Source organism: Osmerus mordax, chromosome 10 (assembly GCF_038355195.1).
Source record: "Osmerus mordax isolate fOsmMor3 chromosome 10, fOsmMor3.pri, whole genome shotgun sequence".
Classification (NCBI taxonomy): Eukaryota; Metazoa; Chordata; class Actinopteri; order Osmeriformes; family Osmeridae; genus Osmerus; species Osmerus mordax.
Window position 1 is genome coordinate 5550487 of NC_090059.1, and position 72089 is coordinate 5622575.

The window sequence follows — 72089 nt, forward strand, 5'->3', positions numbered from 1 at the left end:
CGAGCGCCTGCTCGGTTTCCTGAGCGCCTGCTCGGCTTCCTGAGCGCCTGCTCGGCTTCCTGAGCGCCTGCTCGGCTTGGAGGCCTGCTCAGCTTGAGCGCCTGCTCAGCTTGAGCGCCTTCTCAAGCGCATGCTCGGTTTCCTGAGCGCCTGCTCAGCTTGGAGGCCTGCTCAGCTTGAGCTCCTTCTCGAGCGCCTGCTCAGCTTCCTGAGCGCCTGCTCGGTTTCCCGAGCGCCTGCTCAGCTTCCCGAGCACCTGCTCAGCTTGGAGGCCTGCTCGGCTTCTCCTAGAGCACCTGCTCAGCTGCTCGGCCTAGAGTAGATAGTCGCAGAGCGTTATCCAATGCAAGCCTCTATTGTGTACCGGCTGCAAGCATCGCCCGACACAGTCCTGGTCTCTGTTCTCAAGCGCTCATGAGTTCTGCGCTTCCACGACGTCCAGCGCGGACGTGGACACCAGAAGCAGCCGCCCTGATCCGGAAGGAATATGCCGTATACGGCTCCGGGGACAGGCCATAGCACTCGCACAGAAATTAGTGGAGTTGAGTGAGCCACGATCTGGTCGTGGCCTTGCCGGCTGCGTCACTGGTAAACAGGGGCTCATCAGGTGTCGCCCGGGGCAGTACAGCAGGTACCGGCGCATGAAGGAGAGGGGACAAAAGGTAGTTAGTGTGGAACATCACAGTGGGGGTACCTTTACACCGCAGAACCCGAGAAACACTGTATCGAGCAGGGTGTCGACTTAGCACGAAGCACCCCTGTCTCAGTGGTAGTTTGTGCAGTAAAGGTGGAGTGTTAGGAAGACGTTTGTCTGCTTTCAGCCCGCTGCTTCCGTGCACCGCTCATTACAAGACGGAGAGACGGGTTCCCCAGAAGGCTGCATGATGAAGGATCCGCACACCGAACGTACAACTGGACACCTGCCACCAATGCTTTGATGGACACGGTTGCAGCTTGCGGGACTCGAAATGGTGCACCCTGCAAAGGGCACAGCACAGACATGTTTACAGGCAGAGGGCTCGCAGAGAACGCATCAAGGTAGCCAGAACAACTTGGAGCTCAATGCTCTTAAGACAGTGGAGATGGTTGAGGACTTCAGGAAGAATACAGCCCCACTGTCGTGGAAGTTTTTGAGAGAATCAATCGTTTAAACTGAAGTCGGGTGAAGTACAGAGTTAATGTTTATTTGACGTAGATTTGAACATAACGTTATCAACATATCATCGACACACAAACATAAGACAATAACACAAAGACAATTCTATACAGCTCCATCTAGCATTCTAGAATGGAACCGGGAGAATCCAGCCCACCAGCACTACCCAGCTGATGGCCCTGAACCCCCCAGAACATTCTTCAACAGACCATTTTATAGATACGACAGTTCTAAAAAGTCATTGGTCCATCCTACAGACATGCAGCTATACCAAATCTCTTCTGTCATTGGTTAAATCCTTAGAACGATACAGTTGAATCCACATTGTCTTCAGACCAACTGTCTCATCCCCCCAGGTGACAAGAACTCTCTCAGGTCACCCAGACTTCCCGTCTCTTAGACTTCACGTCTCCTAGTTAGGTGTCATAAAACTGCAAATGGCATCTCTACCAAATGGAGTTGAATCAACATTCATTGTATCAAGCTTCTTAACCAACTGTAAACTTCTCCTAAAACACATTCATTGTACACAGGCCCAAAATTTATTTCACACCCACTCACCCCCATCACCCTGTGCGACTCCCCAGTCAACACTGTGGAGTCCTTCCGCTTCCTGGGCACCATCCTCTCCCAGGACCTCAAGTGGGAACTGAACATTAGCTCCCTCACCAAAAAAGCACAACAGAGGATGTACTTCCTACGGCAGCTGAAGAAATTCAACCTGCCAAATACAATGATGGTGCACTTCTACACAGCCATCATTGAGTCCATCCTCACCTCTTCCATCACCGTCTGGTACGCTGCTGCCACTGCCAAGGACAAGAGCAGACTGCAGCGTATCATCCGCACTGCTGAGAAGGTGATCGGCTGCAATCTGCCTACCCTCGAGGACCTGCACACCTCGAGGACCCTGAGGCGTGCGAGGAAGATTGTGACCGACCCCTCCCACCCTGGTCACTCCCTGTTCCAGCTACTCCCCTCTGGCAGAAGGCTGCGGTCCATCAGGACCAAAACCTCACGCCATAAGAACAGTTTCTTTCCATCTGCTACTGGCCTCTTCAACAAGGCCAAGGACTCCCATTGACATTCATTCACTTATTTAACTATTATAAGTCTATCTAATGGCAATTTCAGTATGCATAAGCCACTTTATCTCAGTATCCGATTGCACTATGTTGAACATTCGCTGCTCATTATTCTTATTTTTATATATATTTTATATTTAAATTGTTGTATTCTTAGATTGTTTAGTTCTTAGAAATATTTAAACTTTTGTACTTTTACTTAATTTAAGATCTGTATATGTTTAGTGTTTTGCACCTCCCTGCCACAGTAAATTCCGTGTTTGTATAACATACATGGCGAATAAACCGAATTCTGATTCTGGTATGTATATGAATATCGAAGCTAGGCAGGGGTTGACGGTATTCACTTGCCCTTTGACGAGGGCACAGATCGGGGAAGCGTCCCTGCAGGCTACCTGCAGCATGCAGATACCTATTGCAATCAGTATAGCTGGCTTCATGCGGACCGTCTCACAAGCTTCTCGGTTCATCATTATCGTTACTCATTTTCTGACACATTGATTACATCAGACACACGTTCAGCATTGTCAGTACACATTGGTATATCTACAGGTGTAACCGGGCCAGGGTATTCTTCTCTGCCTTGAGAAAACGAAGCTCAATGCTCCAATTGAACATGTTCCTCTTATGATGTCGCAAGACAACATGTGTGCAAATGACCGTAGACCAGATAGGATACAATATTAGGGGACCGCTACGGCCTGTATAAAGCATCCAAAACAGCATATCATGGGACCTTATATGCGTCTCTAATAAGTAAGAGACATAACTAGTAGTATATGGAATTGCAGCAGGATTAGCATTGTGTATTCATTCCTTTAGAGGACGCATCCTAGTAAACTATTACTGCTATTAACCGACAACGTTTGCCGTCTCCATTGTTAGGCTACTTAAAATGTCACTAGGACGACGTACTCCATTGCTTCCGCTGTATTCATAATACCGCTGCTCGGAATTGAAAGGACGTCATCAAACGCGAGCGAGTAGATTGGATCTGCTCCACGATTTAACCAATTTAAACGGCGCGAATACAGCAAGCACTTCTGTTCGGCTCGGTCAAGCAGTGACAAACAGGGCAGCTTAGTAACAGTAACCCTACTAATGGCTAGCAGCTACCTAGCAAACTCTGGCTGCTTCTTCGAATGCGGGCTTGTGCAGCAAAGCATTAATGCTCCTATTATTGTAGACTGAGAAGCGTGCACATTGCATTGTCCGTGCACGATTTGTCCAACCCTACACCCCACACTCGATCAGACGCCTATCCAACAGGTCAGTGCACCAAGAAAACCTGGACATGATTCACGATGGTACCTGCAAATGTCGCTCCTCGGATATGTCAGATATGCCGCGAGTGCTCTTCGTCGGCTCCTGAACGCGAGCCCCCTTTTGGACAGCACAAAAGCAGCACGGGAAACGGAGCCACCCTTCGCCGGAGCCTTCCCCGGGCAGCAAGCAGGGGAGTGGATGGAACGGCCTCGCCGCACTCGAGGAACAAACAGCTCCTAGTGGCCGAACCCCATGTTGTACAACGGACAGTCCTTTGTTGGCCGACAAGGCCAAACGGGTACTGCGCCTGACTCGGCGCCCCGAATTCCACCGACCCCATCGGTGCAGGGCTCCTCGGATGGAGAATCATCGGGAAGCAGCTCGAAACCTTCGTTCAGATCCCCAAAACACGCACACGCCGTCCGGGACTGAAGAGACGGACAGGGAAACGCGAACGACAGACAGGCCAACACAACACAGAGAACGGGGAGCGACCAGCAATGGCAGCAGCGCAGAACACAAGGGTAATCGAGGACGCGTGTGCGTGCATGTGTGCGACTTTATAGCGCCGCCTATCAAGCTAAGCCTATGGGCTGAGAACACGGCGATGGGTGATATGGCGTGCGCTGCCCGAGTTCCATGCCTGAACTAGCTCCGCCCATTTGGCGCGCAGATACCCACCCATCCCGGCTCTAGCTTAATTTTAAGATTTGTGTCTCCTTCACATACCCAAAATATATCTCCCAATGGAACTGTTCCTTCTGCATAACTTGGAATGCGATATTGTTCAGCGTTCGTGGACTCTATTTTATAGATTATGTATTCTCCGTCTAATACAAGCTGTTCGCACTTTATTGTAGTCTTGTCTGTTGTTGCGCACCATCGTCCAAAAGCTTCCTCCTTGCAACTCACTAATCCCTTGGAGTCAGTTGAGGCGTAGCGTCTCATCACATCCTCTATTTCCGTTCCCCTTACTATACAAAATGGAAAGATAAGAGTTTGCGGGATTTTGACCATGGGTGGTGCCATATAACCGACTAACATTTGGGTTTAATCTATTTTGTATCATCTATTTTGCACGGGCAGAACGTCTCATCCTTACTCATACTTTGGTATTTACTATTCACCATGTACATGGTACAGTAAGCAAAGCACTCGTCTAGGTCCGTACAGGACCCTAATGTGCTTCCTGGAATGGGCCTGATCTGTGGAAGCCTTTTTGCATTGTAACATACTACACAGGTTTCCTGACTTACTTGCTGAGCTGAGTACTTCAGCCAGTCATAGAACATGTTGGATTTTAGTTGTGCCGTTCTTAACATATAGCCACTATCCCGGCTGCGTTTTACTCGACGGATCACAGAGTATATTTTGAGCAGGCTCATGGCTTTTTGGTTATCCATTACTCGTTTTGCGTTTACATCAATACATTGAGTTTTCAAGCAGTTTACAATTACTCTTGTTGTTCCATTTTTCTTGCACTTTGTATTCTGGGAATAGCTGTAGATTATTTGTTTACCGGGGCCGGAAGTTATTATCACGTTTCGGTTTGGTGGTATGCGTTATGTTAAATTGATGTCTTCTGCTAATGGTATATACCCTAGATTTGCCGCTAGCACCCCTACAGCTAATGCACACTTGGCCATCTGCACATCTTCCTTTGGTGTTTTTGACTCATTGGTGGATAAAACATTTTGTAGGGTTGGGTCATGTTGGGGATATTTGGTGGGTAAGATATGTTGTGGAGTCAGGTTTTCTTGGGGATGTGTGATGGGTGAAACATGTTGTTGAGTTAGATTTTGTTGGGGATATATGGGGGGTGCCAGGTGTCGTATTGTCCACATCACGCTGCCTGTCAACACTATGGCTATCCATATTAGCATTACTCCTAGCCCTGGTCGTATCTTAGTTGCACAATCTGGGGGGTCCCTCTCCTGTCTCGTGGTGGCCCTAACACTTGGTGCTCTCTCAGCTGTCTGCTGTAACTGGCTTTGGTGATTTCTTAATAGCTGGGCAGCTGCTGTTAGTGTTTCGGTTGTTTGCGAGTCTCTGCTGGACCAGTCTGTGAGATCGTCTGGGTCCCTGCGGGGAGGAGTGTCCGTCCCCATCCTGGAGTCCCTGCGGGGCGGTGACACCGGACCCTTCTTTTTCCGGTCGAGCTGCTCCTCTCCCATGTGCCTCATTTTGTTCTGGATCTTCGGCTCTACAGCAGTGATTGAAATGGTACCAAAACTTCTTACCGTCAACTTTTAGGGCTGTTTGAGTTGTTAGACGGACTTTGAAGGGACCTTCCCGTCTGGGCTCGTTCCACTTTCTTTTGAATACCTTTATGTAAACCCAATCTCCAGGCACAACCGTCTGTAGGTTCTCTGGAATCTCTGCTTCCCTCTCCTCCGTGGCACCTTTTACCTGTGAGAACACTGGTGTACTTGTGTTAAGTGTAGTAGTTAGCTTTGCAGCTCCCTTTCCAATTTTTCAAGGGGAGGACCTTCAACGGGTCCTCGTAAATACGGAACTGGAAGTGGCCTTCCAGTTGCCATTTCATGCGGTGTTAGAAATGTTAGTCGGTTAGTAATCGAGCGCATTGCCATTAGTGCCAGCGGTAAAGCCTGTACCCAGTTTAACTTATCATCAGCCATGATTTTTTCTAACTTGGCTTTCAAGATACCGTTGGCTCTCCCGACTGTCCCCTGTGACTGAGGATGATAAACACAGCCAAACCTTTGTCTAATACCTAACATTTTCAATATTAAATATGGCGACCACCACACGCTTTGAAGGCGTCTTACAATCTCCCCCCTGGCGCAATGGTCAGTACCATGCGCATTCCTAATAGCAAAGCGTAACAACGTACTAGGCAAGACGAAATGTCCATGACTACTCCTCCATAGACCTTTGTTGGGTCCATCTTGAGTGTTCTGCATGGCCCCCCGTTTCAACCACATATCTTTTTCCTGAGGACTAACCCGGTCTTGTGCTAACACGAGAGAAGATAAGGTGGTGAGTGGGGCAGGGTCATCAGTCACTTGAAGGGGTCCCATTACTGCCCCTGTGCCCGTTGCTGCTTGCCTGGCTGTCTCATCGGCCATGTTGTTTCCTTTAGCAATGAGAGTGTCAGTGTTTTGGTGGGCCGGGCATTTAATAATGGCCAAGGCTGTTGGAGCATGCATGGCGTCTAACGGTTGTGAAATAGACTGTCCATGGCTGATTGCTGTACCATCAGCTCTGCGGAAGCCTCTCTGCTTCCATATGTTTCCATACACATGACACACGCCGTATGCATATGCAGAGTCAGTATAAACATTAAGACTCTTACCCTTTGCCAACAGGCATGCTGCTGTAAGAGCTTTGATCTCAGCCAGTTGGGCTGAACATGGTTGATCAACCTTCACAGATTGGATGGTTTCAAATGTGGCGTCATCTTTGAGCTGCACTACGCCATAGCCCGCATGGTTGCCCACAGCATCTCTAAAGCAAGATCCATCCACAAACAATGTGAGGTCTGCTGCGATTGGTTCGTTGTGCAGGTCTTGGCGTGCACGCATAAAGACGTCAGTGTCGTGCACACAATCGTGTGGTGTCCCATCTACTGGCAACACCATCTTAGTTGCTGGGTTTACTATGTCACACCTTTGTATGGTGAGTTCAGGGGCAGACAGTATCACCTCGTAGCCAGTTCTCCTGGCCTGTGTCAACACAAATCGTGGGCTTGTAAGTAAGGCATGCAGTTGATGGGACGTGTACAGAGTTATTGGGTGTCCCATTGTCAGTGATGAAGCCTTCTTGAACGCAAAAACAGCGGCTGCCAATCCCTGATAGCAGGGTGGCAGTCCTGCCTCTACATTGTCAAGTTTTGTACTGTAATAGGCCAATGGTTGTTTCCCTATGGGCGTGTCCTGTAACAGTACTGCAGTAGCATATCCAGATCGTTCTGCAACATATAGATGAAATGGTTTGGAGTAATCGGGATTGCCAAGGGCGGGGGCTGATTGCATGTCACTTTTGAGAGCTAAAAAAGCTCCCTCCGCCTCTTCGGTCCACTGCAATGTAGTAGCATTACTAGTCTGCCCTACAGCCCTAATAAGGGCTTGCAAAGGTGCTGATTTGTGGGCATAATCACAAATCCATGGCCTGCTGTATCCCGCCATTCCCAACAAGGTAAGCATTTGCCCTACCGTCTGAGGTTTCGGTGCCTTGACTATGACTTCTATCTGTGACAAGGCTATCTGTCTCTTGTCCCCATTAAGCCTCCTGCCCAGATAATCTACAGTCGTCTGACAAAACTGTAACTTGTCTTTACTGACTTTATGACCTCCCTCTGCCAGCTGTGTTAACACCGTGACAGAGTCTCTCTCGCACTGCTCCTTCGAGCTGCTGCAAATTAAAATGTCATCTGCATACTGTAAAACGGTACTGGCAACATACAAATTTTGCAGGTCCTGGGTCAATACCCGATTAAACACCGCAGGGCTGTCCAGGAATCCCTGGGGTAAACGAGTGTATGTCATTTGCTTACCTTCATAGGTGAAAGCAAACAGATATTGTGAGTCCTGGTGTAAAGGCACTGAGAAAAATGCTGAACAGAGATCTATAACTGTATACCATTTTGTGCCTGGTGGGATATTTGTGAGTAATGTATGTGGATCGGGCACGATCGCCTTTGGAACGTTTACAATGGAGTTAATTGCTCGCAGATCATGTACCAATCGATAATGATTAGAATGTGGCTTCTTTATTGGAAAGATGGGTGTATTGCAGGGGCTTTTAGTTTCTATCAAAACTCCTGCGTTTACTAAACCCGTAATGGTGGGTCTAATCCCGTCTATGGCGTGTTGTCGGAGTGGATATTGTCTCTGGTACTTAATTTGTTGTGTTCTGTTGACCAAGGACCTGGAAAACTCAAATTGATCGTCCGTTTCCCTGATTTTTAAAATCTCTACCAAATAGCTCATTAGTTGTCCCAGTTGGTTTACTGAAGCCAGGCCTGGGGTCTTACACCAGCCTTTCTTGCCTATTATTTATTGAAGGTCTGGTTGTTTCAAGCCCACCTTCCTACCTTCACTTAACCAACTGGGAACAATGGTAATATTCAGCGATGGATGTGTGGCTGGCCTGTCCCGTACTGCTATTTGTCTGGCCTACTGGCACTTTGATTGGATAGTGGCTACTCGCTACTGCAGTCTGCTCCAAAACTCTGGGCCAGACTGTAGAGTCTACCCAATTATATAATGCTTGTTGCCAGGATGCGCCAGGGAAAAACTTGGGGTTGAATTTAGTAATTTTGGTGATCTGCCAAATTTTGAGTTTATCAGCTAAAAAGTCTCAGCTTTTCTGAATATGTGTGTGCATTTATATTAATAAAAATTGAATTAGCAGGGAGTACAGTTTTATCGCTCTTATTTAGTATATCAATTTACTAAATGTCACACAAATCGTTGTCTCTAAACTGGATGTGTCTGGTTTCTGAAATATTCAAGAATAACATTTTGTTTTAGTTTATGAACAATATTTTGCACAAACTATGCCTCTGCTCCAGCTCGTTAACAAATGCCTTTAGTTCTCTTATCTATTGCAGATAGTACATCAAACAGTGAAAGCGACAAGAGGCAAAAGCACAGAGAGAGCGAGAATGTGTGTGTGTGAGTGAGTGGGAGAGAGTGTGTGCTTTGTGTGTGTAGGGGGTGTGTGTAGATGTGTGGTGTGTGGGGGGGGGGGGGGGTGAGAAGGAGGAGTGGGGAGATGGTGTGAATGTGTGTGTATGGAGTAGTGTGTGCGTGTGAGAGAGTGTGTGCGTTGTGTGTAAGTGTGTGTGTAGGGTGTGGGTGTAGATGTGTGGTGTGTGAGTGTGTGTGTGTGGGGGGGGTGTGTGTGAGAAGGAGGAGTGGGGAGATGGTGTGAATGTGTGTGTGTGGAGGAGAGGTAATAGGAAACAGGAGAGAGCGATAGAGAGAGCGTGAGTGGGCAAGAGAAAGAGAGAGGGAGAGGGAGAGAGAGAGAGAGGGAGCGAGCGAGAAAGAGAGAGAGAGAAAGAGAGAGTGAGCGAGAGAGAGAGACTACTCCAGTTTTTGGGACAGAGCTGGGCGTTGTAGTGAGGGTGTGTGTGTGAGTAGGTCTGACATCCTTGGTGAGCGAGAGAGAGTGAGCGAGAGAGAGAGAGAGTGAGCGAGAGAGAGAGAGTGAGCGAGCGAGAGAGACCAAACTTCACAGATACACGAGTAAAGATTTTTGAATTCTATATAGGCTCCACAACTCAGGACACAAGAAATTATGAAACCTTGGTCTTGAGTTTTTCCGTAGGCTCGCACAAAACCGCTCCCCTGTCCTTTATCTATAACTTTATGATTTTCTGTGATTTTTGCTTCTTTCCCTGACAAACCCACTTTATTTCCTGTTTTTTTCAGGTTCTTAGTGGTTCATTTTTCTGTCAAGCCTTACGGACTCACAGAAATCTACAGATTTAGAGGCTTCTCCCACCCCTTTTTTTATCCCCTAGCTGTTGCCCAAACGACAAACCGATTGCGTCCGTTTCTGCCGGTCACGTCTACCACGTTTAGGTGGAGGCGGAAAGTTCCAGGAAAGGTACGCAAATCTGTCTCTCGTCCAGTCCAATCAGGCTATTTTTTAGAGCCTTTTTCCCCCAGCTGCCCAAAACGGAGAGTAAGCGGCGCTCGTCCCTACCGGTCACGTCCACCCCACTTTGGGTAAGCGTGAAGATCCAGGGGAGATACGCCGACCCACCCTCCGATCGGTCCAGCAAATAAATCTCAATCTATTTGTCTTTCCTTACTTTATGGTCTTCTTAACCTCTGTCTACAGCTTATGTAGGCTACATGTGGTGTGTGTAGATCTCCCTTGCACCTGTTGCTCTTTATTTACAGTAACATACAATTTATATATTTATAATATTTGTGTCTAATATCTACTCTTTTTGTTACACAAGCAAATTTACAAGCATTACATTTTGGCCAACGGTGTTATCTATCGCTATTCCAGCGATGCACGTGTTTTTACCTAACAAAGTACTTTCACTCCCTTTTCACCAAGAGAGTCTGCCGGCTCGGTCCGAGAGTTAAACTCACTCTCTAGGCAACGAATGTGCTCCCGCACTGCCCTCAGCTGTCGTCCTTTGATAAACTCTCGTCAGGAGACATATATATATTACATACTATGTTTTCCTTTGATAAACTGTCGTCAGGCAACAAAGTATATTAATACGCTTTTATGTCTTCTTCAGATAAACTCTCGTCAGGAGACCATATATATATATTACATACTATGTTTTCCTTTGATAAACTGTCGTCAGGCAACAAAGTATATTAATACGCTTTTATGTCTTCTTCAGATAAACTCTCGTCAGGAGACAATATATATATATATATATATTACATACTATGTTTTCCTTTGATAAACTGTCGTCAGGAAACAAAGTATATTGAACTACTTTCTACACCCGGCCGACCTGCGGTCTCCGTCTATGCGCCTCGAGAGCGCTCACAAATCACAATATGGGTATTTGACAAGGAGGAGACCAATTATCTGGCCTGGGCGGAATTCACACCCCAGAAACGCACAGAATTAAGCAGATGCTAAAAAGAAAAACTCTGCTTACCTTATAATTTATTATTTTATTTTTAGTGACCACTGCGTTTATTTGAGGTGCTCCTCCCTCCAGGACAGGACCACTGGTTCTCTCCCCCCTGTCCCTTCGTCGCCAATTTGATGAAGAAAATCAAAGTACTAAATCCTTGGGTTAATTTATCTAAGTTTAAAACAGCACAAAAACTTGTGCTGTTTTTTCTTCTTCGGACATACTCTTTTATATCAAAACCTTATCAGTTCTGTAAATTTGCTATTGGTACAATATTGTTTATCACAAATGCATAATTCATTTTACACTCTATTGGTCTCTCTCTCTAAAGGCTTCAGATTACAGGTGCATAGAGAAATCATCTATTTTTTGTAGCCCGCTCTGACCTTTAAGGCCAGACACATCGAGCTCCGGGCAGTGGGTTGTAAAATCGCCTCATTACTGCTGGGTTTTGTAGTTTTTCTATGGTAGAAGCCTGATCACATAACCTTCTCTCACACCCAGCCCCAATCATCCAGATTAACATTTCTGGGCTTAATTGTCCTTCTATATCTTAGGGGAAATACTAAACAGTCAATGGTTTTGCATCAGGCTTTTTCAGTAGTGTAACATATAAAGGTATAAAAGTATAAAAGTGATTAAAAGGCATATAAAAATCGTATAATCCATACTCATTCTTTATCTTGCATAATTACATCAGTGTGATATTATTCCACTTCAGATTCTTGGTGACTGTAGCTCTGAATGAGAAAGCTGTGATGTGTTGCCTTGCACTGCGGTGCTCAGCTGTTAGGTAGTAACGCCTGACCGCTCCAGCTTTCAGGCTAAACCGTGATGTGCCTCCAGGAGTCTGTGTGTCTTTATTCACTGTGACTTCAATAGCCTGGTAAACAGGAATCCTCCCAAATGTGTTGTTATTTGATGGCTGCACTGAGAACTGGCCTGTCTTGAAGGCCTCATACACAGAAGGATACTTCTCTGGGAGGTTGGTCATCTGAGCAAAGTAAGGGGACAGGTATCTGAGAGATGAGAGAGAGATTGATTTGAATATTTTGGCTAGCAATCTTTACAAATTGAATCGATGCAGAATATACAAACATACAGAAATGCATAAGAAATGTACCTGGCATAATTCATATTATCGTAGGCAAAGCACCATGGGATCATGGTTCTTATAGCTTGGAGGTGCAACTCCCAGTCCCCCTCACGAGACGCACGCAGAAGGCCAAGTACTACATCCTCTACCATGTCAATGTATGACATCCAGAATGCAGAGAGCTCTCCATTGTTGTGACGGAGGTGTTCTAGAAAGTCTGTCCACAGGGTTATCGGCTCAGCTGAGAGTGGACTTTGCAGCAGATTGGTCATCTTTTCTTGGTTCAGGTCACTGGTCATGTCTTTCACATCCTCTAAGAATGATTTCATAATCTCACTCCTCTCTGGAGCATTTTTCTCAACCCAGGGTGTGAACTCTTCCCATGAAAGTCTCATCAGTGCTTCTGAGATGTACTTGTGGACCCTGACTGCACGGTTATGGTGTTTACCGTCAAGGACTCCATTGATGGACCCCTCTGCGACAACTCCAGCCTCTATGCATATGTCCTTTAGACCAGCATCTCTAAACCGCTTTCCTATGATGGCTAAGGCATTTCATAAGGTATGGAATGTCCCCATCCTGAGAAGAATGTTGGAGAACCATTCTCTGTGCTTCCAGGTTATCTCAGCGGCTTTTGCATAGAGCGCTTGATCCATGACTACAACTATTGTTTCTAGGTGCAGCTCCTTCCTGATTAGCTCTGATTGTTTCAGGATTTCAAACACTGTGTTTAACTCTGTGGCTGGTGAGTTGATGGTTGGCAGATGATTGAATGAATGCTTCATGTGGAATGTATATTACAATTAAATTGGATACATAGAAAATAGATACATGATTATAGCTTCATGCTAATTTTCAAACCTGCTCACCTGCTACATATACTTCTAGGCCTTGGTCTTCAATGGTGACTGATCTCTGCTTCAGTTTCTCAATGTGTGGAAGATCAGTTCTTGACAGATGTTGTCCATAGACATTGGCCTGTACCACTATGCCATTAACCCTGTGTGATGTACCCTTTCCAGTGAGGGTTTCCTCAAGTCTATCAATATTATCCCATGCAAGATTGGTGAAGACATGAGGCTTGATGGAGGCTGGAAGTACAACTCTTTGGTTAGAGGCTGTTGCTAGTTTTTGGAGACACAGAGCAGTGTTGTTCTCTTCAAGCTGGGATTAAGACACCCCATGCCCCAACTTGTTCAGTGTTTGTATGAGCTCAGTATTACCCGTCAGTGTTTTTACAGCATACGTGAGTAGAATGTGCTTTGGTGTTTTATGTTGACCACCTGTGACAGCGTATATTATGTCCTGACTAAATGATTGAACCAAAGCAGTGATCTTCTGTGTTCGAGTTTTGGTGTCAGGATTTCCAGTGAGCAGTCCAAAGAGAAGCCGTTCTAGTTGATCTGGTAAGGTGATATAGCCACTATCTTTCACATCAGGTGGATGGAATGGCCAGGGGGTCACTGTCATCTCCTGTTTAATGATTGATCTGATATGTGATGATGTCTGATCTATGATCTTGTTGACATTGGTTGACTTGGCCCTCCAAACGTTGAGTTCCCTCAGCAGATTTTGATTTTCCAAGACAACATCCCTTCTAGAAACAGTTTGAGGAACCATCAGCAATTTGGCTTTGTCATCTGGAAATATATCGACAGAATTTCCCAGCTCATAAGCGTCCTTCGAATGTTCTTCTTTGTTGAATCCCGCAGGCTTGTAACTCCACCAGATAGCATCAATGATGTGAGCTTTGTGAACAAAGAAGTGACCTGTACAACTGTTTTGTTGGGTATGATATCAGTTCTGATATACACGAAAAGGTCTTTATAGGCTTCCCTTTCAATCCTTTTATACTCTTCATCACCATCTGTTCCTGCATCGTTATCTTGGTTCTTGGGCTCCTTTTTCTTGATTCTTGAGTATTCCTTATAGCATGAACGATGATAGTGGGCCTCTGCAGCAACTACATCTCTGCTTGTTACTGCTAGAATCTTTTCATCTCTTTTTTGGGTAGCACATTCTCTTAGTGTTTGGTCAGCTTGTGTGAGTTTTTCCCTTGACTTGGAGCCCTTTACAAACTTCTCTTTATTACACAAAATGCAGATTGGATGATATACTCTTGCTCCATCTGAAGATTTCCTACTTGGTCTTTTTGGTAAGCTATTCTCTCCAGCTTCATATGTAATGTTTTCTGTGGCTTTCCTTTTCAGAGTCTCTAATTCTCTTTTCATTGTGAAGAGGCTCCGGCATTTTCTGTGATAGTGGATTCTTGGGACTTCTTCTTCTCCAAGGTCTTTAGCAACATCTGTAATAGGGGCATAGTTTCTCACTTTGGCTGTGTCAAGCAATGTTTTCCAGGATTCATAGTCTTTAAGACCAAAGATTTCATCATCTTCTTTTGATGTTTCATGGGTGTATGATACACACTTCAGATTCTTTGTACTGGCTGTCCATTCTGAATCCAGATCTAAATCTCCTCTACTCAGTTATATTGTGCAGGAGTATCCCACCATCACAGTAACTAAAATGAAAATCACAAGGGTGGTGATGTAAACATTACAGGTTAATGAACAATTGTGTTGAAAAAAATAAATAAAAGGTTTGTTACTTGACATTACTTAAACCCAACCCATCATAACATAAACTTAACTTGATGTCACTTACATCCTCTTGGAAATGTTTGGAAGATGTCCAACTGATGTAGCTAGCTAGCTTGCACTGTAGCAGTTACTGTTACACTGTTTAACCTGCAAGCTACCTAGCCTGCACTGTAGCAGTTACTGTTACACTGTTTAACCCTTGTGTTGTCGTCCCGTCAACCTTTTTTCACAGTATGTTTTTGCTTTTTCCAAAGTTTTAAATTGTTACATTTTTCTTCTACACATTTTCAGCGCTTATTTCGACGTCCCATATTTTCTGATATAAAACTAAAACTAAAAACGGGTCAATTTGACCCGAAGTCAACACAAGGGTTTTAACCTACAAGCTAGATAGCCTAGCTTACATTAGCTACTGTTACAGGTACAGCTGTAGGTATAATCTCCCTCTGTCTATTCCCCATTAATTCACAAGCACAAGAGAAAAAGTATTTTGTACTTACATTTAATACCCCTGGAATTCACTGGTAGTTGATTGAAGATGGCATAGTTGGTAGTGTTGTTATAACCAGTCAACTGAACCAACGATCTTTTCACCAAACTGACAAAACCTTGTTAAACTGTCAAAATCCATCAACATTCCTTGCATGAGCTACTTTCTAACTGAAAGTGGGTGAATATCAAAATACATGATATAATTTGTTTTAACCACTTACAAGTGTTATGTTGACAACACTATTGAAACAATTACTTTTTATTACAACTGTACATGAATAAATAGGCCATTTGGCCCTGGACTAATATAATGGTATTCTACTTGTCCATTATATTGGCTCCATTCTATTTTGAAGACTTGTGCTGGCTGCACAAGTATAATTTAACCCTTTGAGGAGTACGATCACACCTGTGTGATCAGTTCTGGGTGGGCCCTGGAGAGTACGATCACACAGGTGTGATTAGAACGCGTCCTTAGAATGTCCAGTTTGGCTTATTACGTAACAATAAAGCCTTCAGCAGTAGCCTACATGTATATTATAAACATAAGTCTCAATGTACTGTATATTTTGCAAAAGTATACCTTTATTATCCATATGTAAACGTTCAGTGACAGTTCAGTGACAGTGATTCTGCAGCACTGTTCTCCTGATCTGGAATAATTTTGTATTAACTGTAGATCTTTTTACTCGCCACGAGAGTTTGCATCATTCACTCTGGTTGGCGTCTACATGCCTCCGCAGGCTAGCGTCAACGAGGCTCAACGTGTGCTCGCCAGCCAGATACTGAGTGTGGAGAATGAAAATCCGGATTCCTTGGTTATTGTGCTAGGCGACTTTAACAAAGGCAATCTCACTCAAGAACTCCCAAAATATAGACAATTCATCAAATGCCCTACCAGAGAAGGAAACACCTTGGATCACTGCTACTCTACAATCAGCAAAGCATACCATGCGGTCCCCCGAGCAGCACTGGGTCACTCTGACCACGCCATGGTCCACCTGATTCCTGCATACAGGCAGAAGCTAAAGCGCTGTAAGCCTGCTGTGAGGACATCAAAACAGTGGACCAGTGAAGCTATGGAGGATCTGCGGGCGTGCTTGGACTGCATTGACTGGGACATGTTCACGACTGCTAGCAATAGTCTGGATGAGCTCACAGAGGCTGTGACATCATACATCAGCTTCTGTGAGGACTGCTGTATACCAACACGCACCAGGGTGAGCTACAACAACGACAAACCCTGGTTTACAGCTAAACTCAGAAGGTTGAGGTCAGCGAAAGAGGCCGCGTTTAGGAGTGGGGACAAAGACAGTTTCAAGGAGTCGAAGAACAGGTTTAGCAAGGCGGTGAGGGAGGCTAAACGACTGTACTCGGAGAGACTAAAACACCAATTCTCTGCAAACGACTCTGCTTCTGTCTGGAGAGGGCTCAGGCAGATTACCAACTACAAGCCCAGAGCCCCCCACTCCACTAACGACTCCCGCTTGGCCAACGACCTGAATGAGTTCTACTGCAGATTTGAAAGACAATTGGACAGTCCCGAACTACCCCTTCCCACCCAGGAGGCCTCCCACCTCCCCCCCTCTACAGTGACGACTCTCTCCATTAAGGAGGGTGAAGTTAACAGAATTTTCGAGAGGCAGAATCCCCGCAAAGCAGCTGGGCCGGACTCTGTCTCTCCAGCCACCCTCAAGCACTGCGCTGACCAGCTGTCTCCGGTGTTTACCTACATCTTTAACACCTCCCTTGAGACATGCCATGTGCCAGCCTGTCTCAAGTCCTCCACCATCATCCCTGTGCCCAAAAAGCCAAGGCCAACAGGATATAATGACTACAGACCCGTCGCCCTGACCTCTGTGGTAATGAAGTCTTTCGAGCGCCTGGTGCTGGCACACCTTAAATCCATCACAGACCCTCTGCTGGACCCCCTGCAGTTTGCCTACAGAGCCAACAGGTCTGTGGACGATGCAGTTAACATGGCCCTCCACTTCACCCTACAGCACCTGGACTCCCCAGCATCCTATGCCAGGATCCGGTTTGTGGACTTCAGCTCTGCCTTCAATACCATCATCCCCGCCCTGCTTCAGGACAAGCTCTCCCAGCTGAACGTGCCCGACTCCACCTGCAGGTGGATCACAGACTTCCTGCCTGACAGGAAGCAGTGCGTTAAGCTGGGAACACAAGTCTCTGACTCCCGGTCCATCAGCACCGGATCACCTCAGGGCTGCGTCCTTTCTCCTCTGCTCTTCTCCCTGTACACCAACAGCTGTTCCTCCAGTCATCCGTCCGTCAAACTCCTGAAGTTTGCGGACGACACCACCCTTATTGGGCTCATCTCTGGTGGAGACGAGTCTGATTATAGGTGGGAAGCGGCCAACCTGGTGACCTGGTGCAGCCAGAACAACTTAGAGCTCAATGCTCTTAAGACAGTGGAGATGGTTGTGGACTTCAGGAAGAACACAGCCCCACTCACCCCCATCACCCTGTGTGACTCCCCAGTCAACACTGTGGAGTCCTTCCGCTTCCTGGGCACTATCCTCTCCCAGGACCTCAAGTGGGAACTGAACATCAGCTCCCTCATCAAGAAAGCACAACAGAGGATGTACTTCCTTCGGCAGCTGAAGAAGTTAAACCTGCCAAAGACAATGATGGTGCACTTCTACACAGCCATCAGTGAGTCCATCCTCACCTCCTCCATCACCGTCTGGTACGCTGCTGCCACTGCCAAGGAAAAGAGCAGGCTGCAGCGTATCATCCTGTTAAGAAGGTGATTGGCTGGAATATGCCTACCCTCGAGGACCTTGCACACCTCGAGGTCCCTGAGGCGAGTGAGGAAGATTGTGGCCGACTCTTCCCACCCTGGATACTCCCTGTTTCAGTCACTCCCCTCAGAAGGCTGCGGTCCATCAGGACCAATACCTCACGCCACAAAAACAGTTTCTTCCCTTCCGCTGTTGGCCTCTTCAACAAGGCCAAGGGACCACACTGACTCTAATGACTTCCTGCTTAAAACACACTGCTTTTTGCACTGCATTACAAAATTGTATCTTGTACATTTGTATTTTTTGTAATATTTGTATTTTTATATTGTAAATTACGGCAACTTATATTTTATTTTATTGTATATTTTATTTAATTCTAATTCCACTTAGTACTGCTAACTTACGTACCCTTAGTATAGATTGTCCACATATTTACATTTTATGTTTATTGTATGCACCTTCCTGCCAAAGCAAATTCCTTTTTGTGCAAACTTTCATGGCGAATAAATCCCATTCTGATTCTGATTCTGACAATTTTGTTAGCTAATGTTAGCTAACAGCTAACCAAAAATAACTCACGCTTTACTCACGTCACCTAGTAATCCATAATATTATATGTTTTCCTTGACTTGGCTATCACTTTCAACACATTTTAACTATTGTATAACCAACCAGAGATCGAAATAATAGATATACATTCACAAATATGCATCTAAAACATCCGTCAATCGTCTTGTCTTTCGTCTCGTTTACATGCGGCCATCTTGGATTTGTTTGTGTTCCGGCAACAAAGATGAACTTTGATGATGTCCCACTTGACCCCGTACGCCTCAGTATTTTCTCGTGAGAAGAGTAGGTTATCTCGTTGACCCTTTGACACCCACAATGCATTGAGTACTGATCATAACAAAAAAACATGGCAGCCTACATTATCGGTATTAGCCAAGTTATCTTCTCGACAGCTACACTACGATAACATAACATATCCATTCACTGTGGATTCACTTGTGTGAATATTTGAAAATCGGAACAGTAATTACAGTACTAAGTTATTTTAATAAATATTTTAAGTTTAAGTTAAAAAACCCACACCAAGACGTCTCAATTTTTACCACAGTATCCTTTTACTTGTTTCATGTACATGTCCAGGAAAGGGTACAATCTTGTCATTGTCACGTTACATATCAAGGAATATCATTAGCACACAGCTATAAAAAATATCACATCAAAATTATTTAAAACCTTGATGCTGTGTAGGGGTAGGCAAAGCTTCCGTCAACATATCAACAAAAAAGTATAGCTGTTTGAGTTGTGTGATGTACTGGCTATATTTAGGACATGATCCTTTACACAGGATCCACTATGGACATCCAGGATCATGATGGGCTTGGGATTTCTGGGTCTGTTGTCTTGACAAGTCAACTGGCATTTATTGTCATCATATACTTACATTACACAATTAAACAAAACAACATTCTTCCAGGACCTAGACATAACCTAGACAACTACAACATCTAAGTAGAATTAGGTAAATAAAATTGGTCCAACAAGACAAGATGACATTTGTGACAAATGCCCCAAGACACAAAGAGGTGGGGATACTTCAAGTTCAAGTCTTTTATTGTCAGTTGCATAGAACACCACAAGGTCAGACTGGGCACTGAAATTCTTAGGACAAGACAACACAAGGCAACCTGGCATAACATATACTAAGTACACAGAACATAGATTACATCTATGATAAGCTAAAATATAGGGAAATATACAGATAATATACAATATGTGAATGTAAACATAACATACTAATACCATGTGTGGACATCAGTTATTGAGGTAGCAGCCATATGGAAAAATATTGAGTGGAGTCTGATGATGTACAGGTGCGTGTGGGGTGCATTGGTTTGTCCACAATGCGTGTGGCTTTGAGGATGCAGCATTAGGTATGTTTGTCAGGGAGGGAGGAGAGACCCTGACTATCTTCTCGGCTGTCCTCACCATCCTCTGCAGAGTTGCGGTTCGAAGCGGTGCAGTTCCCAAACCAGGCCGTGATGCAGCTCCTCGGGAAGCTGCCTATAGTCCCTCTTTGCAATGTGGTGAAGATGTGGGATGGGAGATGGGCTTTCAGCCACTGCTGGTACACCAAGGAATTAGGTGCTCGACGGTTTAGTTGATGTTCAGCAGGGATGGGTCACTTTGTGCTGACCTTACTTGCTCTGCACACCTGAGAGAAGGCATTTAGTACTATACATGGACAATTTGTACAGCAGTGCAACCCTCTTCAAACATTTTCTGTCTCTTGGAACGGGGCCTGTGCGGGCCAAAATTCACCTGTAAAATTAGATGAAAGGTAGTTAGATGGCTGAGCGGTTAAGGAATCGGGCTATTAATCAGAAGGTTGCCAGTTCGATTCCCGGCTGTGCAAAATGACGTTGTGTCCTTGGGCAAGGCACTTCACCCTACTTTCCTCGGGGGAATGTCCCTGTACTTACTGTAAGTCGCTCTGGATAAGAGCGTCTGCTAAATGACTAAATGTAAATGTCAAAAGCCCTAGCTTTTTTCCTCTGTGTTTCCCTGGCAGTGAGTGTTCACAATGTTGTATTTCACTCCATTCTACACCAAAAACGTCAGGGAGGACTGCTTTTTGTAGATACGAGTCTGCTGAAGATAGCCAGAATCTCGGATTTCTTTAACCAAGCCTGTTTCATTCGTCATTTGCCTGAGAAAGCGACTTCCGTTAGGCAGCTGCATTGAAAACCATTCAAACAGGTTGACAGCAGTGGGTTTTTGGAACTACAGCGAGCTACTTGAACCACGTGATCACGTGTCAGCGAGATCAAAGCGTGTCGCAACTCTCTTTTTCTATGGCTCTGGTCACATCTACCCAATCACCTACTTATTAAAAAAAAAATCTTATGGGCCAATTAGGGTCTTTATTTTGTTTGCGCTGAAGTACATTTAAAATAATAAAAAACAGTACAGCCAATCTGGGGCCCCTGCACACGTGGGGCCCGTAGGCTGCAGTCTACGCAAGCCTGTGCATTAATTCACGCCTGGTTAAGGCTGAAATATGCGACTCCGACTATGCTAATCCGTTTACGGAGGGATAGACTTTGTTTATGGTTCTCTGTAGGCTGTGGGTGCTGAAAACAATTCACCGCCAGAAGAGTAGGTGGCGCTACACTGCGATGCTAGCTAGGTTATTGAAAAGTCGGAGCAAATTGACAAATTAGCCGTTTCATCAATAAAATAAGCACATTTTCAGCAACAACACTGCCCATTTCTCGTCACATTTCAATTCAGATGCTGATTTACATGTACTGTTTAGCTGAAATATGAATTGTAAAAACTTACAGCAATGGCGGTCAAAGGATTCTGTTCGTCTTGTGGATCACGGCAACCCCGCCCTCGCCCCTGACGCAAGCGGTTCTTAATACTGACCAATCACAGCCAAGGGGGTATCCGTAACTATCCAAAATTACGACGGATAGTTAGGAAATTCAGGAGGTGTACGTCGAGCTCTCCGGGGCTCTCCGAGGACAAATAATTGAAATTGTATTTTGTCTTCTTCATTGCCAACAAATAGAAATCCAAGTATTTTTATCGGCTATTGTTCCTACTATTAACATTCACCTGTGACCATGTACCATCCTGTAACTGGTGTTCCAGCAAAATCTTTTTCAAGATTAGCCTTTATTCTTCTACCCTAGGCCTTCACCATCTCTTGGTCAGTTTTTGGCACTTTCTTCATGAGATGCAGTTTGTACAACTTATTTACTTATAACTGGGAATACATGAGATTACATTAAATTCCACAGTTCCACATGCATAATTCACCAGCCATTAAATGAACATCTCACTGTAGCCTATTCAGAATCCATGCTCTGTTCAACAGGATCAGAATGCGCAAATCGTTTTTTTCCTCTTCATTATACTCATAATGACAGTGTAACTGACAATTCCACACAAGCCTGTAAATAACATGGGGAGAACAAAGAACTTCTATACTCTTTGCCTACCAGTAGCTACCATACATGTACCATACATCTGTGCATCCATTTCTGCGGCAGCAAACGTCTCTTCGTCATCTTAATCGTCATCATCATCCTGTGATGAAAAGCATTCAGTTGGGGGTAACTGCTACAATTAGTTGAATAGGCACCAACTGATATTTACTTTGTATCATGTCGAATATGATTAAAAGCAAGGTGAAGTAGAGGCTACAATCACAAGCTTATAGGCCTAAACAAAATATGCCTTACCTGTTCGTGTGCCTTACCTGTGTTTTTATATTTAATATAACATTGAACATGCTATTTTATTAAGTCCACCACTTTTTCACCTGTAATATTAACGGACACTGGGGTTAAATGTTCAATGTATGGACTGGCCACTGCATTCAAATGTATGCATTGACTCGGCAGCAATCACGCCAATTGTCTCTATGCTGCTGTGCTCAGATTGATCATAAACACGTAGGCCTAATAAAAGTTATATCGGAAGTAGGACAACGTTTTTTGTCGCCGGGTGCCATGGTGGATCTTAGTATCGGAGCTCCACTGATGTTGGCTTTTAATAGTTCTCAAGCCCACGCTTAACTCAGAGTGGACGTACTCCAAGTTGACTTAACAAATTCAAATGAGCTTTTCTGGAACCGATTTTAAACTAGATCACCTCAGAGTTCAGGGTTAGGCTCACAGTTTGTTGAACCCGCTACCTGGAATACCCCCCTGGCAACTGCAAGAACAGAGAACAGAGGTTAAATACCGATGACAATAACCCGGGAACACCTGGTGAGGGGTGGAGACAAACCAACAGGTGAAACGAATCAGGGTGTGACATATTTCCCTATTTTCCTACGTTTTATTTAATTGAGAATGCCTTTGTTCATCGCATTAGTTCATTCGCAAAATATAACTTTGCAGAGTACCCGGTTTCTTGAGATATTTGTAGGAAACTCGCTGCAGACCAGAGGACCAATCAGAGTGAAGGGGCAGGGACGAGAAGAGAACATTTGGAATAATTTTGTCATAATTTTTCATTATTTGATGTTGAAATACTTATCCAAACAACGTCAATGGCAGCACTGCATACCATCGGATTATAAAGAGGACACATGCAGAATAAGAACATAGCAGAGTGTCCGGTTCTTGAGCTGATTGTGGGAAACTAAACCCATTCTAATTTGTACACACACACCTTTGTCTATCATTATTAGAGAGATAATAAAAATGCGTTTTATCTGTTCCAGAATCGATTTTCTTAAACCCTGAATTTCAGTTGTATATCACCTGACAATATCAAAGTCCAACTGCATTGACAAATAGATAAGAATTGAAACTGATTGAAAGACAAACAACAGTACCAATGCTAAGTCAACATAACCGATCAATGCATTGACCTCCCTTAACAGCTGTCCGATTACTTAACCAATGTCAATCTTCATCTCCACCAGGTCAAGATCCAAGCCGGCCCCAGGTTTGCCTCCTACTTGACCTTCAGCCCATCGGAGGTCAAGTCTCTGAAAACAGAGTACGGGGACCTGGAGTTCTGCATTTAAGTGGTGGACAGTATGCAGGAGGCTGTAGACTACATCCACTGCTACGGCAGCTCCCACACCGACGTCATTGTGACCGAAAATGGAAGTGACCGACAACATCCACCAGCCCATTCTAACACAGTCCATTCAGATTATCAACAACTTGGATAGCAACGATGTAATGGTTGGTTAACAGCAGGGTTTTGCTTGTCTTGTCTATCTCTGTTTCCTTTCTTCATCTCCTATCCCCTTTTTCTTCATTCTTACGTGCCATTTAACATGAATTATAATATCTTAAAGACATTAAATTTAAGCTTCCTGTGAGACCACTTTAAAGCAACAAGATTTATCCTCACAACTTTATTTATCACACTTACCTTTGTCTTTGACATATCTTTCCTAGTTCCTTGGAACTGTACAATGGATCTAAACAAAAAAAATTAACCATAGTCAAGACATTATGAGGTGTTGCTTGTGATTTCCCAACAGGTTTATTTTTAGATAATCTCTGCCCCCTAGTGGTCATTAGTGGCGTAACAGCTTGAGTGGGTTGATCAAATTTATATTTGATACAATGTGCTGGATTAGAATTGATGATGATTTTTTTTAGAGGACACAGCAGAGCAGTTCTTACAGCAACTTGACAGCGCCTGCGTGGTCTGGAATGCCAGCTCCAGGTTTGCGGATGGCTAGTGCTTTGGACTGGGTGTGTATGCCTCGTCCTTGTCCTACTTCACCCTATCTGTTCCTATGGAATACAACTCTGTGTGTGAAATATAAATCTATCAAGCATTGCACAGTCAGTCGGTGAACAAGTTTAAGAAAGCTTTATTGCTTGCGGCCAGCCCAGAATGAGACAAAAACATCACACGCCATTGTGCTACAAGTTTGTCTGCTAGCATGTTGCGCTAGCTACCTATTTAACCCTTGTGTTATCTTAGGGTCATTCTGACCCATCAGTCATGTGACCCACCGTCGTATTGTGACAAATTTACCGCATACAAAAACAAAGTGAAGCATTTTCTTTTAACCATTGGGCTGTCTCAGCCCCCACATTGCAAAGGTTGAAAGAATTTTGTTTAATTTGTTTTTGTATTGGGTAAAATTGGGTAAACACAACGATGGTTCGTTATGAACCTTTGGGTCATGTGACCCGAAGGCAGCACAAGGGGTTAAGCAACCCCGCTCTTTACAGTCATTGGTTAAGACAAAGGCATGCAAATGTCCCATGGCTCTTCTTCATTGGCTCCTTGCATAGACCTGGCGCGCGTGTGTGCGTGCGTGTTTACGTGTGTGCGTGTTTACGACATCAACCCTGATTGCAACACAACAACAGGATCTCCGGTCCTGGGGTCGTAAAAGCTCCTTCACATATGTGTCGAGCAAATGGTCACCAGACCTTGCGTCTCCACCTATAGTCTTTGTCAAACAGTATCTCCTTAAAACAACCAAAAAACCCCTCTTCTTAGTCCTCAGCCCCAAGATAAGGGTCTTGTATGTTTACCCAGAGTTCAGATTTGGGGTTAGGCCTCTATTTGCACCCAAGGAATACTGAACACAGAATCATTCTTATACAGGATAAATGTGTTACATCTTCAATTTTTCCAACACTCTGCTTGTCTTTTCAACCCTCCCTCTCATTATTCCTCCCTCCATCTCTCTCATTATGTCTTATTTCTATTCCCAACCCCCTCTATAGGTGCTTAAGTGGGCATCAGCACAGCTCGTATCCATGCTAGAGGTCCTGTAGGTTTGGAAGGGCTACTCACCACCAAGTGGGTCCTGAGGGCCGCTGGGCACACAGCAGCAGACTTTTCTGAGCAGGGCACCATGACGTTTCTCCATAAGACCCTCCCAGTTACTCAGCCCCTGGCTGGTCACAGAGAAAGCAATTTACCTGGGAAATAGATAGACACGCACGTCTCTTCTGTCTGGTCCAACCTGCTCTGACTCAGTTACCAAACACATTTTAAAATCCCAAAAGGCCAATTCCCTGGACAATTGCTAAAAATTATGTGCAGATAGGCAGAACTGAGCAGACGCTCCTGTGTATAAGAAGTTCACGATTTATTTGCTTGAATGGTCACTTTGACTTCTGTCAGAGTTTATGAGGCCTCACCTAATTGGTACAGACTGCCCAGTACAGACTGGACAGTGACTACCCACCACCACTTGCTGTACACTATTGCCTAAGCATAAGCAATGACTAAAAGTCAGATGCTCTTAGTTCATACTATTCGTTACTATTTTCAGGTTTTATGAGTATTTTGCGCTTCAGTTGCAACTACAGTACATGTTTTACAGATTAAAGTTAGTTGGATAATTGGACTACTTAATAACAACACAGCCAAGACCTTGATTATAACTTACTGTCTAGAAATCACACACAAGACAACAAATGGGTTGATGAAATACATAGTTGTTGTTGCACATTACTCCTTGTAGTCATCTAATATTATTCATTTTTCCAGAGATCACAACATAATTTTGACCGGTTCTTGAATAGACACAATCAGTTTGACCGCAAAGTGAATGGCTTCCTCTGTGTTGCTTTGTTACTGGTTTACTGTTTAAAAGGGTCAAATACTCACTCAGCTAAACTTCACAATGTTCTATTTTGTAACATAAAAAAAAAGAAAATCCTTTCTGAAAGTGCTAAAATATCAAACCAATTTCATTGTAAACAACATACCAAGAAACACTTGTTCATGTTAAAATGCTTTTCACTTTTTTATTTCCTTTAATCCAAAAGCATTTCATCCTATTTTGCATTTTTATACCTTGTACAAGGTATATACAGTATATACCGTATTTTTCAGAAAATGAACACATTTTCTATAAACCACACCCCACCAGAATGGGAGCTTCCATCCATCCATCCATCCATCCATCATCTTCCGCTTGTCCGGGGGTCGGGTCGCGGGGGCAGCAACCTAAGCAGGGAGGCCCAGACTTTCCTCTCCCCGGCCACTTCCACCAGCTCTTCCTGGGGGACCCCGAGGCGTTCCCAGGCCAGCCGAGAGACATAGTCCCTCCAGCGTGTCCTGGGTCTTCCCCGGGGCCTCTTCCCAGTGGGACGTGCCCAGAACACCTCACCAGGGAGGCGTCCAGGAGGCATCCTTATCAGATGCCCGAGCCACCTCAACTGGCCCCTCTCGACGCGGAGGAGCAGCGGTTCTACTCTGAGCCCCTCCCGGATGACCGAGCTTCTCACCCTATCTCTAAGGGAGAGCCCGGACACCCTGCGGAGAAAACTCATTTTGGCCGCTTGTATTCGCGATCTCTTTCGGTCACTACCCACAGTTCGTGACCATAGGTGAGGGTAGGAACGTAGATCGACTGGTAAATAGAGAGCTTCGCCTTTCGACTCAGCTCCTTCTTCACCACAACGGACCGATGCAGAGCCCGCATCACTGCGGACGCCGCACCGATCCGCCTGTCGATCTCGCGCTCCATCCTTCCCTCACTCGTGAACAAGACCCCGAGATACTTGAACTCCTCCGCTTGGGACAAGATCTCCTCCCCGACCCGGAGATTGCACTCCACCTTTTTCCGGTCGATAACCATGGCCAGATTTGGAGGTGCTGATTCCCATCCCAGCCGCTTCGCATTCGGTTGCAAACCGCTCCAGTGAGAGCTGGAGGTCACGGCCCGATGAAGCCAACAGGACCACATCATCTGCAAAAAGCAGCGACCCGATCCTGAGGTCCCCAAACCGGACCCCCTCAACGCCCTGGCTGCGCCTAGAAATTCTGTCCATATAAGTTATGAACAGAATCGGTGACAAAGGGCAGCCCTGGCGGAGTCCAACCCTCACCGGGAACAAGTTCGACTTACTACCGAATGGGAGCTTTGTGTTTGTAAATCTGAGTATAAACCGCACTGTAATATATGCCGCACTTGATAGGGGAACAATGATACCAAGCAATGCACGAGTATAGGCGATCTTACATCATGCCGTTGTGTAACACACTTCGAAAACAAAAGTAAGTGCGTAATGTATGTTTTCTATTGCCCGGGAATTATCAAATTTTTAATAACTACTGTTGTTTTGTTATAAAAATGTGCTATAAGCCGCATCGTAATATAAGCTTCACCACCACAAGAACATTTTTAAATCGGGGTATAAACCGTGGCTTTATTTCCGCTAAATATGGTAATGCCCTGAGCCTCATAAGAGAATATGAGCAGTAGCTAATTGACAAGATGCCTTTCTTATCCTCCAGGCAAAAACTTCACAGCCTTTATATTTACGCACTGTAACATTCCAACATGCAAGCCTATAAGATTGCAACACACATCTCCAGTAAGAATCAGTTCAGGTTTTTGGGTAATGTGTAGTTTTATTGCAAAATGAAGTTTTAGTTGAATAATGATGCTATTGGATTTTCTCATGTCCGTTGATTTGGAGATGAATAAGAATGAATTGTCTCAATATTATATGTATATTTATCTCAGTCGTAGTCTTTAATTGAAATAAATCACACTGATCTGAAAACAGCTGTCTAAAAAAGGATGTTAAAAGAAATTCCCAACAGGGAATTCTCATTGCTGTAAGTGGGGCATGGAAGATGGAAGACAATACTATAGAGGTTTAATTATCCTATGATCAGAAATGAAATGAAAAGAACGGAGACTAAAAATGGCATCACAGAGATGCCATTTCTTCACTTTCTCTCAACCCTTATCTAAAACATTCACTTTCCAAAGGGCACTACTTACCCTTCAATCAGCCTCCCATCACAATTTCAAAGGTTTGGAAAGAAAGGGTAGAGAGTAGAACTCTTTCTTTTTTCACTCTTTACTTGTGGAAGGAGATACTGAAACTATGGTCTAAATTGCTTTAGAAAACAAGATTAATGTAATATTTGATGTTATGTATCCCCAAATGCTATGAAGTCTGATTGATGAGATATCAATGTAGGTATAGGTCTTAGATATAGGGTGACATTAGGTTTGTGGTTGTTTAAATGGAAATAACCACATTTAAAAGTTTACACCTAGTTAACTGTAGGGATGCTGTGGAGGGAGTTTGGAGATGTTGTATGGTACAGTGTGGGTAGCTGATCAAGGTCATCTCAGGTCATTTGTAACACTTGCACAAAGTATGAACGCTGTCCTCAACAAATATTCTGGAAAAGTACAACCACCCGTCTAAAATTGTAAATTTGAACAAGTGTTATTAGGCCCAGCTTCAGGTTTAAATGTGACACACTCCAGTCAAAAAGGGACGTTGTCGACAAGGTAATTTCTCAGTTTTTTACAAATTGTTAAAGTGCAGATTGTAAGATTTCAAATTGTGTCATACATTGAAATCTGAAAATAGTTGAAGAAGATACGCGTATCTGAATGTTGTTAAACCTGGAAAGCTCTATAGCCCAGATAATCGGCTTAAAATATTTGAGACCTTATCACTCCTTCAGAGAGATTTGGTCGTTTTGTGTTTATCATTAGAAGCGTTGAGTGCCGGCCGCAGTGAAGAAAAGAAAAAGAAAACAATATTCGCACTCGATCCTAGATATTTGTTTTATCACCCAGTATTTTTGCACTGACTACATTGCACTGTACCTGGCCAGATTATAGTTCAAGTTATGTGTTAAGCTGTTGGTGCAAATCATATCTTCCGAAAACAGTTGTTTTCTGTTTTTGAGCACAGATCAGAGAATACCCATTTAATAGCATGTCCACTGCAACCATCTTTTTGTGCAAGTGCAAGTATCCCCATGACCCCAACTTTAACTTCTACTACTGTAAGAACAGACATGGTGCACTTTGAACCTCCCGCCATCTTTTATCCGACATAACCCTGGCTGAAGCACAGCCAAGTCCCATGATGAACCCTGTTGATGGATCTGACACACACCAATGTCCACAGATATCAGATAACGATCTTATGATCAGAAATGAAAAGACAAGAGAAGACAAGAACGGAGACTAGAAATGGCATCACAGAGAAGGTTTTGTATTTATTCACTTTCTCTCAACCCTTATCTAAAACATTCACTTTCCAAAAGGCACTACTTACCCCTCAATCAGCCTCCCATCATAAGTCCAAAGGTTTGGAAAGAGCAGAAACAGAAAGTACATAACTGGACTTGGACAGAAAAGTCAACAGGCCTTTAATTGAACATTACTTAAGACCAAAACTCATATTTCTTGTTGCGCTTGATCTTAAGAGACTCCCTAATGTGCTTCCTGCTGGGCTTCAATTTTTTCTTTTTTGAATCAATAATTAATAGTTAAAGTTATTTATTCATGTGTATCTTTGCCAATTACAGGCAGTCTAATTAACAATTTCAATAATTGATATTTATTTCTGAAAGAGTTCCGTATCTCTGGCTGATGAAAAATGCATGAGTTGGGGATGTGGACTAGTTTTCGTTTTTTTGTTCAGAGAGAGCTTGATGCTCGGAGCTAGTACCAGGACACTTTGACTCCAACTCTTTGAGTCCTCTTTGGGTCTGTGATGTGGGTCTAATATGGGCCTCTTTTGTGGACCCAAAGCACTTGCTTGGCACCATGTGATCCCATAAAGACTCTTACATGCCCATCTTCAGATTCCCCTTTTTTGTTCTTTAATAACCAGCTTCAAAGAATAAGCTTCTGTTTCCTTGATAATTTTGCTTTGTGGAAGGGGTGTAATGATGTCATGGCACTCTGCTAAAAAATATCTCTTGTCTAGTTAAACCTTGGTGGATATGCTTTCACAGCTAGCTCCCTGGCCAACATTCAAGTTGAAAAAATGACATAACAACCTTCAAATTTGACATGCTATATCCCTTTAATGATAACAACAAAGTTGTTTAAAGACCAAAAGAAAGCCCCATCATTTGACTTCCATCAATTCATTTATTGTAGCTCCAAAAAAACAGGAGGTTGGGAACTGGCAAAGCACACTGTTTTGCTCTGTAACAACAAAAGCAAGAGAGACTATCACCATTTACCATGAGCTTTGCTTGAACTCTGAAGGAGGTGTACTTCCCTGACAATGCAACGCAGCTCAAAAAGGATAAACAGAGACCTAAATCCCAATCATATGGAGGCGGGATTTAAAAAACACAACAATGAGGACATTACAGTAAAACAAAGATGGCAAGATCAGGTTTAGCGATGCATGGGTTGTACTAAGGGTAGGGTTAGGTGGGGACTCAATTGACTTCAGTGACACGTTGCAGGGAGCCAATGGATGGGCTTGCGCTGCCCCACTCACTGTACCTCCTGTACTCTCCAGGGCGCAGGAAGTACTGGCGCCCCCTATAATGAGGGTGCTCATGGAGGATCCAGTAGCCCTCCATGACGTTGACAGAGGAAATGTCACGGCTGTGGAAGCGCTCAAACAAGTCAGGACAGTCTTCGTTCAGTTCCATGTTCTGGCCCCCAAATTCAGGACGCTCAAAGATCTTCATCCTGTAGTTCCCACGGTACTGTGAAAATCAAGAATGGTATAATTATGCACCCTAGTTAATTCTTAATAAAGTGAGTGATATAATGAGAATAACTAATTATTAATAAGGTGAATGAAAATATTTATTTTCATCTGTTGGTTATGCTTCTAGCAAGCTTTTGTCTGTTAATAGGTCACTACTCAAATTATCTTCTCTCAAGTTACAAGTTACACCATCTGGCACTAAAAGGATCCTGGCCAGTGTTCAAATTGTGTCTTGTGGTCTTGGGAGGGGTCCCCAAGGTGGATTGTGGGTGGGTAACACTAATAAAACTCCCCATGTTTGACATTAACTCTCCACTATCTTCTTCCCCACAGTCCCCCTCAATACGAACACTTATTGTGACATTTGATGACTCACTGAATTTTACTGAAAGACAGCCAATGGGTCACAATAGGGTACACTCACAGGGGGCACCATACGGCAGGAGCGGATGCAGTCATTAAAACCGGCCCATCGTTGGTAGTCTGGGTACTCCCCCTTGTGCAGCATGTATTGGTAGCCGCTGTAATTAGGCTTCTCATAGGCCACCCAACAGCCACTCTCCACCCTTATGGAGTTACAGCGACTGAAGTGGTTGTGCATCTCTGCAAAGTCACCACTGCACTCAAAGTGACGACCTTGAAAGTTCCTGTCCTCGTAGAAGATAATCTGCTCAAAAGAAAGTATCTGACTGTAAAGACCTCAGTGGCACACAGACAATTGATTGAATTTCAGTATCAACTTTGAAATGAATCCTGATAAACATTGACTCCACCAAAATCTAATTCAGAATATATTTTTTAAATCTGTTATAAGGCTTGCTGACGTCATCATATACGGATGATGATCAGTATATATGAACAAATCTGAACTATTTTATGATTGTCAAAGTAGTCCAATGGGTTGATATTGATGCATTTTTAAAGGAAGTCAAGCAAACGTTTTCCAGATGACTGGCTTTGTTTTCGACTGACACACCTGCCATCTCATTTTTGGTTAAATTGTGTACATGTTATTGACACGCTGTTTGACTGAAGGATTCACTAAAATCAATTCCCGCATATTCTCTGATAAACTATTAAGATTAATTGAAATAAATATATAAGAATGAATTTAAACATATCAGTATTAAACCATCTACAAATTAATGAAAAAAGTTAACAGACTTGCATAGTCATCCAAGGTACCTCAGGTAACATTTCAGTAGATTCACATTTAGCCATATAGAAGAAATGGTACAGCTCAGAGTACAAATCAGTATGGCTCAATTAAATTGAACAAATTTAAAAAACCAGAGACTGGGCCTGACACAGCAATTTTGAAAAAACACTGTTACGTCCCCTGCCCTGTGTTCGTAGCAACAAGGGGCACTACGACAAGGGGGCTCGTAACAACCACCCTCTTTCCACTCAATATTTATATATAAATACCTAATATTTTAATTTCTCAGGAATTATTAATGAACTGGCAACAGACCAAAAGTTATTAATTTGGGGCATTCAAGGATACTGAAAACAGAAAAAATACATTGGTTTGTTATTCATTGAACAGTAAATTAAGTTGAAGCCTGTCTTTTCCCACTTTGGACTCAACATGTCATGTAGACGCTTACCTTGCCCATTGTGACTGGTATGTTCTCACTGGACCAAAAACTGCGCAGTACAGACCTCTTTATACACCCCGTAGGGATCAGATCTTTGTAAACATAACACAAAGCCTTGTCACATCAGCACAATATCCTCTATAGACTACACAACACTATAGGACCGGCCAATACCAGATACTCTTTGTCTCTGTCAGGGCTGACTGCTTGTAAAAATACAGTACAGCTGCACTTTTTAGAAGTCCCACAATGAAAGTTGCAGTCTCAGCCATTATTGACACTGTGGCCAGCAATGTGTAGTATAGATTGGGTATGTGGTTGACGATTTTTTTGGGGGTGTAATGTGTATGTAGAATTGCAGCTGTTGCCTATAATAGTTAATTAATTCTTCATCTTTACCAAAAACTAAAGAGTAGTGTTTGGCTGTTAAAATGTCCTGTACTCATCAAAAGTCAATGACAAAAATCTCCCCAATCCAAGTTACTGCATTGTTTAGCTGCTAAGTCTTTTATGGATATGAAAGCAAATCACTCAATTCTCTTGTTTAGTAAATTGTTTTTAATCTACAGAGATGTAGGGTTTACATGACACTCCTCATCCTTCTAAAAGAGCCAACCATGGGGTTATGGCAGCCCCAGTCACTGCAAGCCCTATATTCGCCAGGGCGCAGGAAGTACTGGCGTCCGCAGTAATTAGGGTGCTCATAGAAGGCCCAGTAACCCTCCATAATGTTCGAGGAGAAGATGTTGCGGTGACGGAAACGGTCATAAACATTAGGGCAGTCGTCCATGAACTCCATCATGTGACCGGTCATTTCAGGTCTGTTGTAGATCCTCATCCTGTAAGATCCTCTGTGCTGTTGGTCAAATAAATAAGTGCAAAGTGATTGTATGAGCAATAAAACATTTTCAATAGACATGGAACCATTGGCAGTGATTTGAGTGTTCCTGACATTTGGAATAACCTTTTGAAGCCACATCATTCTCAGCAATTGTCATTCCTAACTGCCAAAAAAACTGAGCAATGGACAGAATTAAAACGTAGATGCCAAGTCTTTTGGGAGGTGTATCCTATTCCTTTTTAAGAAAGATTGGCTCTCCTTGAGGACCTGGCACAAATACTTTTATGCTTTGACTCGACTATCTATAAATGACATCAAAAGGGCAGTGACTGACATTGATTTCTAAAAAGCTTGTTTGATGTGCAGGGAGAACCACCCGGCTAGTGGTTTGATTGACTTACTGGAGGGAACATCTGGCAGGAGCGAATACAGTTGTTGAAGCCCATCCAGCGATGATAGTCAGGGTACTCTCCTTGGTTCAGGATGTACTGGTAGCCCATGAAGTTTGGCTTCTCATAGGCCACCCAGTGACCCCCAGTTACACGGATGGAGTTGCAGCAGTTGAAGTGTCTAAAGGTGTCAGCACAGTCGCCATTGCACTCATAGTGGCGGCCCTGGAAGTTGTAGCCTTCGTAAAAGATAATCTTTCGAGGAAATGGATGAATGTACAAAATGTGTTAGATACAGGTTCGATTTCCACCCATGTCACTTTTATCTATAAAAAAAAGTGGTTGACAGGATGTGTGTGTGTGAAAGTGGGTTTGAATTGCCAGTAGGGGACACTCATCCCCCTTAAATCTGAGCATTATGGCAAGTGCTGTTGGATCTGGTCTCAAAACACTGCTGAGAAACGATATTACTCGCATTGTAAACCTGCTTTTTTACTCTCTATGATCATCTTAGGTTTTCCTTAGATAAAGCATTTCATCATCCTGCCTTTTCTATCCGAGCACTGATTCTACTTCATTAGAGTTCTCTACAATGTTTTTACAAAATGGCCTCTATTAGTTGTCTAAAATATAGGGTCTCCAAACTGAACAGCTTTATTTGTGCAACTGAATAATAGTAATTATCCTATCTTAAAAAGTCCAGTCTAGTACAATCTAATCTGATCCAGTGATTAAAAAGTTAAATTTCCAAGAGCAAACAAAACATAATTGCTAAATCAGATTTGGAACAGGTCTAGGTAGCTTTTAACTATAACACAGTCTGGAATCTTTCCCGTCTGTCCAAATACATATTTTGCCATGAAGGATTTATCCTCAACTTTCTCTGCCTTCATAAACAGGAGGCCCAGCAGTTAGACTTGTTCATACCTTTCCCATCGTTGGAGGACTGGAGGACCTGCAGCTTAAGCCTTTTAACAGACTCACAGGCCCTTTTATATTATTTCCCTGACAGGAGCACTATGACGTGTCAAACTAGACTTTATCTTGTTAGACGTCACAGACATACCCTTTTGTTTTTCATACCATAGTCCACTTTACCCTCAACTGCTAGAGTTTACCTATAGAATTGAATCGTCCATGGTCCTCCCCATATCCCTATTCTATGTTTGGGCTACATAGAGCCTTGTTCAGCCATGACCTAGTGATGCAGCCTTTTGAAACTTTACACAAAAGCACTTGAGGAATGTGTGGAACTAGAGAGCTTTAACATTTAGCTAGTTAAACTGCTGTTTAACCATGCAAAATCTCAGTTGAAAATAAAGTTTTAAACATTTCAGGTTGTCATGATAAAGAAAACTCAGCGCTGATGTTCATAATTTATATGTAGCAATGAAATTACGTTCCATTATTTTTGCCGTAGTTTCATGCTTCCATACTTCCATTTCTGACCAACATCTGGTATCATATCATATCTTGGTTGTTTTTCATAGCAGCCCCTTTTGGTTAAGTGATAGTGATGATATTGATTGAATCAAGCTCTTATTGTTGATGTAATCTAAAGTGTTTATTGTTCTTTCCATAGCCTGGATACCTACTCTGATGTCATGACAGACATTTGTGTGTGTGTGTGTGTGTGTGTGTGAAAAGTAATAGTGCTTTGGACTCCAGTCTTTGGCTCGTAAACATACCACAGAGCTGAAGGGGAAAAAGGCCAAGAGGAGTTGCCCTTGTGTGTTCTGTTCCCAAAGCCCAGCTGATGCCAGAAAGGTCAGGCTCATCCTTTAGCCTTTCATCAGTATAAAGAGCCTATGCCCTCTTTCCTCTGTTTGCTTTTTTTGTGAGGCTTTAACCAGAGAGACCATGTTTTCCACAGCACAATAGCTATTCTGTTCCAGGGCAAAAAGCTGCTTCTCTGGCAATGTATCAGTGTGGAACTCATTTAGAGTTAAGGAGCTGTGTTGATAAGCTTTTTAAAAGAAAAATCATTTATTAGTCACAGCTGTGAATTTCTCCTAAGCTTCAATAGGTTTCAATGTTGGAGCGGCACTATTTTTCCATTACATAAGTAGAACATTGATATTCTTTTATCATATGGTGCAGTTTTTGTGTAGTTTTTATTTAAGGCTATAGACGATCAGCACCCCTATATTTTAGTTTTGATTGTTCATAATGGAATTGATTTAATTCTTTAACAACGTTTTTAGAGTGAGCCTTATGACTGTCAGCCTTTTAATCATCATATTTTTTGTCATCATTAAAACAATCCTCACCACAGTTCTTTGGTTCGCATCTATCATAACCAACATGATAATTAACATGAAAACAAGACTGATACCAACCCTCTCATTCATTCTTCAGACCTAAGCCTTTGGTCTGTCCCTGTAGTTTGCAAAGGGCCTTATTTCAGAGCATCTCAAATGATCATCTTTAGCAGTGCTTCAAGACTTCTTTTTCCCACCCAGAAGGGAAAGCAACATCACAGAAGACCCTGCCTGATTTCTCAGTTTCCCCCAGAGGAGAAAAAAGCTACCACCATTGGTGTATTCCACTCTTCTTCTTTGAATGTGGGAAAGAGGGCAAGAGAGATATAAATGGAGGAATAGATGGCTGCTGCTCAGGATCTCCTAGTGCAGTATTGATAATCACTTATGAGATGACGACGGCCTAATAGAGGCCATCAAATAACAGGTAGGGAGGGACCTTAGGAATGACTGGCTTCCGTTTTCATCTATGTGACTTGTAGATAGAAATACCAATTGTAGTTGATGACTAATCAGAAGGAGTATTCCCAGGACACACTACAAAACTAATTTCATATTTAACGATCCTGTAAAGTGGACCTGAAAACAAGTTTTAAGTTTGCCACACCACAGAATAATGTGTTATTAACTACCCATCCAAATTCGAATGAAAAAATAACACCGACAAGTATGTTAAATTAGGCTTTGAAATCGTGAAAAAATCAGCAGTCTTCTCTGCTTGAGACTGGGGCGGCGTGTCGCCTGAAGGAGCTGAAGCTCCGCCCCTCGCTGCCTAGTGCCTACCTTCGACCCAGATAATAGACGCTATGTCAAGCCGAACAAAACCATATAGGCTAGAATTAGAATTTATTTGTTCAATGAGTGAAACATACAGATAAATGAAATGTTCCCCTGAGCTGTAACAGTAAAAATGGACACCAGAGACAGCAGACAGTGAGCTCTCCAACTACGCTACTTCTAACACATTAGCTACCATTTCACCAAAATACCATCATTCTACACCGAGTAGCAGAGATACCTCTGGAGAAGTTATCTAGTATAATTATAACAAGCACACAGAACAGAGTGATGAACTGCTGGCAGCAGTGGATTGTCCAGGTGCGACTGGGAGGAGGAACGGCCGGGAGGGCGATGCTCGGTACGGCTCTGCGCTGCAAGAGAAGCCGTGTGTCCGTGACCCCGTCTGTCTCTGGTCCATGTTAAAACTATCCGCTGTGAAATGGTCACTGCATTTACTCATTTAGCAGACTCTCTTATCCACTGCAGAGGCAGCTGTTGGAGTTTATCCGAAGCTTTACATCAGCGTGGCTCTTCACAAAATCTATCCACCTATTTTTCCTTTCATTATCAATAGGGAACTTAAATGGCGTTGCAGCGCAGCTGGAGTTCTTGCATCCAGGGAAGATGCAGTTGCGGTTGGTGGGAGACATCCTGAAGCTAGCTAGCTAGCTGATGTAGGCTACAATAACAGAGGAGCCATTCAGTGATCTGACGTAGATAGGGCGAAATGACGTAGATAGGGCATTTTTTGGCTCCGCCCATTAAAACCTGATCTGAAAACGGAAGAGAAACTGTTCTTCGGTTTAACTCCACATTTCAGTGCGACAAAGTTTTAGCGCTTTGCACATGCTTTCAGGAACTCATTTCACACGTATATAATGTACTTAGAAGCAAAATATGGAATTTACTTTACAGGATCTTTAAGAAGAGATGATGAATACATCTCAGGAAAAACAACCTGCTTGTATCAGAAAATATCCCTACATGGATCACAATGAGGCTTGTGACTCTTTTTTAAGTCAAATAACAAAAAACATACTTTGTGTTAGGCGCATACAAAGTTGCCTGTACAATATGATTTTATATCTCCTGTCAAAGGCTAAATGTGGTGTTGACAACGCAATGCGATCGAACGGGCTTGCCAGAGCCTCCCGCATCAGAAAGGATAAAGAGGACTGAGGACATCAACCTCCCTATTCTTCCGTCATGAAGAAGAAGAAAAAAATCCAGGCGCCCTCGCTCTCTCTCTGCCAGTGCAAGACTCTCTATCGGGATTACCAGACATGGACGTTGGAGCCACTGTGAGCCAGTGCCAGGGCCGGGATTTACCACAGCACGTCTGATGTGCTCCATCTTTCTGTTTGGGGATAATTAAAAGAGGAAATGGTGGTGGGGAGAACAGAATGGAGGAGGGAATAGGGGGGAGGTGCTTGGACCATACAAACAGATGCAGCTGTCCATTATGTTAAGTTGTTCATGTTGTCACTTTGTACCATTTTACTTGTTTACCTCTTAGGGATTTTACCTAAATCCGCAACCTGAGAAGACATTTAGACTTGATTGTTGATATTTGAGGCATAATCCAATCCAAATACCACCCCAAACTTTCCTTTACCATAGACTTACCGTGGCCTACTGTATGCTGACTTCCCTCAGGTGCACTAGCCAATAGCCATGCACTCAAGAAGAAAAAAACTACATTTGCATTGCATTTGGGGAATGTATTAAAGATCAAAATCAACACACCTCAGAATCAGTGTATCCTTGAAACTAAAAGTGTATTTATTGCACGTGATTTGGCTCACAATTGTTCTATTCAGCTAAATTATTTTGAAATAAGGTGAAGCCTGAATCAACCATGTAATTCCTGAAACATGTTTCAATGCCACGTAGGACCCAAGAGCAATCAAATCAGCACTTCATTCATTGATACTGAAGTTTACGTTACTATCACAAAGTAAAGAGAAATTAACTATTGTAAGGTTAAAGTGGGGGAATATTGTGTTCCAAAGTAAAAAATGCCTTTGAATGTTTGTGTAAAGCGGTCCTATCAAGACCTGACTATTGGTCAACCGTTGTCACAGAACTGTTTATTCAGTTAAATATTTGCTACATCTACTAAGTAACTCTCCAATATCCTACACCTTATAATGGCTGTATACCAAATTGCAGCCTCCTATGGCAAGCCTTTTTACTGTTTAAAATGTACTAGTTAAAACTTAAATGTAATATATTAATATATATTTGTCAAACAATTATAAAAAAAATCCTTTCAACTAGTCAGAACTGATATCTTTCATATCATAATAAATATCTGTAATTCCATTTTCACTAGAAAGACTAACGATTAAGTATCTACAATACAATTTCCATATGTTGAAAACGATTGATCAGTGGAAATACAATTTTACATTTCAAATTACATTTACATTTAGTCATTTAGAAGACGCTCTTATCCAGAGCGACTTACAGTAAGTACAGGGACATTCCCCCGAGGCAAGTAGGGTGAAGTGCCTTGCCCAAGGACACAACGTCATTTGGCACGGCCGAGAATCGGAATGACCATGTCCTTACAAAAAATAAGTTTATTAAAGTATACTATAAGTATACTAAAATATGGATAGTACACTTTTAGTTCACTTTTGATATAATTTTAAGAAGTATGCTTAGAAAATAGTTCACTTTTGATATACCTTTAAGAAGTATACTTAGAAAATAGTTCACTTTTGATATACTTTTAAGTATGCTTTGAAAATAGTTCTCTTTTGATATACTTTTAAGAAGTATGCTTAGAAACAGAAAATGGTATACATTTCTTAGTAGGATGTACGTTTTCTATTATTATACAGCAAAAACAGTCAGAATACTTTTAAAGTACGTTACAGGAAAAAAAAAATTTATCCATCTTGTATATTCTAATTATTCATGTCCAGGAAAATCTATAATGCATTGCACATTGAATCTTTTTTGGTACTGAAGCTGTAACCTTAATTACTGCCAAAACATTTTGAAGCCCTATACTCTTATACTAATAATTATAAATTGGAGTATTAATCGAAAAAACGAAAAAGCTACTTGAGAAAGAAGCCGACAGAAGGGTTGCATTATGCATTTGAAGGTTAAAATGTCAAACTGACTGAAGAACTAAATAACAATGTGAAAAAATGAAGATAGCGTGGCTCATTGGCTGGTCAATTCCCATGATGCAAGGCGGTAAATAGTGTTAACATTTGCTGATAAATTTGCAGTTTGTTCGAAATACAAATGTAACTTCATGAATATATATTTTTTATTGTGTCTGCTTAGAATGTAGTGTTTTGTTGCATGGTAATTGTCATTGTTGTACTGGTTTACCATTGTAACTGTAATTGTGAGTTAAATGACAGTTACGTTTGATAAGAAGAGCTGGATTAAAGCAACATGAGACCATCCGCAGGAACTAGCTTCTTTCAGCTAATAATAAGTGTTACTTGGCGAGTGCCCCCGTTCTTGTCAAGTGATGCAAGATCGGTGGCGTTGGAGGGGCCCCTAAACATATAAATATTAGGCTATAGTAAATGGACATTTCTTAATTTACTTCTTGAAGTACTTACATTAATTGAAAGTACTCTTGAAAGTATTCTGAAGTATATTTTGAAGTACTTTAGGAAGTATACTTCATAAACTAAAAGTGCACTACACAGGCTACTTTACAGTATTCAAAAGTAAACTTCAAATACACTATAAGTGTACTTTAAAGTGTACTAAATGACCTAAAAAGTGGGCCAATTCAGTTTACTTAGTACAAAAATAGTATATAAATAAGTACACTGCTAGTATATTTTAAGACATGCACAGAATCGCTTCCTTAACGGGTCCTCAGTGGTCAGTGTATTGACACACTAGAACGTTCAGCAGGTGAAGTGGTCGTTAATCACATAAGCCCTATTTGTACATGATTTTCCTTACTGTCTCCCCACTGTCTGGACTGCGTGCTATATTCTGCTCAGAGGGGGCCTCGCTGCATGACCTCTTGACCTTACAGAGGCTCAAGCTGTACATGTACCCATAAAATCTGCCTTACAGGTACTAATGCTGAGGGCTCGCTGATATCGCTGTCTGTCTTACCAGAACTGCATCGTTGCTAACGTGTTGTGACGTGTGCTGACGTTGTGACGTTAGGCTAGCACTGAGGTCCCTTGGTGCACACAAGGCACTTTTTTGCCACAAAAACGTTGTAAGCTCCTAAACCGTTCAACGGAACGTAAATCCCAATAGAAGCAAAGCAATCGAGACCAAGACAAACCTTTTGACACCAACGTTGTTTATGTAGTCCAAATATTGAGGGATCCTTAGGGGTGGGAAAATAATAATAAATAATAATAATATATATGAGAGAGTGGTGATATTGGGTGTGCTCGCCGAAGGCTTGAGCTAAAAGTGTCTGCTAAATACAATACAGAAACACGCACACAGCCTCCCTCCCTTCCTGAGTCCCTGTTAATTTGCCTACTCCTTACCACGTCGTCAACTACTCTTTCTTCCATATTTTCCTCACTCGCTCCAATGGCCCTGTCATGGTCACTCTCCTCATCCTCGGCTTCTTCCCTGACTCTGTCAATAGCCTATGTTTTGGCCTCTCTGAGACAGCCACCTCTCCTCCTTACTCTATAGGTAATGCTGATGTTGAAGCAGCTAAAGCCCCCCCCCCAAACATGTTCGAATTTTTAGCAAATTTAGCAAAAATTCACCTGTTTTTGTAGATTTTGTATCTTTTTCTCCCTTAACTTACCTGCGCCTCCCTTGCGCTTTGGTGGTCGTTTCTCAATTTTTGTGATGCTAAACTTTAAGAAAATTAACCAATAGGCCGCTGTCAGTTCTCTATGGGCAGGCCCGACCAAAACAATTTTTACCAATGGGCCGCTGTCAGTTCTTTATGGGCCGGCCTGAAAAAGAAAAAAAAAGCCTATAAATTATATTGGCGATTCGGCCCAAAAATCCATCGGCCTACCGTATGCCAGATGGCCAGTCCTGCCCTGCACTACATGAACATTGCAACTATGTTTCTACTAGTGAGTGGTTGATTGGTTGATATCAAAAGATGACATTTTGACTAGTTATTTGTAGATATCATTATTTGGAATTGCAACTAGTCAGAATTACATTATGAATATGTTAACTTGTAATTATAACTAATTTAAATGTAAGTAATAGTTTAGCAGGGCTTTGCTGGTACATGTTTGCTTCTTCTCCAGACCAATCTCACATGCACTTCTTGGTGAATGTCAAAGTACTGAAAGGACAAGCAAACTGAATGAGCCAGACCAATATACAGGAAAAGGGGTGCTGGAGATACCACCACCCTAAGAACGGGGGAGTTGGAACCCTTTGTTAAAGTTGTCTTAAACTGAGTTGAACTTGAAAGTTCTTTATTGTCCTTTTGCATTAGAGGAAAGTTGTGTATCTGAACTTATGTTGCTCATTATAAATGTAGTAGAGAAAAGATTAATGTAATCTAAATGTTGTTGTTTGTTTTCCCCGTGCCTTTGTCTTGGTTTGGGCCAGCTTTCATAAATACCTCCCCACCTGTTACAGTTCCGTTCACATCACATTCCATTGTCCATCACAACGTCATTGGAGATTGAGTTTTCACCCTACGATCTGCTCACCTTTCAAACCAGATATGTTTTTTTTTATACTTCCTCAAATTTAGTATTAAAACAAATTAGTTCTAACAGCTATTGACACGTGCTCCAGAGAAGAGGCTGTGAATCTGCTATTGTGCATCATTTCAATTTTTGATTGGGTTGCCCCTGACAATCAAATAGTCGCCTTGTGAACCCACCCCCCCCCCCTTTAAAAACAGAATTGTTGTGAAAGCTTGTGAATTTGCTTGACTAACTGCACATTTTACTTCCTTGTCGGTAAGGCAGATCAAAGGAGGGCCCTTCTTATTGCCCAAAGGCAATCACAATTTATTTAGAGGGGTTTTGCTGCTGTCCCAGTAGGTAACAATACCAGCAGAGCCACTCCGGATAATTATATCTTTGAGGTGTCTCTCAAATCCCCCAGGCCGCACACAGATACACGTTCATTTGTTAAAAAAATTCTCATTAACTAATTAGATTTTGTAGGTAATACACAAGAGTGTATTTATGCTTTGCAACACTTTTAATAACTGCATTTAAAAATAATTGGCCCCTTTTATATAATAGTTGACCAATATGATCAGATGTTGATATCTAAATTGATTGATTGAATCGGGCTTGTAATCAGAAGGTTGCCGGTTTGATTCCTGGCTGCGCAAAATGACGTTGTGTCTTTGGGAAAGGCACTTCACCCTACATGCCTTGGGGGGAATGTCCCTGTACTTACTGTAAGTCGCTCTGGATAAGAGCGTGTGCTAAATGACTAAAAATAAATGATTAGGAAAACATATAGCAAACGTTTATAGATTTTTCAGTTCGACAGTTTTGTAAGAATGATGGTTCTTGGGGGAACTTACAAGGGAATAGTTTTCTAGATATCCACAAGAATTAAAACTATTAATATATAGGCTTGTAGACCACCGTCATTTAAAAGAGCTGGTGAAAATCTATTTTCACAAAGAAGTACTGCATTTTACTGTAGCAGCATACATGGCACTACTTTGGTAAAAGTGTATGAAACCTTTTTCCTCTGTAACACATTAACAATACACACATTATTAACAGTGCACATTCAAATCAAAATCAAATCAAAATGTATTTGTATAGTCCTTTTTACACGCAAGCATGTCACAGAGGGCTTCACATACAGCCATAGAACTGCCCCTCAACCAACCTAAACCCTCACATTGTGTGTCCAGATGTGCTCTGGTGCTTAATAATGCTGTAAAAGTAGTAGTTGTCTCACATCTCTCCCCTTTACAGAAGCACATCAAAAACTAATGGAAGATAGTGTACTTCTTCATTTGAAAAAGCTTTTTGATTATAATATTTTCTGCAGTTACGGGGCTCTTTATGAGTTGACTGAGTAAATGTTTTGCTTGAATGAATCATTCATCCATAAACATACAACACCATATCGTTTTGTTATAAAAATGTGCCTTTGTATATACTGAAGAAAACAAGACTATTGTTTTTCCGAAAGCTGTGTTGCCATTTTTTATATAATCAAACAAGTCTTTCAAACATGTCACCTGGCTTTGCCTACCAATTCAACCTTTCTTGCAAGAAGTTAACAAACCTTGTGTTGGTTTTAGTTGTAGCAATCCACCTTCGCCTTCCCTCTGGAAACAAACACACTGATACAAAACTCAAAACCCTTAACACTTAACTATCACCAAGAACACCCTTCTTTAAAATAAGGAAATCTCCTAAAGAACACACATCCATGGAAGAAATTACTCTCCAGCACCAATCCTCAGCCTACTAAAATATGTGTCTCCCACTTTACATTGAATTAGACCCGCCTGTTAGCTAATACCTTCAATACAAGCACACTATAATCCCATACCAAGTCTTATTTTCTTCCTCTGATTATTATTATTTTTGTATTATTATTATATGTCGTATACCTAGATCTCCTACTACATGAACTCCCCCAATTACTTTAAGAAAACACATTATATGCTATGTTTGGTCTGGCCATGTTATGTGTCTGTCTGTCCATCCATCTGTTATTTAGGAGGTATTTTTGAATTTACACATGAAATTAAAAAGAAAGTTGTCCTTTGAAGAGGAGGTGGTGGTAGGAAAATTATTAAAAGTATTTGTTCACTTTACAAACTTACAAAGAACATTGTTACATTTCAAGTGTCTCTCACCATTACAATTGCAATGTCTTTGATAAAAAAAATATGCTCTTCAGATTTAACCATAAATCTCTTTCTTTTAAATTATATTTTTAAGGGCATTACTGCCTTTATTATTTTATTGACAGAGATAGTAATTATGGAGAGGACAGGAAATGTGGGAGAGAGAGGCGGAATGACAGATGATTAAGGGCCTTGGCCTGGATCAAACACAGGCCACACATTAGACCGATGAGCTACTGGGGCGCCCCAATGAATCTCTTTCTTAAAACTCAACACACTAATATAATTTTATGCCTTTATTCTTTTATTCTTCAGTTTTTAAGTTTAAGTGCCACACACACTCACCAATCCATGACACTCCCAAAACAAACCTGTCCTCTCAAGAGTTGGAACATAAGGGTTGGTTAAAACGTATGGCCCACTATTTAAAAAAATAAGTGGTGGGTTGATTTTTAGTGCATCTTGTCTTATAACATGCAATTTATTTAACGTCAAGCTCATGCTGCTGTGGCATTAAAACAAGTTTAGTTACCACCAGAGGGCACTAGAAGTCTAAGCATAATTCCTGGTAGCGTGTCCCCGGTTTTGATACAAGAACCCAATCTCTGAGGTTGTTTGTACAGAGGGAGAAAGAGTGAGAGTCCAAGTGTGGGCACATAGATGTATATTTGTGAGAGGTAGACATGGAACACAAAGATGTCAGTTCTCTGGAAGGAATGCGGGGCATTGTGTTTACTGGTTCTGTGGCCGTTTCTCCAAATCCTATCTGTTTCTGTAATGACACAGTTAGGCCCTCTGGAAGTGCTTCCAGGTCTAAGGGAGTGGGAAAGTCTAGCTGTCACCAAAGTTAACCTTTTGCTGCCTAAGCCAACATTCCAAACATTCCATATGCTGTTGAAATATGATATTCATATTAATATGCAAATTTTATGAATTTTCATATTAAATCATACACCTTAACTGTTGACACCATATTGAAGAACAGAACTAGGGGATTTTTATGATGTGAATAAATATATGATTACTTAAGGCAAATCATATTTTATCAAGGTGATTTCAGGCAGCCATTTTTTACAAAAACTTCTCCATCCACCATACCTCATCAGACAACTTCATTTTTAACCACTTTAATTACAAGATGGAGGAAAACTTTGAACAGGTGGAATATCCACACATCTGTGGGCAATGTGGAACAGAAGACAGATTAGAAATATCATATTTTGATTAAAAGTTATGACCATTCTAGTGACTACATGGAAACACGTGGAAACATGGGGGAAACCTACATTTCTCTGCCCCAAAAGTAGCTAGCGCTATGGCTGGATACTCCTCTCGATAACTAAAAAACGTTGGAGTTTCTTCCACAATCGACCGAATTGGCCAAACAAGGCATGTACATTTAGCTTACAGTGTATATAATCTAGCTAGTTAATGTTGTTTTTCTAAGTTTTTTAGAAATCTGCTCAAATCGAGGCTAAACAGTGCTACTAACGTCATTACTGCCTGTCCTGCCGGACACGGCAGAACGCGAGTTTTTTTCTGGAAAAAACTCGCATCACTCCCACAAACAAATTCTTCGTATGTAAAAAGTTTAGACTTTTAATTGACAATATTGACAACACATATTAATAAACTTGTCTTTACTCAGAATATCGTCTCAGATTTCAATTCGAAGCTGTAAATCTAACACTGTAGGCAATCTCCCATGGTCTCCGCTCTGGCTCCGCCTCGAAAAACAATGGCTGCCGTTGCAGACGATACATTTATTTCCCCCTCCCAGTAACCCCTTAACCAATGATATGTACTTTGAGCTTAACTTGTCATGAGTATCTGGCAGTTTTCAGAAATAAAATCGGTGATTGGACGGCAAAGATATTAAGGCGGGTCTTATGGGTCTTTTTTGACCCATATTTGAATGGGCCGGCTAGATAGGGCTAAAGTCAGCATGCTGCTACTGTCAAATAGGCAACCATACAACACAGTACACCCTTTTACAGCATGCACACTGTTGACACACACATACCTCCACTGTATGTGTGCATTCCTTTCTGCTCACAGACTTAAGACTTTCCAAAAACAATCATGTACACATTTTATAATCATGAATTTAATGTACCCACTGCAGGATGTTGATGCTGTCTAGTGCATTAATTGAACTGTAGACAGTGCTGATTGAAAGATAATAGCACAACCTGCTCGGCTGCAAAGCAGTCAGTTCCTCATGTGGTCTGGCCACTAGGACTGTCAAGGCCTTTGTGTTGTTGACCATTCACCACTAGCCCCAGCAACCAATTGTTGCCTTTTTAGAGTATGTCCTCAAGTCAGCCTGTGTGTAAATGCTGCATGTGTAACATGTAGCCATTTGGTATTTTGCTTAGACTGAAAAAAGGTTATGTGTGTCATTAAGAACTGGAAAATATGTATCTGAATGATGTCAGATCACCATACAGTTTATTCAATATTCACTGCCTAAGGGGAATATTTTATTAGTGTATTATTATATGAGTGGGGGTACCACTGGGAATTAATTGCCCTAATTGCAGCCAATGTATATTGAATTGAGCATATTATTAGCCTACCCGTGCAGTTGATTTGTGTTGGTGAATAGGGTAGTAAGATACATTAGAGGCCCGGTTTGTGTGTGAGGCAGGCCTCAGAGGAGCTGGAGATGCATGCCCATCCCTGGACTACAGTAAATCCGAGGTAGTTAATACAATCCCTGGAAGACCCCGTGCTCTGCTCTCCTGAGATTTTCAACTAAATTAAAAAACAACAATACTGCCGGGAGAGATTCTTACACCAATTCTCACCAACAATTCTTGCATTCCTCTTTCTTTTGTTTTTGAACTTTTGTGTTTTCTCTCTCTATTTCTCTCTCCAAGCTTTCTGCTCTCTCCACCTCCCCCTCTTTCACTCTGCTGTGTGTTGTTTTCTTAGTTTGTTTTCGAGTCGTACTCCTCTGGCTGTCACCAAGCACTGCAGCCACTTTCAAAGGCTCGGCTGTCACACACCGCCTTTGAGTCCTGTTTGAATTTTTAACATACACGTTGTCAGGGCGCCGTCAGCGGTGATTGACAGGTCCGTCCCAGAGCAGCACAGGGCTTGGCAGGCTGGCTGTCTTTTGTCAGAGGCAGCTGAGGAGAAGCAACAAAGGAAGGAGCAGAGGAGGAAAAAACACACATAAATAAAATAAAACTGCTCTTACTCATTGCTCAATGAAGACAAAATTAGATTAAACTTAAAGCAAGCAGTTGGGTGCTAAGGAAAAGCACTTTATATTTTCTCTGGCAATGTAATGTACCATTGATGGTATATTGCTCCAAAAGCTCCTCAAAAGATAAATAAGCAAAATAACTAAACAAAGCAAAAGTTAAAGTAAAAAGTAAGTACAAATATGTTAATGTTATGTTCAGGAGTTTGAACAAAAGCCACTCTTAGGATATTTGCCTTGCAGTCTAAGTAATTCAGGGTTAGTTGGTTAGATTTTCCACCTTGTTGAGAGTAATATGGTAATTAATTTACTTTCAAAAGGTCTGCGAGTGAAAACAAAATAGAGTGTAAAAATAATTATGTACATCTCAGATAAAAAATGTGTTATACAATTTAGAATGTAGGGGACAATTATCTATATAGATTATTAAATTTGCCATTGTGTGCTGTGGTCTATCTATTATAAATCAACGTTACAATTATATTTACAGAATCAAAGATCTTCCTATTTGAACTAATGCAACTGAAAAGGGAACTTGCTTAACCTGTAGAATGTTGAGCAATGAGATTTGGAGCTGTTTTTTATTTATTTTTCTATACTATCTTAGTTATGACATTGTCTCTGACATTGTCTCTGACATTGTCTCTGACATTGTCTCTGACATTGTCCCTGACATTGGGCCTGACATTGTCCCTGACATTGTCCCTGAAATTGTCCCTGACATTGTCCCTGACATTGTCCCTTTTTCTGCCTCACCATTTTTACGTTCACCAAAAACCATCCACATGAGAATCATAACACCAAGACAACATGCATTACTGAATATTTTGTGATGAGCAAGTTGTTACCCTCAATCCAGAAAAATGTCACTAGAGCAATCTACATACTACCACTGTGAACATGAATACTGTAGGTGCCATGGGTGTCAGAAACAGGGAGGCATAGAGCCTGTTCAGAACAAAAAAAGACAGCTTTATGAGGGCACAACCTGTCTGGGTGTCACATGGGAAAATCTAAATACTTTGTGGCTGAAACAACTTTTTCGCAATAAATGTTGGAAATCTTTGGAGGCTTTGCAGTCAAGAGTCTTTTTAAGGAGTGGTTTTGTAGTCTAGTAGAGTGGTTTGGTATCATTTCAAATGAGAACAACTGTCGGCAACTGCAGATTTCAATCAGAGGTGAAAGTTTAAGCCTCGTAAGGAGGAGGATATACAGTATGTGTATTTCCCCAGTTCCTCTATAAGGACCGCACATGATGGAAGAGTGACTTCCACTCTCTCCCTGAAAGGTTAGGCTTTTCCTACCCCACATCTTTTCTAAAGAAAACATGTCTACCATTTGATAACTCCTTGACATTTGACAGTCTTTTCAGACCAATCAGACAGCAAGCGTTAGCATTTTTTTTCTAAAAGAGTAACAATGGGGGGGGGAGTACTGTCACTCTCCTCAAGCCTATCAAAGGCAGCCCTCGCCACACCGATCAACATCAGATACCGCTGCCACAGTACTCACTTTATATTTATTTTCTTTTTCTTTGTTTCTTTATTTGCTCAACCCACCCTGTTGAGACTCTGTCGCTAACATCTGAGCTCAACTTTGATAAGACTGAAGTGCCCCACTTTCCAGTGTCAAAAGGGTGGCAGGTGTCTCACCGGCTAACCTTTCCGCAGCTTTGCCAAAAGATTATTGCAGTGACGCGGACCTCACTGTGGGCCTTCAACTTGACTATGCTACACCAAAGCTGCTTTTATTGTCCCCCACATCTCCCTATATTATTTCTGAATGAGTTATACCGTAAATTATCTACTGTATGTTATCTTGGAGGGAAAGAGATGAGGGAAGCAACAAAGCACTCAGTCTCTATGGTTACATAATTCATATCAGCCATATTCAAATAAAATTTAACACATTGTCATTCATCTAAAGGCAAGTGTGTGCATGTGTGTGAAAGCCCAGATAACTCCAAAGTAATAAATTAATAACGCCCTACCATGGGAGCATGTGAATGAGCGTGTTTAGTCATTCTGTTTGACAACAAAAGGAAAAGGCCTATTCCGGGGAGTGGAAATCAAATTTCACACTTCCATTGATACCGTTTCCCTCCTCCAAAAGTGGCAGAGTCCTGCACAGGCAACAAAATAGCTCAAACACTGAACAGCTAAGTAACAACTTTTGTTGGCATGCAAAACAGAATTATTTGATCAAGCAATCAGTTTTAGTGTCCTTGGTAACGGAGGGCATTCAGTTGAAGGAAAACACAGGTTCATAATTGCTTGTGAGAACTTTATAGGAAGGATGGGGAATCTTGAAACTGAAGGTAGCTGGATATTCTTATATCCACCTTGGATCCCCCAAGAACTTTGGTGCTTGGCGCGGATTTTGATCTGGAAGTGAGATACAATGTTGTTGTATTTTAGATTGGCTTTACTTGCTGAAGTCGTTTTAGGTGCTGTTCACATATAAAAATATATATATATATATATATATGATTGTATGTTATAATTTACAAAAGACGTGTGCACATGCACACTCTCACACACACTAAGACACAAAACAGAGCCAATCCATGTCATACCCATCGGCATTAGACAACTGCATAAACTCTGTCAGGGTTCTCAGAATGTTCATCATGTGAAGGTTGACTGAATATTTTATTTTAAACACTGCAAGACAAATTCTACTTATTTCAGGTGTGAGTATTTGGCAGAGAATGCATTTCTAATGGTTATAAGTAAAACAATGCACCAAGTTCAAGTTCAAGCCTTTTATTGTCAGATACACAGAACAACACAAGGTCAGACTGGGCACTGAAATTCTTAGGACAAGACAATGCAAAGCAACCTGGCATAACATATAAGTACACAGAACATAGATTATATCTATGATGACCTAAAATATAGTAAACCTCTTAAATAAACCTCCTAAATATACAGATAATATACAGATAATATACAATATTCAATTCAATATTCAATTCAATATTCAATATTCAATTCAATATTCACCACAGATAAACAAACCCTCACATCTCCAGCTGTGAATGTGAATATAAAAAATATTTTTTTCTGCAGCATTTTTCTGTTATCAGCATGAAAGGCTGTATTCAGTGCTCTGCAGTCAGTGTATTGTGCTTTCTTCTCCCATTGTCTAAACAGAAGTGTCAAATAAGGGGGGTCAGATGGCTGAGTGGTTAGGGAATTGGGCTATTAATCAGAAGGTTGTCGGTTCGATTCCTGGCCGTGAAATATGACGTTGTGTCCTTGGGCAAGGCACTTCACCCTACTTGCCTCGGGGGAATGTCCCTGTACTTACTGTAAGTCACTCTGGATAAGAGCGTCTAAATGTAAATAACTCTAATTTATTCTTTAGTCTGGGACTGATCTGACCTCAGGTGTGGATTTTTCTGATCCCACTCTCCTTCACTATCTCCACTGCCTGCAATGAATGATTCACTTAGACCTCCCCACCAAAAAGAAATGTGGAAGCATCGTAACTACTGTACACTGGAAACCAAGCTCCTACCTCTCTGATCTCGAAATGTTGTGTAACACTTGAAAAACCCTTGCGTTCTAGTATGTGTTTCTTTTTTTCTTGCTTGCTCTCTCTCTGAGTCACATTCAGTATTGACTGTTTATGCTTTTTAATGTTGCGGAGAGGGCCCCAGGCTTGTAGATGGGGGGGGGGGGGGGGGGGGGGGGAGCGTTCTTCTTGACACTCTTACGCCCCCGTAGTGAACTCTAGCTCCCAGCACTCTCGGAAGTACAGAGACCCTCTTTTTCCACTGTCTTTCTTTTTGTCTATCTCTTCCTCTTTCTTGCTCCAACCGGGAGCTCTTCTGAACATCAGCACCCTGTATTTCTCCTTTACAAAGATCCCCCCATGGTAGATTAAGACAGGCAACACCCAAGCAAAAATATTTACACAATAACCCTATGGCTTCAAAGTGGAGCCAGTTGGGTTCCATGGCAATGACTCGGGTTAGCAGAGGGCACTTAAGAGTAAGAAAGTCACCCCTGTCAGGTCCAAACTAAGCAGATAACCAGATGTGATTGTGCACTCTTTTTCTCTGTCCCCATCCGTGTATCTGTCTTTGGATCCCACTTTTTGATTTGGACTCTCTTTACTCTTTTACACACCCTGAACAATCAATAGCAAGAAGCATTTTTGTCACGTCTGGTTTTCAGTTAGGAATTACAAATAACACAAGCTGGAAATATCCATAATTCTGTTTTGCAATGTCTTTTTTTCAGCTTACTCTGTGATTTCCTTTCCAGGATGTGTTATACTACAATAAAGGCAACATAAATGTGTGTGGGTTGGTGTAGTAGATCAGAGTGTACAGACATTGGTATGTCTAAGCACAGCTTGTACTTAGAGCTGTGTACTGTACATTTAGGCGTTCAGCCAAGTCCTTGCTTTTCCCGTTCCAAAAAACACAATTTGACCCAAACTGTTATTGGTGCAATAACAGTTTGGGTCAAAATGATCCCTGCTCCCTGCTCCCTGTGTAAAGAAAGATTACAATGGCCACCAATAAAACATGCTATCAATGCACAACCGTGGTGTATCACTTTATTTTGTCATATGCACATAAGCACTTTGAAATCCAGTGATTGACTCCTAACTGACATTTCAGAATGAAAAAATGCTTTTCAAGCCCAGCACGTACTTTAAAGAGCATTTGGTAGTAAAATGTTTGCAGCTCTTGTACAAGAGGCAGCCTCTAATAGAGTCAGTTTGAAGCCTGTTTGGAGTGTGTTTAATGAACACCGGTACACAGTCAGATCCATCAGCTTGGCACTTTGCGGTGACAAGGAGATCCTGTAAAGTCACTGTTTGGAGATAAGGCAACAAATTAAACAAGAACATCTATCCCATCACACCCACAAGGGAATATATGTTAAGGCACGAAAAAAACGGTTGGTCCAACAGAATCAAATAGATATGATGGAGGAAAATGGGATTTATATTACTTCATCATTAAAGTGGGCTGACAGAACAAAGTCAAACAAAGAAAGAGATTCTTTTTAGTTTATTTTGTTTGGGTGGGTTAGTAGGGACCTGGAACAGTCGTCCTGCACCCCCCCCTCACCCCCCTCACCCCCTCCACCGCCCACCACCTTACACCCCCACCCCCCGCAGCGCCCCTCCCTCGGAAACTAAAGGAAGACATCATTGTGAGTAAATGACATGAGGCAGTTGAAGCTACCCCCCCCCCCCCCCAACACACATACCTTCCCTCAAAATATTCTTTGGCACAACAACATCCCCCAACCCCCCAACCCAACCCATGTTACTGCTGGCCACAGGCCTTCAGAAGGCTGCGACTCAAAGGGACGGCCGCTTGAGCGTTATCGATTGTCGGCTCAATAAAAGGTCATGGGGTCTCCTTCTGTGAGTCCTGAGCCGAGAGAAAGTCTGTGTCTCTCTCACACTCTCTCTCTGTCTCTTTTCCACTCTCTCACACTTTCTCATTTTCTATACACACACTGCTGTCCTCCTAGTTTCTGCAGCTGCTTTAGGCCCCTGGGAAATAAGCAGGTCTTGCAAACAAGCTAATCATCATGTTTCTTTCACACACACACACCTCCTGACTGGCTCACAAATGTCAAGGTGGATTTTTAAGAATTCTTTTTTTTTAATTGAACTGGTTAATTGGGTCCCTAAGGCCTGCACACTAATTGCAAGCCACAGAGCTGGCAAAGCAAGAAAGCTAAAACAAAAGAGGCTGGGCTCAAACAAACAGACAAGCACTTGAGAGTTACCACACACACACACATGAGAACATAAACATACCCCTCATCATATTTACTCATAAAGTAACACACAGAACAGTTAGCATTTTTCTTCTTCTTGGGCTTCCCCCTTTTTTTGGCATAATTTCATGGCCTGCCAAATGTTCCCCTCTTCTTGATCGTGCCGGGGAAGGAGAGAGACGCATAGTCACTGAAATATGCCATATTGCACAAAGCATCTGTCTCCACACAAGACACTGCATTCATTAAGTTTGTACCAATTAGCGACCATAACTTAGCACAAACATCCATTTGTGCCTCCCACTTTAAAAACAGATCCTAAAGTGTGTCCCTCAATACACCCTTGTGTCACCCAACTTTATTTTCTTAAAGTAAATTTTTCTCTCGCATAATTGTAAACCTATTTCTTCCATCTTTTCTCAGGATCTGTTTTTGTCCCTTTTCATACCTCTCGAGGGTGCATCTCAAGGGTGGGCTTGCTTTGTCAAAAAATCACACCAAGACTTAAGACAGAGACACAGGCGGAGATTGATTTAGGGACCAGAAAAATGGAGAGTGGCGCATTGCCACATAGACAGCTACACCTGTTTCAACAATTATACTGCACTTTGATATATACTCAACCCCTTTGGATCCCTCTTTGGTAAAGTGAAACAAAAAGGTTTAAAAAGGTTTCATTAGTTGTGTGGCTCCCATCTTTCGAGCATTTCAAACTTAAATTTGTTATTGAAGCTAACATACTAATGTTAGATTATGATAGATTACTCCCATTTAGACTTTCTGTTACCCTCCACCATATGGTAAAAAATACAAATAGAAAAGGGGGAAACAATCAAACCTCAGAAGACAAGAAAGACCACCTGAAACCAGGGCTGTCTAGATATTGATTTATGTCACTCAATCACTCACAGATTACCACTGAACCATTCACTGGTGATGAATGGTTCAATACAAATTTAATGCTTAGATGATGCCAAATGTGAAATACACATATGAAATACAATATCACTTTCCTCTGTATTTTGAAGTTGGTGGCAATGCAAATTGCATTCAGCTGCCTTGACATTGACTTGACTATTGTAGTGCAAGCTGTGTTGTTGATTAGGTGTTTCCACTGGGATACTTTGCACTACCCAGATAATGCTAACGGTCTCAGCACGGCTGTTCCATTCCACAAGCAAGGTCAACATGTGATTTAAAGGGTAATTTTGGCGCCCTTTGTAACCAATCTCTCAACATTCATAAGCGTCTATGACCTCAGAAACTAGCGAGCGATCACATGGTTACTGCCTGCTTAACACTCAAACTCACTTAACAAAAAAATTGCCCCACAGCGCTCAACAGTGCCCTCTGAAAAACTTGGCTTCTGACCCACAATCCTTTGCTCTTGAGGGATTGTATATGTTCAGTGTTGGTAAGGGAGAGGAAGCTGATGGAGCAGGGTTCAGGAGCCAGAAAGCAAAGGAGAATTGTCAAATAAATGGGTGAATAAATACATGGATTAATGAACTGCAGAAGCTGAATCACAGGGGAAAACAAGATATTGGACTAGAAATTGTTAAGTAAAAGACTTTATAATATCTTTTTAAATTTGTAAAACAAATATTTCTCTGTGTTTGACTTTTTTATATATTGAGTTTCTCAGTAAAGAGTAGCGTCATTGAAAATATACGTTTTGGTTTGTGGCATGCAATTATGGACACAGGGAAAGTCTGTTCTTAATTCTCTTTTCTTTCTGCTTGTTGCTCAAGGTTTATGGAGAACTTTTCCCTGACACCATATTGAAGCAAAAAGCAAAGAGGAAAGATGAGAAAAAAGATGAAATTGCTTGGCTGAAACATGACATCAGTCTATGTGATTGGCAACCCAAGGGGCTACGTCCATCTGTAAAGCTCTGTTAATGATGTGATTTGGCTTTGAATGCAGTCTTCATACAATAAAAAAGCACCCCCTTCAGATGTCCTGCTGTCCCAATCCCCCTCAGAACAGTGCATATTGATCACATTGTTATTGACATGACACCTGCCGGGCCAGGCTTTAGCTATCGATAACCAATGCCATTTCTGCTGCAGATCAAAACAGGATGGCTGCTTTCATGTGTGTAAACAGTATTGATTTGCATAATAACCTAAAAAATTGGCCACTGGGATTAGACAAGGACAAACCAGTTTCAGTGTCTGTTATGCTGTATGCAGCATAGACCAAATTGTGACGAGCATCATGGTTGATACCCTTTTGGAACTCTGTGGTTAATGAAAGCCATTTTTTCGTTAAATAAAAAGTAACACTGCGCTCCCAAAAAACTAAAGTGCTGATGCGTCTGTTTTATACAGCTACAAATTATCGATGTGTGTCACAATCAATAATTTCTTCTTATTTCTTAATGGGTTCACCTGCAGAACTCCTCCCTCCAACTCAGCACACTGAGTGAAAGTCAGTCTACATGAGTGATGAGGAGAAAGACTTACTAAAGAAGAAATTGCAATGCTTTTCTTTTGCAAGACCTCCAGGTTAATGTTGTTGAATTATGTGTCCTGCATCTGTCAGTCACAATTAGGAACATCTTTGCTGAATATTTCCCATTTTCTGCCAACAGACACTTCAGTGAGATACTGATTTGGTTTATCACTAGAATTTTGACACTTGTTTATACTATATTGTTGAATTGTGTCTTAACGCTCATCTTACAAAATACTATTAGTTTAATTAAACCTGTTTTAAATTCTTCCTCAAATTTTTTTTACGTTTTACCTTTTAGCACAAAACATGCTGTGAGTTAAAGTCGCCGGACCTTTGCAAATCAACACATAGACAGCAAGATGGGGAAAATCCCCCAAAGATATAATTTTTTTCATGTGGAAATGGAGCAGTGATGCCTGACAAGCTTTTAAAGGGGCGATTGATTGCAAAACCGATTTTACCTTGTCATAGTTGAAAAATGACAGTTTGGTGTGTAAAATAGACATACAGTGAACCTCAAAGTTCATTGAAACCTCTTTCCTATCAAAATGTCACTTCTCCCTAGTATTTTGAAACTGCAACTAGCAAACGCTAGCTTTTGAAACAGTGCAACTTGTGACGTCACAAGTTGCAGCATCAACTTTGTCACGCCCCAAAATTTACATTTACCCGCCCTCTGGTTTTCTGGTCCAGGAACATAAAGGGAGGTTGCGTAGATCTCCGACACTTTTTTTAGCTAGCTGCGCGCTGCTCTGTATGAATAAAAACAGGAATTACAAATAATTATATAATAGTTAATACGTTTTTAAGATATTGAAAATGGAGTGCTGTAAATGCAGTGTTCCAGGCTGTACCGGGAATCCTGACACTTTTCACCATCTTCCCAAAGAACAAGACACTAGACAGGCATGGCTGATGTTTATCTATGGGAATATCCCTATTTATCAACGCTGATTTGCAAGGAATGCAAGAACAGCTAGATAGCGAAAACACCTAGACTGTAGGCATGTAAACTAGTTTAGCTTGCTAACGCAAGAGCATAGGTAGAATGTGTGATTATTTAGCCTAGTTTATTGGCAATGGGGCTCACGTTATTTCATGTTCCTGACTGTGTTTCATTCAAATAAATAACCTGTGTTGTCATGTAAATCTACAATTCAAGATGCATGTTTGTCCAGATAAATTTTTCAGCAAGATAGCTAGAGCTAACTGAAACTGAGTTGAATCACGATAGTTTGTTTGCTAAGCTGTAGTGCACAGTAGACACAATAGATTTATTTGTTCATTATTATTTCAAGTCTTCACCTTTGTTGTTTCAGTGAGTGCTGTTGGCCGTGTTGCGTCTTTGCTCCGCAGCTTCACTCGTTGTAAACCAACCAATCAGCGCGCAGCTCATCTATATATTCATGAGCATACCATAAAAGGAGAAAACCTAGTGTTTTTTCCCGGGACAAATTCAATGGAAGCATCAGGGGGCATAGAACAGCACCCGGGCCATTTTCAGCCCAACCAATGTTACATACCCTATTCGGAGACCTTAAGGAACAGTGTGAAATACCCCAAAAACCCAGTCAATCACCCCTTTAAATCTAGTACAGCCTTCCCAAAGTGGGGATATGCATACTCATCACAGAAACAGAAAATAGCAATTACATTGCACTGAAGATGGTAGGTTGTCTGTTTCTCTGGACCTAAATGGCCCTAAATTGCTTGCAGTACTGTATATAGAGCTGATTTGATAGATTCCCTGGTTTCGTACAAAAACCTGTTCTTAAATGTTTGATATTTCAAAGAGGGGTAGAGTTTATATTAGTGCTTCATGTTTTTCCAGATAAAATGGTATCACACAGAACTATTTTAAATAGGATTCTATTTCCTGGTTTGAATTACCATTGCATGCTTGTTTTTTCTAATAAGAAAGAGCAAGGATGGAATTTGAATTCTCTCTGGCATTTTAGTTTGAGAACTCTTTGCAAGTGTTTGCAAGATTGCAGTAACCACAAGAGATGTTGAGAAAGATTGAGGGATTGAGAACAGAGAACAACAGCAGTATGGAGAGATCTGGGATTAGATGGGATTGGGAAGGGGAGGAAAGGTTTGGAAGATAGGAAGAGGGACTGAAATAAAACAAAAATAGTTGTGGAATAGCGGCTGGGAGGGTAGAGCGTAATGTCACTCAAATAACCCATGTGTCGATAAAGCAGATTGCCAGAGCGCAATGGCTCTTCCAGACCTGTCTTGAGAAAACAATACCATATGTGTCTGCTTATTTACGAAGTGCTGACACAAGGGCCTGAAAGAATTTGTATTCTGTTAGGTAAATGTTTTCCACTGGGTTCTCTCTCTCAGCAACAGCTCACAGATGTTTCCACCATGCAGAGGATGCAAGCAATTTCCCACCACCATATGAATGAAAAAAGCATGTCCAGCTTTCTGGCCCAGCCAAAACCTGACAGTGATCTATGACTTGTACCCGCATGAAGTTTGCAAGACAACTCCGCAACATCAGAAAAGAGTTTCTGTTAGAAAAAGTATTTAATACTTTTGAGCCTATCGCACATTGTTGGCAGCAAGAATGTTTTGAAAGTATTACTTAATCTGGGTTTTCCACAAATGGCATATGGATTGGCAGTGATGCAGTAAAAGAAAGAGAACCAAAAAGCCTGCCCAGCCCATACTAAATACAATTTCAAGGAGGAAGGAGTGCCTTTCTTGTGGGCTTGCGATGCACTTTGAAAGCAAGTTGGTGCTTAGTCTTACATTTTGCATTCAATGTTAGGAATGCACTAGTTGTCATGTAAAGTGTAGTAGTAGTAGTAGTTTTAGATTCGTCCAGGGATGTAACAGTGTGAGCAGAAACAGAATTAGATGGTGAAGTGGACAATGAAATGTTTTGGGAAGAAATTTCATGGACAATTATTTTATGAGAAGTACAAAGTCATGCCTTTTTTTTTTAGGAGGCGCAGAGAAGCAAAGTTCAGGCACACGCCTGAACACACACACACACACATACACACACACACACACACACACACACATAGGAGATGAACAGTAAAAGCATACAACCCAATCTTGTTTATGAGAAGTAGTGGCGGTCTCAGCTGACTGCCGGCTCGACAGTCAGCCTTGACTCCCATTTATTAGTAATAACTGGGGGAGGCAGGGAAAACATTCTTATCAGCAGACCAGATAAAACCCCTCCATAGGTACCAGGAAAGAGAGCAGTGCTGCCACTGGCAAATAGTAAGATCCTATCTCTCCGCACTGAGCCAAGCAATCAGGTAAGGAACACAGAGGCTTTCTACCTGGAATATGTGTGTAAAAGGCAGAGCAAACCAGGTCTGGCCTTTAGATGGTTTTAGTAGGAAGGTAAACCTTGAAGGTCATGACTGGTTCAGAGGAGTCTAGGGTAGACCGGGTTTGGGGATAAGAGGGTCTTGGTGTGTGTGTGTGTGTGGGTGGGGGGGGGTCTTGTAGAGGAGGAAGAAGGAGGAAGACAACATGTTTACAGTTGTGAAAGTCTGGTTTGGGTCACAGAAAATCTGTACGGTAGGATGTAGACAAGGTTTTGTTAACATTTCTCAGTCTTCTGTGGATGTCTACAATCTTTTCCGATTTCAAAGGAAAGCAGGATATGTGGGCATTTAAGGCAGTATTCAAATCATTAAAATCATTTTTGCATTGTGTTAACCTTACAGTAAACCACAAATATGTAAGATCATAAGACTATGGCTTTAGGACAGTTTGGTCATGGCCTTTAAATGTGAACTCCTATACCTCACTTTGGGCGAAATACAGAAACACAGACTTTAAATGTACAGCCATCAGGTAATGTTGTCCTCCAGCCTCATCCCAGTATTTTTTAAGGAATTTGTACTATTAGTTTTATCATTTCCAGGTTATTAATTTTAAAATATATACAGAAGGTAGTACTGTATCTTTTTGTTCACGTGAAATCATCAAATAGTAAAAAGAGGGATAATTCATGCACATTTCTCATGCTACAGTATGAAATGTGACTCATACTGTTTCTCTCTTTCTCTCTTACAGTCAGGCACTGCTCAACGTCCCTTTTTAACTTTTGTTGACGATATTTGCTCATTGTGAGTAAGTGTTCCCTCTCTTTGTTTCTAATATATATTCTCACCCCCCACACACACATCTCCTCTTCTTTCTCTCTAGGTTAGTGTATTTTGCTTGTACTCTACCTGTACTCAAGGGTTCAATGGAGATAAGAGGAAGCGTGGTTTTCTCGCGTTCTCCTGAAACAACTTGGTTAGTCCTCAGGGGTAAACTTGAAGGGAATATCTCTCTCCCTCGATCTTCTTCTCAACATGTCAACCAAACAACAGAAAGCGCCATCCTACTCAACAGATATGTATGTGTCTCACCATGTCTTAAACATATTCAACAGCATGATCCATTGTAGGGATGAGAGGCCAAGCCTGGTTCTGACAGACAAGATACAGGTTTATTGAGGCAGATATGAGGGATGTGGGGTGACAAGTCTACACCTGTCATTACTAATCAGAATGGCTCTGGAAAAAGTACAGTAAAAAAGGGCTAGAATGTACATTTGAATATAGAACCCCCCCGTGTACACATACACACACAGACTAAACAAATACATATCTGTAAATTCTCTCACTCATAAACATGAATATGTATTTCCTAACATATAAAAACAAGTACACAAACAGACATGCACACACACACACATGTTCACAGAGTGCATTGCTGGTGACAGATGTTGGCAGAAATATCGCCAGGAAGAAAGTCTTTTCATTTCTTTCATTCTCTCAGTCTTCTGGCATGCCTATTGCTGTACACACTGTGACCATGTCGTTTTGACTGTTTTTGTCTTCTCTTTTACCTCTATTGTCTTGCCTATTTTTGTTTATTTATTTATTTTTGTCCTGAAATTGAAATGGAATCATATGTGGCAAGCGAGATTAGAAGGGAACAGGAAAAAAGTGCGCGGGGGGTGGGGTATACTATAAAGATATTTTTGTCAGTAATGAGCCAAGTCGTTTTTCCACCTGTGCAGGCTATAGGGGGTTTAATGATGACGTTCACATACAGAAAGGAATGGATTGAGGAGAGTCCACTGCCGAAGAATAGCATTGCTACTTGAGGTACACTCCTTAAAGCTATTCAATTATGCAGATTAGCTATAGGGAGCACTGTCGCCATCACTCTAATGATGATGTGGCTAAACTGACATGGATTTTCTTTTCCACAGCCCTCCCCCCTCCTGACACAGCCTTATTTTGCACTTGAGAGAAATTTGGTTTTGTTAGTCATTAGAGAACAATCACTGTCAAGCCACTGTCAAAGAGACAGACAGAGGACTTGAGGAGAGCGCTGGATTGTGTTCGACGGTGATGGTTGTATTTCTTTAATATAATCGTCCAATTTGATTAAGGGAGAACAAATTGGCAAGCCTCTCCTAGATGCAACATTCCACTCAAGGTCAGCCATTTCGAGAAGAGATGGTTTTCTCTCTTTTTAGCCACCAGGAGGCAGAAGAGTACAAGGAACACACACACTTTCAAAAAACTGATATTACAAGTTCAATTACTTACTTATTTCAACTTACTTATACTTACTTTATTTCAGGTCAATTAATATTTCATTTTTGGAATCTAACACTTTCATGTAATTCTTAAAACAGAGTCTCCAAAGTGTTAAGCCTCTGTTCAATGTGATACATGCATCATATTGTATACATCATTCATTGCATGCATTGCATGTGCCAAACACAATAACATGTTTGGTGACCATCAAAACAGGATGGACAGCTATTTAATACAGCTATTGTATGAAGCAATATATAGATGTACATGATAGTGATTTTATTGTGTACATGGTAATCAATGCTTTTTCATTCATTTCATTTTGTTCTCTCAACAATTGAGCAAACTGTTCTTTAAAAGTGAATAAAACGGGATGCTTTGCATACTGACATCACCATATAAATACTATATAGATCATGTGTGTCTGACATGACTGATAATTATAGTAATGTGTTAACAATTTATAATCTCCTTTCTTTGTATTCAACGTATTCAACAATCTTTCCTGTTTCAATGGTAACTTATTTCATTCTAGCACCAATCACAATGTTATAATTGAAAATAGTTACAACATATAATATAAATCAATGCTTGTCTGTGTATTGCTTTTCCTAATCGTTCTGATGAAACAAAAACAAAAAAGTCACAATGCTGGGTTGGAATATTACTTTCATTGGCCTTTGTGATTTGCTGTCTCTTGGCTACTCTCCCTATCGAAAATTATTTTACAGTATTGTATAGTGACTACAAACCTATTCTTGCTACATTTCCACTCGGCACGAAGACTGTGTTGTGTGGCAGTTAGTTTACGGTTAAGATTCAATTTAGAAACTAAGCGTGTTTGAGAGTCTTTATGTAACAAAAGTAAAACTATAAAACACACATACAAAAGCTTACAAAAAGCATGTTTGAAAACTACTCCAGGTGTAGCATTATTCCACAAATGTTTGTTTGTCGACATGACATCTATTCAGTGACCATTTTCTTTCTATATTTCAAGCTCTAGACAACTTGAATTCTTCTGAATGGGCACACAGTGCATAACACCATATGTGGAATATTATTGTGCTGTAGTAAGTATTATTACTGTTTACTTATAGAATCACTTTGTCTCAATGGTCATTATTCATCAGTTATTTAGTGTTTTGGTGTTTTTGGTCAGTTGAACAGTGGAGTTGATAGCCAGTCCTTAAGAAAAGGTAAGTACTGAGAATGAGAGAGACAAAGAGGCCAGAGAGAGAATAGCAGAGAAACTGCAGTGTGGTGTGTGTTTATCTGAGCATCACTGAAGTGACAGCGGCCCAAGCTTGTCTCTGTTTGGCGCACCGCAAAGCGCTCAGCGGGAGGCCACTGCTCTCCCTCCGTTCCGCCCTCCCTTGCGCCGCTCAGTGTCTCCACCGCCGCAGCGTGTTAATCATTTAAACAGCACAATCAAAGAAAAATAAGATGTTTCACATGATGTGAAATGTACAGGGAGGAATGTGATTATTAGTGTTTGTGAGAGACACAGCCGGAGTGATTGAGTTGAAGGGGACTTTGATTTCAGGGGCTCCACTGTTATATGCAATGAGTCCGGGTTCAATGTTTAGAAATCTATAGTCATCTGCTATCGTGATGCAATACAAGGCACAAAGCAGTCCTATTTAAATTAAGGACTATTCATTGTTTTGTGTCATTTCAGAGGCACAAAATAATGTTTTGCTGTAATGTTCGATGCACTTTGATGCATGAATTTTTTTAAGGATATCTAGGGTTTGCCATCTTATTTTGTCTTTAGTACAAATGAAAAAGGAGAATATTTTCAATGTAGATAGCAATTCAGGTAGCTAAGGGAACAATTCACTATAAACCACACATCTGAAGAACAGAGAGTTAAAAATAGTGGTGGCCTTGTTCACATCAGTTTCTTCTTAGACATAAAATCACTATCTGGCACACACAACACACCAACAGCAAAACACAGCAGTGGAAGATGAATCACCTTGGCTCGTCAAGAGGTTAGTTAATAGACACATTTGATGTCACGCGGCCCCACTTGTGTTGAAAGGGATTTTGTTAGTGTGTTCGTATCACCTCGTGTGCATAAAGCGCCACTTTAAACAATAAACAGCAGTGAGCGCATCCAAGCCTCCACAGTTTAACTGTTTCCTTTGATAGTTGATACACATTACCGTGGGTCTTTATCTAATGGATTGGATTTTTCCCTCTGTGTTCCAATACTGTTTAAAAGCACAAACAACTGTTAAGACTGTAATGTAATGCCATCTACCCATTTACTGTTCCAAAGCTGCCGTATGCCCTATTGGTTTATATGATACAATTCACAAGTTCAGTAATCACACCATAGATTGAATAGATAGCTTTTATTGAAGCAGGGCTGGTAGCAGAGCCAAGCCGGATGGTGGAGGAGGCCGGTAGCAGAGCCGGGCCTGGGGTCCAGCCATGGACTCGGGGTGTGGCAGAGAGTCCTAATGGGTCACGGCCGAGCAGCAGCTCAAGCAGATCCCCTGGGAAGCCTGAATAGATGACAGGGAGAAGCAGTGAAGAAAGGGAAGGGTTGTAGGGTGACAACAACAGGCTAGCACAGGGACCAGAGGAACGGAAGATACTTTATACAGAACTCCTAATTGAGGAAGGGGAGTTTGGTCACATTCTTCCGTGCTTTACTGGGCTGATGCGTATTAGTTGATTGGAGACTGGGCTGATGCGTATTAGTTTGATTGGAGAAGGTGGAGTCTTGATGTGCCACCTTCCTCCCAAACTTTAGCTAACCCTTTCATGCCTAACTCCATGTCATGTTTGATGCGTTTTGACCTTTGACCTTTTAAATTGTTGTTAGATTTACAGTTTGGTTTGAGCTGGATTGGAGCTTAGCCTTAGTGTGAAGTCTAACTAGAGTGTGTTAATTGCATTATTCCTAACTTGGCATCTGTCTCTGTCTTTCTATCTGTCTCTCCCCATACCCCCAGATATCCCTATCTGTTCTTGAACAGGAGTGAGAAAAAAATCTTGACACACCAGGTTAAGTTAAGAGGCACCCTGTTCTTTCGTTCAGCACAGACTTTGTTTTAGTTTTGCATTTCTTTTATTGCCTTTCAGTAAAGGACTGCAACCAAAAATACCTTGTTAGGTCTTTATGATGTTTCCATTGAACTAATGTCATAGTTAAGTACACAACAAATGTAAAGTCTGGCAAGAATATGTTTTATTGTATGCGTGTGTGTGTGTGTGTGTGTGTGTGTGTGTGTGTGGGGTGCATAATACATGATATCAATATAACAATATTCAATTATCTGTGTTCAATTCTCCAACATTGTGGCTTCAGCCAGCTGTATCCATAGACATCTCTGAAGGCCCAAACCAAATAGATCCTGATAGGGTGGTTGGACTGCAGCTGTTTGTTTAACTCTAACTTGAAATTACGTCAGTGACAGACCGTAACATGTCCAACCCCATAGTTCTCTTCAATCACTAAGCAATCTGAGACAGCTCGCCCTCACATATATATATTTTTCTTTAACCGCACCATGGAAGCGGGGGGTATAAAGAGTGATGCATCGAGACACATTCTTTTCATTCATACACCGAGGCATGGCCAATCAAGTAGCTATTCCCAGGCAATACTACTTTTTTCGCAGACCTTATGGCATTCATTTCATTTAGAAAACTTTAGAAGAAGTAAACTGTAATGAAAAACAAATTTTATGTAGTGAAGAATGTAGAAAAAGAAACGCAGTATCCCATTGATTGGGGAGGCATGAGCGTCAGTGCCCAGGGGCGCTTTGGGTTACTATGGCCTTGGTCCGAATTCAGAAACTAAAGAAAGTTTCTAATAGACCTATTGATCATCTTATTTATACTCAAACATAACAATGAGTCAAAAATATTCTATTACATACAAAAAACTGTATTTGCACAAACATTATTGCAAAGAAAATGTTTACTGTGCGCTCGCATTAACTATTGATATCCATACCAAAGCTGAAATCAAACTTGCGTCCTTGAACCGCACGTATAGTAGATTAAGCAAGGGGAAGTTTGTATAGTGCATTGTGTTGTACACTTCTTGTATGCAGCACTTTATGAGTAATATGAGTAGTAAGGGGCCCATGCCCCAGTAGAGCTTTATGTCTAGCAACGCCCCTGTTACATTACATGAATATGATCCATAATTTCACACAACATACAATAAACACACAGTCGAAAAATAGGTAGCTTTATGATTCTTTTATGCATCCACCATATTGTGTCTGACAATAAAGTTTGGCAATACTACTTTGGTGATGGCACCTCTGCAGTAAGGTCCCAATCAAGAGTGTCTTGATAGCCAAAATCCTCACCTATGAAAAGTATCTAACCTCTTCATCTAAAAGTAATTGTGATATTCTAAACAACTAATACATCTAATCCAATACATCTAATCCAATTCCCTAGGTAAATGTGCCTCGGTTTAGTGTGAACTCTATTCAGTGACCAAAATGGTTGCAATTCACTTCATGGATTTATAAGGCCGACAGTATTTAGAGTTGTCGGGCCTTGCCGAAGTCACTCAGTTAACAATAACATTGTCCAGGCTGATCAGGATTTTGCTTATGTGACGAGAGTGCATGCAAATAGCCTACCCCAGAAGAGTTGCTGCGGTTGTCAAGTTTCTTCATTTTCCATTCTTAAGTAGTTCTGACAACCTCATCAGATCAGGAATTGGCTAAAGTGCCCGGCTGTCATTATTACCCGTAACACACCGTGGAGTTGACTTGGAGAGACAGAGACGCCGAAACCACAGACCTCAAACAAGATGCTGGAAGAGAGCGACGCGACTTAACAGCGAAAACCCCACCCAACCCAGTTAGCTTTCCCCTGCACCCCGCCTTGTTCTATTCCTTTCTGCACTACCCTTTTCTTCACGCGCTAGTTTAAAGTTGTCCTGGCTTTTATTTTCAGAAATATTAATTTGGATGAAAAGGATAGCGATGCATCTGAACACACTAAAGGGAATGGGAGACAGAAAAAAATTGGCTAGGGAGAGCGAGAAAGGGAGAAAAAACGAGGTGCCATACGTGCGCGTTTCTCTCTCTTGACGTTTTGCTGAAGTTTGTACGCCACTTGCGCCCGCCGTCTCCCTCGCTAATGATACCAGTGGAGGCTCTCTGGGGAATGGCGTCCGCTGTGCGCCTGGCTTTCACATTTCCAGCGATGGGTATTTTGGTAGGCAAGAGGGGCCTATGAGGCACATCATTCCAATAGCTCATCTCTCTCTCTGTCTCTCTTTTGCTCTCTCTCTCTCTCTCTCTCTCTCTCTCTCTCTCTCTCTCTCTCTCTCTCTCATCTACTCTACTATCCAGTCTGTTGCACTCTCCCTTCTTTGTTGTACTTCAGCACAGGCATACATTCTCAGACTTACTCGGTCCTTGTTTTTCTTCTCTCCGTTTTCCCCTTCCCTTAACCCCCCTCTCATTTTTATGATTTGGTAAAGAGTGGGGGGAAACTAGTGTATGTAGGAGGGGAAAAAGTACTTTTTTTTTAACTTATTCATTGTATATGAAATCAAGAGTTTTTTTTCTTCTCTCTTCCTTTTCTGTCTCCTCTTGGTTAAGGCAAATTAATGTTTAAAGAGGTAATTTACCGGCCCTGGCAATATTCATATTGTGTATCACACAAACACGGGTGCAACAAAAGGAAATTCTAATCTAGACAGTAACATGACTGCACAGTGGATCCTCCATGGGGGGTCCGGATGAATTATACAACAATCTGTGTTCTCCCCGTTTAATTTAAAGGTCTGTTTTCAAGGCTATCGTCGGCTCCACTTCACAAGAGAGAGTTTGCCCATTGAGGTCAAGCCCATATTGACAAATATCAAGAGGCAAGAGATAGCGCTCCAAAAATGAACGTATGAATAAGTAAGCGACAAAATAAGCAAATATAAAGCAACAAGGGAGAGGAGGCGAGCAGACATAACACAACAAGTTGTTGGCCATGAAAATGCGCCTGAGCTAGGTTTGTGAGAATCTAACAGAGCAGAACAGACTTCAAAATAATGAAAATGAAATGAAAATAATTGTTTATTTCACAGTATTGCTAAGCTAGGAAGGTCTTGTGTTTTTTTACATGGGAGGTTGAGGATATCTCAACCAACACCGCACATAGTTAGGGAGTTGCGTATGGCAACATTGGCAGAAAAACCATTAGGCATCCTACCAAATCTCGCAATGTTGAAATTTCAAGTTGTACTGGGCATACTTGGCCCACAATGGCAAAAAGATTTTTTTGTAACTCTACTGGAGAGTTTCCTTTCAGCTCTTGTCTTTTTGTGAGTTTTTTTCCAATTAAGTGAAGACTGTTTCTCTTTGAAAAACATCTCTCATGCTCTCTTGGCCACGTGTTGTCACCACTAATATCCCTAGAAGCCATGCGACACACTCATAGACAGCTTAATCACCGACCATCATACCTCAGCAAATCAACATGTCACTGTCCCCTGACCCCTCCCCTGGCGCTTGCAGCCTGTCTTGTCTTGACAGGATGATTTTGACCTTTGACTTCTGAGGGCAGATGGCTCAATTGGCTTTTTTTTTATAGGAGCATACAGACAATAAAGCGGTCTCCCCTCATTGGGTCTAGTTGAAGGACACCTGGCACTTCTCTTTAAAATGTTTTCATCAATCTGTAACCCTCCTCTTCTGCAAATGTTGAGGTGGAATTAGCTGTAAAACAGTAAATACTTACATTGAGGACGTGAAGCTTTGTGTTGTCTTCCAGTTGTCTAAAATACCTCAAAATAAAACACTCAATTTCCCCTTCCACTGCATATTTTAGGACTTATATTATCCCAAAGCATAAATATACCATCACTTTTGCTTGCTGTCATGATTGACAAGAACTGGATTTGGAATTTCATGGTCCATATTCCCTGTTTCTATAAGTTGTAACCATTAAGAACATTTGATGATGGATTCTGAGCTTGATTCCTGCATTAAGTATAACATAATGCAGTTTTAGCATTAAGTATAATGCAGAATGGCACAGTCCGGCCAAGCAAAGAACGTAGCTGGAGTGAAGTTAGTTGTCCCTTAGAGCAGTATGACTGAGTTAATCCTCCTGAGGGGCCAGTGATCACACAGTTCAGAGGCTGCTACACTTCCCTTGACTCCACTCACTCTGACGAAAAAGGAAATGTAGAGATATAAAAAATGCCATGCATGTGGCTTCACAGAACTATAAAAAGTGTGTCATCAGCACAAAGATACAACTCTTTCTCTGTGTGTGTGTGTGGCTGGGTGCCTGCCCCAGAGCTACATGATGAGGATGGAGGCAGATGGAGAAGTTAAACGTAGACCCACCTGGGTATAGTAGAAACAGCTCAAAGTAGTGCTGTTCTTGGAGACTTTCCCAGCCCAGGTGTATTGTATGCCAGTGTCTCTGTGTGTGTGTGTGATTGCACACATGTACAAATGGCTTTGCTCTCATTTACCTTTAATCTCTTAATTACTTTTCATACTTCTTATCCAGGTTTTACTCCCTACTATTAAGACTTTTCTAACTCTGCTACCTCCAATCTTAAACACCCCTGTTACATATTTAAGCTCAATTCAGTTCAAGTACGAGTGAAGTACAAAACAGAACATTTCATGGCAAACAATGGTTTTGTGAATCATGCACATTGTTTTCTAATGCCTCAGTGGCTAATGTGGTATTCAGTCAACATGTTTACAGGATATCATGCTTTTTTTATAGCGTAAAACATAAAATGTACCTATTGTAGGTGCTTTCGGCATTGGACAGGGGTCAGCAAGGGCACCCTGACTGGTCTAGGGACTACGCAGTCCCATACGCAATAAACTGTGTATGGGTTATGCACTGTGTGTTCTGACACCTTTCTATCAGATCCAGTATTAACTTTTTCTGCAATTTGAGCTACAGTAGCTTGTCTGTTAAGAAGGTGATTGGCTGGAATATGCCTACCCTCGAGGACCTTGCACACCTCGAAGTCCCTGAGGCGAGTGAGGAAGATTGTGGTCGACACTCCCTGTTTCAGTCACTCCCCTATGGGAGAAGGCTGCGGTCCATCAGGCAGTGGCGGAACTAGAGTTTTATACATGGAGTGACCAAGGGGTGGCCATGGCTACTTCAGGGGGTCCATAGTCCAGAGTCTTGGGTCACTGTTTTCATTAATATATACAGTATAATCTGGGTCTATAAGTGCTAGAACATCCAAAATATTTTTTGGAAAAAAAGCTCAAGCACCAGGGACTTATAATAGCATTTCTGTGTTACAGAAATAACACAGTGCATAGTTTATATACAAAACAAAGTGAAATTACACACCCAAATAAACACTGTAATTTGACTTGACAGGTAGCAGAAATCAAGCAGAAATGGACTTGAAAAATATAAATAACTTGGTGCCCAACCACATTACAGATTTACAGTATAATATTTATGTTCATATATATTAAGTTAACTAATAGCAAAGAAAAGTTTTGGAATTGGCCTAAACAAGACCAAATTAAATCTGTATGATAAGAAACCCTTTGGATGTATAATTTAAGAATGTCAGTGTACAAGCTAGTACACAGTGCAGGTATTATTTATTATACCAACTAACACAGATGTAAACACAATGTTAGGCTAAATTGGGAACCGATCACTCGTCTATCTGATTACCGTATTTTTCGGAAAATAAGCCGCATCGTGTATAAGGCGCCCCCCCCCCCCCCCCCCCCCCCCCAAGTTTGTCGCTGACATTCCAGTCGATTATTGTTGCGTCTATGTTTTATGCAGAACTAGTTTCTTCAGAGCGTAATAGGATTTTGGTGGCACGGTTCGACACATAATATTGCACATATGTTCGTACTATTTCCCCTAAAGCAATAAGGTTAGGCTACTTAGAGACCTTCCACTCATAAAGTATGTTCTAAATGGCATAAATGCTGCAAATTAGTAATTGACGTATTAATAATTGAAGTTGGTCAGTAGCCTATCGATTAAGGTACTCGAAAGCATGTACACTGTCTGCTTCATTTGAGCTTGATAGGCTAAGCATTCTGTAGCAAATAATAACAATAAACCCACTATTTATTAATTAAAACTACTTCTGCATAGTAATGCACCGAAAATACAAACGTAAGCAAGGCAGCAATCGCTATCGAATCAACAGACATGCAATTTAGCTAGCAGGGGAATAATACAGATCACCAGTTAACTTAATTTAAATTAGCAAGAATATAGACTAATACAATAACAGGTTTAAATTAACTGACAAGTTAGCTATACGACTTCTCAAAGACGCACAATCTCAACTGCGGTGTGAAGCGCGTATCCATGCTATTCTCCGACATGCACTCTAACAATCACATAGACGTCCTAAAATTTTGTACAGCCCTATTTCTGATACCATGGCGGCAGAAATGTGGTCATGGCGGGCCGCCACGACAAAATAAACATAGGAAACACTAACGTGCAAGGTCCCATCCTTTATTTGACAACCATATCCATCCATGTTGACAAATAAGCAGCTACCTTATTGGTGTAGAACGTAAGAACCTATTACGCTCTGAAGAAACTAGTTCTGCATAAAACATAGACGCATCGACAATCGACTGGAATTTCAGCGACAAACTTTTTTTGGTAGCTTAGCAGGACTCGTTCTTTTTTATGAGCTAAAGATTGTGTAGATGCCAGACTGTGGAGCGGGTTGAAACGATAACAGGGTTCACCTTACGGCCTATAATGCCCTTAACTTAGTAGCTTTTCAGCTTGCCGCAGGGCATTCTGGGTACCAAGAGCAATGCAGGAGTATAGGCGATCTACAGCATTGTGTAACACACTTCGGTTGTGGATAGTATGTCCAGAAATAAAGCCATGTCGTTCATTTAGTGGCAGAATCCATTGTTATGTCTACAAAATTATTTTAGATAGTATAAGTTTAGCTAACTTGCAAATCCTGAGGATAGCCTACTGTAGCAGACCTTTCTATGTGACAACGGACAAAGCTGTTTTGTCCCTCGGGAGTTGCCGTAGGCTTGATGCTGAACGCATTTGTGAATTCAGTGAGGGCTGTTCGAATAGCGATGTCAAGAAGAGCAGTGGTAAAATATAAGTTATGAAAAGAGACCGCGTCCATGTCTTATTGTCCACACGATCATATACAATTAGATCTAAAACGAACTTACAAAGAGCTCGGTTACACTACCAAAGTTGAATTAGTAATGTTGTTTGCGATGCTAGCGTTATTTTGCTAGAGCTAGCTAGCCTATAACATTTCACTTGGTCTTGCAGCTGTTTGATTAACTGAAATTATTATGAAATGTTATGTTCTACTAGCCATTTGTTTACTTTAGCAAGTCACTGTATTTCCAAGCCCTGATAGTGTAACTGAGACAACACAGTAGCCTAAATAATTCCTCTTTCAAGTAATAATTCAA

The 72089-nt window shown here is 41.7% G+C and overlaps 2 protein-coding genes across 2 annotated transcripts; both read right to left on the bottom strand.

Moving 5' to 3' along the window:
* Positions 1 to 30732: 30732 nt before the first annotated feature.
* Positions 30733 to 31842, bottom strand: crygmx (crystallin, gamma MX). The gene is made up of 3 exons (XM_067245130.1): positions 31838 to 31842; positions 31438 to 31702; positions 30733 to 31008 (listed from the first exon to the last, which is right to left on the bottom strand). The coding sequence occupies exons 1-3, from the start codon at positions 31840 to 31842 to the stop codon at positions 30733 to 30735; spliced, it is 546 nt and encodes a 181-aa protein (XP_067101231.1).
* Positions 31843 to 33194: 1352 nt separating this feature from the next.
* Positions 33195 to 35286, bottom strand: crygmxl2 (crystallin, gamma MX, like 2). The gene is made up of 4 exons (XM_067245131.1): positions 35281 to 35286; positions 34772 to 34849; positions 33857 to 34099; positions 33195 to 33470 (listed from the first exon to the last, which is right to left on the bottom strand). The coding sequence occupies exons 1-4, from the start codon at positions 35284 to 35286 to the stop codon at positions 33195 to 33197; spliced, it is 603 nt and encodes a 200-aa protein (XP_067101232.1).
* Positions 35287 to 72089: the final 36803 nt, after the last annotated feature.

What these genes read in the sequence shown, in the direction of transcription:
- crygmx (XM_067245130.1), bottom strand. An exon ending in CCTGCCGTATGGTGCCCCCT is followed by an intron (nt 31,009 to 31,437) that starts GTGAGTGTACCC and finishes TGATTTTCACAG; the next exon opens with TACCGTGGGAACTACAGGAT.
- crygmxl2 (XM_067245131.1), bottom strand. An exon ending in GTCCTCCAACGATGGGAAAG is followed by an intron (nt 34,100 to 34,771) that starts GTATGAACAAGT and finishes TTTCCTCGAAAG; the next exon opens with ATTATCTTTTACGAAGGCTA. An exon ending in CCTGCCAGATGTTCCCTCCA is followed by an intron (nt 33,471 to 33,856) that starts GTAAGTCAATCA and finishes TTTGACCAACAG; the next exon opens with CACAGAGGATCTTACAGGAT.